The sequence below is a fragment of the Pholcus phalangioides genome, unplaced genomic scaffold, assembly GCF_987345545.1.
Source record: "Pholcus phalangioides strain wild (caught in Gottingen) unplaced genomic scaffold, Ppha-v1.0 ptg000008l_1, whole genome shotgun sequence".
NCBI lineage: Eukaryota > Metazoa > Arthropoda > Arachnida > Araneae > Pholcidae > Pholcus > Pholcus phalangioides.
Window position 1 is genome coordinate 19,996,546 of NW_028301601.1, and position 72,089 is coordinate 20,068,634.

Genomic DNA, 72,089 nt, shown 5'->3' on the forward strand with positions numbered 1-72,089 from the left:
ACTAACTTTGGAATTACTTCTTTCACTAACTTTGGAATTGTATCTGTCATTAATTTTGAAATTATCACTTAATGCTGAAATTATTTCTTTCATTGATTCTGAAATTATTTCTTTCATTGATTCTGAAATTATCACTTTCATCAATACTGAAACTATTTCTTTAATTAATTTCGGAATTACCTCTTACCTTAATTCTAGAATTACCGCTTTCATTAATTTTTTAATTATCACTTTTTCATCAATCTGAAATTATCTTTTATTAATGCTGAAATTTTATCGCTTTCATCGATTTTGGAATTATCTCTATCCTTAATTCCTCGGTCTCCGCCTTGGCAGTGCTGAGAATGGTGTCCCCCAACATCATTCGTAGGAAGATCACGTGACTCAGTGAAAACACACACAATCCTCCGTTATTTTCTTATGGCCACAGAAATTTAAAACAATAAAGGAAAGAAAAAATTATTTGAGCATCGATGAGAAAATACCAAAATCAATGAAGGAGATAATTTCAGTAAGGTAATTCCAGAATTAATGTAAGAGATAATTTAAGCATTGATAAAAGTGATAATTCTGGAATTATCTTTCATTAATAATAATAATAAAATTAATAAAAGATAATTCCAGAATTAAAGAAAGAGATAATTTCAGCATTAATGAAAGACTATAGTCCAGAACAGTGAGTCCCAACATGGGTGTTAACGCCCCCTTGGGGGGCAATGGAAAGTTCCAGGCATAGGTGGAGATACGGGGGGTCGTTGGGGGGCATTGCCACTCTAGCGACAAAGGTGGAGTCGACTGATCTAATGCATATATGTATACATGAATTGACATCATCATCATCGTGCCCTCCCAGCAATAATGGCCATGCCCCCCCCCCTCCCCAGACTTCCCAGTCTAACACCGCCTATGGTTCCAGTGGGGCGGTAGAAGCTACAGGTATCACATAGGATCCAAAATGTTGGATTGCGTTGGGGCGATGGGACGAAAAAGGTTGGGAAACTATGGTCTAGAACAGCGGTTCCGAACCGGTGCTCCACAGAGGATTGTGTATGAGGTGTATATACGGTTACGTAGAAGAAATAATTCTTTAACAGAAGATGATGCTTCTCCAGTACTAACCTTTCGGACCAGCAGCTGGATCTGAATCTCGATGGCTCATTGGCTCCAGACGGTTTATGAGAGAGAGAGAGAGAGATAGGGAATTCTCCTTACTCTTTCTTTCTCTTCCTCAGACGCGATACCACCTATAAACTCTTGGTGGTGCGTGCAAAAGAAATTCATAACTTCATCTACCGTCAACTTCTAGACATTTTTCACCACTAGTTCTGGAATGCCATCCTCAGTGCGTGGTTTTCTTCGAGCATCCAAGCACACAATCTCTTCTACAAGTAGTGGCTCCTGTTCATCAGCTAGACCCTGAAAGTCACATTCAATATTGCAATCAGCCCATAGTTTTGCCCAGAATTTAAAAAGGATTTAATGAAAACTTCAAGCTCACATTTGCATGTCTGCAATGCTGCTACACCTAGTTTCGTATCGTAAATATTCACACTCGCATGCGTGTTAATTTCGCGAGTGAGGCACGCTTACCGGAGACTGTAGGGGAGAATATTACCAAAATTCCATTACGCATGTGTGGGCGAAAGCAGAAAAAAAAATGCCATCAGTTGTGATAATGTCAAAATTAATAAACAAAGCTCAAATTTTCTGCTCATAATGCGAATCATCGCTCGTTAACCGAGTCAAAATTTCTTTCAAATTTTTTGCTCGTTATGCGAATTGCTCGTTAACCGAAGTTACACTGTACGTATTTGCAATTTTCCGTCGGTTGCAGCAATAGTTGGCAGCTTTGCTAGGATGACATACGTCCCGTATTTCCCGGGACAGTCCCGGTATTTTCTGTTTTTTTGGCCATCCCGACTTTTTGGCAGAAGTGTCCCGGTTTTTTCCGTATTTCACACGAAGCCTACTTGAATTTTTATTCTTTATTGAAGTCAAAGATTGAAATTATTTTTCAACTCATAAATTATTTTAAGATAATAACAACTATATATGGGAACATTAATCTCCCACATTTGCCTTGGTAAAGGTTTTTTTTTTTTTTCGTGGAATACATTTTAATCCACTGCAATTTGCAATAATGGATCATATCCCGCCATTGTATTTTTCCGTAATTACAACAATATTTGGCAACTTTGTTTGGTTTTGGCGATAATTAGCAACGTCGCGTATTTGGAATCCCAATGTCCCGTATTTCTCTCGATGGAATATGGTCAGTTTAAGCATTTTTGGCAACATTTTCAGCAACCAATGTGTCCCGCATCTTCTAAACGGACTTTATAGAAGTATGGCCAGCTCTCAGCTCTTTACTACAAACGATTTTGGCTAGAAATATTTTTTTTAAGGATCTGGCAATTCTAAAAAAAGCATGATAAACAGCTGATGTTTTTTAATTTTCAACACCAAACACACAACAAGATACGCATGGCGCTATTAAAATCTTGTTTACGAATATTTAAGTTCAGTCGGAGCAATCTAAAATCGAAGAATTATTGCTCGAAACGATTTTATTGCAGTAAAAGGGCTGACAAGGACAGTTTACTCAACAAATATTACGTCGCCAAGCAAGCTTGGGAAGGTTTGTTGTGTTGAGGGGAAAACTTGTATTACTATTTGTGTCATTGTTGTCACGACCATTGTTGTGTGTGTGGGTATTGTTTCCGGGAATATCTTATATGCAGAGACGTATTAACAGGGGAGGGGGAAGGCTAAACAGACTATGGCCTCAGGGCGGCAAATTTGAGGAATGAGCGTTCAAGAAAGAGTGGGAAAATGGTGGCAAAACCATAAATCAGCCTCTGCTTAGAGACAGGGCTGTCTTAAGAGCATCATGGGCCAAGGGATTTTTCTGAGGCTCTACCAGGCAAATTTACGTGTAGGCTTTTCAGAATTTCAATTCTACCTCATATTTGTGGGGTCCCATGCTTTAAGACGGCACTGTCTAGAGAATGAGGGACAAGTTATTAAGCAATGAAAAGAGTGACCCCAGAGAAAGAGTAGAAGCAGGCGAGTGACTGCTGGACTGATCTACAGTGTGCAAAGCATGTGAGCACCCACAAGTGACCCAGAGAGTGAAAGCATATGAGTGATCTCACGAGTTACCTAGAGAGAGAATGCAATCCATGTAAGCAACCGTAACAGTGATCTGTAGAGTAGAAGCATGCAAGTGACCCTGAAAGTGTGCAAGTGACCACAAGAGTGACACGGAGAGTGTGAAATATAGGCGGAGTTAGACTTGAAAGTCTGCGGGGAGGGGACACGATGGTTGCTGCGGGCATGATGATGCCATTTCATATATATGCAAATATATTGGATCAGTCTGCTTTACCTTTGACGCACCCCCCCCCCATGGTGTTCAAGCCATGTGAGCAAACACATGAGTGATTTATAGGCCCATCTTAACTTTTCCTGGGGGGAGGGGGGGGGGAAGCAAAGAACATGTACTCAACATATGTATAGCCTATATATGCATATATTTCACCTTGTTTATCCGTTTTTTAAATTTTTCCCCCACCCGATCCCCTCTAAATGAGATGGGCCTGTCTATAAAGTGTGTAAGCATGTGACAAACAACGTGAGTAACAAGAGGAATCAAGAGTCTGCAAGCATGTAATCAACTGCTATAATGACCCAGAGAATGTGCAAACATGAAAGCAGCCAGAAGAGTGATCTATAGACTGCAGTGGCATCAGAGCTGTGGGTGCTCGAGCACCCACAGAAACTTATGGAGTGTGTTGGAGCACCCACAGAAACTTATGGAGTGTGTTGGAGCACCCCAGAAATGATTCACAAATCAAAATTTTCTACATAAAATTCAGGACAAGCACTTACAGGTTTGAACCACTTTCGGTGTTCCCTGATAGAAGTGTGAAAGCATGTTGAGTTCCCTGCAAAGTGTGTAAGTATGGGGACTGGCCTAGAGAGTGAGTGATCATGGCTATGAGTGATCATAAGAGTGATCTTGATAATCTGTAAGCATAGGAGTGACAAAGATGGCGACTTTGTGAGCGAGGAACAAAAAGAGTGACTTAAAGAGCGTGAAAATGACTTAAAGACGAATATATTTACTGGGGTAGGAACTAATCAGGCTGTAGCCCAGAGCGACAAATTTGGGGAATGAATCGTCAAGAAAATTAGACTGGAATGGGTAAAGAGAGGCAAAATTTGTTTAGCACAGGAGTGGGTGGCCGACAGCTGGCCCATGGGCCAAATGCAGCCTCTAAGGTGATTTTGTGAGGGCTCCCGAAAAGGTAAAAATACTGTATTAAATGTGTGATCATTATTTGAACTGTTGGGTTCCATTGGCAGACTTCTTAGTTAACAAACTATGTTCGTTATTTCTGATGATAAACAATAATTTACTATGTTCTCGCCATAATACTTTTTCCGGACAAAAATTGCTCATTGAGTTTGTTAGGTATGGTCATTATTTTTTTGGCCACCTCGTTAAGGAAGTTGTCTATTGTGGTGTCTGTATTTATATCTGAATGCATATTTGTGTTTTGCTCGCTGTGACGAAACTTCTCCAAAGTAGAGATGCAAACTCAGTGACACCTCGAAACTTTCACAGACTGGGCTAGGGAAACCTAAGTAATTCCTAGGGGAAAAAAATGTGTCATATTTGATAAAAGAGTTGGGGGTCAGGGCCATCAAGTGGTATGGGGGGGGGGGGGTGTGCCCTGCACTCAAATCCCCCATCTTCAGCTTCAGCTCATTTCAAGCCCTGCCTATGAGCAGGAGAGAGTGGTCTTGGGTGTCCTGTTGTTGGCATTCCATGTTGCACCAGACTGGCATTTCTAATTGAACCCTCTGATATTCTGGTTAAAGAAGATAGGCCTAGTTTACATAATTGGAATAAGTATCACAAATCTGGTTCCAGGTAATTTTATAGGCCTAGTTGTACAGAAGCATCACACAGGCAATGTTGTCATGCCTGGTTTAGCCCATAGGTGGTAAAACTATAAATCCACCTTCACTTTCATTTGTTTATGAGTTATGTGCTGTGAACATTGTTCAATAGCATGCTTTATTTGAAGACGAACCAATCGTTTGTTGATAAGAAAAACTTAGTTTACGATTGTTGTAGTGATAATCAATTGTTAAGTTCTAAAGTTGGTTGAAAAAAATTGTCTGAAGTTTGATATTATTTAATTCGCTATTATTATGATTGATTGTTGAACTTATAGAGTCATTGCCTATGCAGAATCAAATAACCACTGATTTTATTTATTTTTTTTTGCAGTTGATTTGCCGCCACCTGATGTGAATCCACTCGGGGTATTTGCTAACAATGAACTCGACTTATCGCAGATCAATATCTATGGCTTTGATTACGACTACACACTTGCTGTATATAAAGAATCTCTTCATTACCTCATTTATGATCTGGGCAGAGATTGGTTGATTAATAAATTCAGGGTAATTTTCATTTCGTTATCTACTGTATATTAGTATATGTTGTTTCAATTTGTTTTATTTTTATTACTGCGATTATTCAAAGATTGAGTTCAAAGATACTTGGAAGGGAGGCCCAGAATGGGCCTAAATGTAAATTCTTCCACAAAAGCACAGGAATGGGTAGTTACGGCACTGCCAGGAGCAATTGATGTAAAGTACAGTTGATGCTTGATTTTAGTTACAGGGGGGAGGGGGTTCCTGGTAGAAAAATATCTATACACACACAACATGATGAGCACTTAGGCTGACTACATTGCCTTTATAAAAATATGGGAAATGTGGATCCGTACGAGAGAGCGATATTGCTAATTACCAAAGTGATTGTCAAATGCAAGTAAAGTTGCCAGTTATAGCCAGAAAATTATAAAACAAAAGTGAATCTCCATTCGCAGCTAAAAAAATTTTCGAAGTAAGCAAAAAGTTACCGATTACAGACAAAAACATTATTGAAGGCAAGCAAAGTTTGAAATTACAGCCAAAAAACAATTGTCAAAATCATGTGTCATTGTCAATAACAGTTAAAAAAAATGGTCAAAATGAAGTGAAATCAGGAATTACAGCCAAAAATATTTTCAAAGACAATTAAAGGCGTCAGTGACATTCAAAAGAAATTGTCAAATATCACTTACTGCTAAAAAACTGCCGCTGGCAAAAATCATAGCTACTTCAGGCCAAAATGGTAAAAGTTTAATTCACCCAAAAAAGGAAGAAAAAAGAAACGTGTATGTTTGACAAATATATATAAATATATTGTCACCCATATTTATGCACAAGTGTCTGGCCCGCAGAATAAAAAAGTTGTGAACCCTTGCCTTAAGGTTTAGGTCTTTCCCATTCACGAACTTTCGAGCCTGAAGTCCAAACAAATTCGTAAAAAAGAGCATAGACTGTGTACCAATCATTAAATATTTTTGGCATGTAGTCATTCCATTTTTTCGCCACCTGGTACACATTATTTTGTTTTAGATGTATTTTGCAGGTTGGGATGGGCAAATAAGTAAATTAAATTTCATTGTTGTATGTGAGCAGGCGTTAGCATGAAAAAACGCCCGTGATTAGTAATACGGAATGTTCGTTTTTTTAAAGCAAGATGCAGAATTTTGCTATGTTTCACTGTGTGACTGTTGATGGCAGCACCGTGTTTAAAAGTGTGCATAGAGATACGCTACTGTTTCTTGACCGTACATGCACCCGGGGGGGGGGGGGGTATTTATTTACGGAGTGGGATTAAGTGGCCTATTGCCCAGGGTAGCAAGATCGGAAGGGCAGCAAATGTGAGTTATTAATAGTCAAGACATTTTAGTGGGTGGGAGAAGTTGGGCAAAAACCATAAATCTGCCTTGAAATCGAGGGACTACAGTGAGCGACTGCAAGAGTGACTTAGGGAATGCACAAGTATGTGAGCAACCAAAAGAGTAAAAGAGTGGCCTAGAGGGTAAGGAACTGGGTCAGCGAGTGACCATAATGGTGACCTAAGGAGAGGTTGCAAGCATTTGAGCAACCATGTCAGTAGGAGACCAGGAGAGTGATCTAAAAGAGTGTTCAAGCAAGTGAGTGCAAAAAAGTCAACCGAAAACAGTGCGCACGTATGTGAATGACTGAAAGAGTGACCCAGAGAGAGGGAGTGTGAGCATGGGAGTTACTAAAAAAAATGATCTAGGTGATGTGTGAGCATGATGACCAAAAAAATGAATGACCCAGAGAGGGATGCATAAAAAGAGTGACCTACAGGAGTGAACTACCTAGCTTGTTTTGTTTAAGGTGTTATATGTTTCTCTTTTTTTTGTACTTAATATTCTTGGAAACTGTTGTGTTGATAATACAGTTGATGCCGCTTATTAGAATCACATAATGTTATCATCTGGGTATTGTTTTCACTTTTTGCAAAAAAATGGAACTGATCAATATTATAACATGGGAAAAAATTTGTTTATAATCAGGATTTCAGATAATGTTATCAATTTTTTTTTGTCGAAAGTTTTTTTTGCCTATTCTGAAGCTAAGGTTTAACTAAACTTGTTTTTCCCTGTAAGTTATTGTTATCAGACGGCGAGCCTATACAGTAGGCTAGAAGGTGATCTCTCCCTTTCCCCTCCCTCCCTCGCTGACAATCATTTTTGTACTTTCTACAGTGAACTGAAATGACAAAAAAATATATATAAATAAATAAAAAACCCTTTCCTTCAAGTTCTTGATCAGTTTCTTTCAGTTGATTAGATTCAAATTTCTTTTTCCGAGAGACTTTCTGATGAGAATGTATGGAGATATTGTACATTAAAAAAAAATTGTGCATTAAAAATATTGTAATTCCTGATATTACATTCAACACAGTTCCATTCTAATGCCTCACAATGGCAGAATAACAAATTCAGGATTTTAGCTTAAGGGGCCGTTCAAGTATTACGTAAGCAAATGTTTAGCCATTTTCGACCCCCCCTCCCGCCCCTTTTCAGCAAAAGTAAGCAAAACTCTGACCCCTGCCCCTCTCCCCCTGTCAACAAAATTTCGTCAGAAGCTTAGAATATTTCATATCTTCAAAAAGGGGTGGTTGATGACGTAAGCAATCTTCAACCCCGTCCCCCGTCCCGTCATCCATAAGTCAGCAAATCGGAAACCCCCTCGCCCCCCCCCCCATTGATACTTGAATGACCCCTAATGGTGAAAAAAGCCCTGAATTAAAAAAATGGAATGATTGAACATTTTGCAACCATTTATAAAGCAAAAAAAAACAGTTGTCCATTTTTAACAATTTCCATTTACCATACATCCCGTTCGACCAAACGGAATGTATGGTCACCATACACTTGCAAACAGGATTTTCTTTTGATATCATTCAGCTATTATTATCAGAAACTCCCAAGTCCTGATCTGACCACATTAAGCGGCATGGACTGTAGGCCTACAAGTTTATTTTTCATATTTTGTTTATAGTATTTAATATGTAAATGCTGCTTACGTTTAATTTTTAAATTTTCAAGTATCCATGTGAAATCAGGCAGTTGGATTACCATCCAGGATTTGCGATTCGTGGCTTGCATTATGATATGCAGAGGGTACGTGTAGAAGTATTTTATTTGTTTTTTTAGTGTAATGGCAGAACCTGCCATTGAACATTTAAACCATGAAATGCTTTTGAAAATCGATATCGTTTTTAGTTATCGTGAATTTAAGTTATAGTATGAGCTTTGAATTCTAGTCTCACATTATATTTGAAATTAAAATTACTTCCAGAGGTATGGCAATGCAAATTGTAGAAGCTTGGATAGTACTTTTCTCCTGGAAGATAAGTTTCATTGAATTTGACGCCTTCTCACATATTCTTAACATATCGGAAATCATAGACAATGGTTTTTCATCAATGAAATGTAAAAAAGTGATGCTACCTAATTTGATTATAATTTGTCTCTGAACTGATGTCAAATTGCAGGACAATTTCTTCCGTATAAGTCTATCCCAGAATTTCATATTATGTATGCAGTACAAAAGATTTTGTGTGTCAAATTGACAAGTACCACTGAACTATAAAAATAACGGATAGTATTTTTCGTACAAGTCTATCCACATTAATTTCATGCTTGTGCAGTCCCAAAGAAAATGAAGTAAAAGGTTGGGGGACAGCAACTCAATATTGTAAACTAAGGTTTTTTTGCACTTTACAATGCTATGGAAACTTGGGAATCAAATGTCGAAACCAACTGAAGTCTTTATGGATAGCCGGATAGCCTCTCTATTTTGTTGTGAGCGATATTGAACCAACACTCCTCACATCAATATGTACGTTGCATCTGTGTAGCCTTGTGTTTCCAGTAAAGTCTTAAATGCCTGCACCAGGCACAATACAGGAAGTTACAAAAGGAACAAGCTGACCAATTGCCAAAAGTTGCAGTGTCATTTCCAGAAAGGCTAGAACTGCTACATAGGTTCGGGAAGCAAATTATTTAGGCCAATTTGATATCGTGTGGCAAACACGCTGGGATCTGAATACCACAAAGGATGCATACACGATCCAAAGAAGAGTTCCATTGGATTGGCTTAGAACGAGATTGGCTTCCACTGGCGTAGTTCATTTGGTCATTTTTGTCGCACCACTGTTATTTTCTGCACACGAGGGCTAAATTGACCTGCAATTTATTGCTGGTTCCAAACGGCAGGCTTGTTTTTTATACTCTTCGAGGGGTGGGTACGCTAACCTCTCAATGGGGGACTCCCTGTGGTAGCAATGTTTTCTGTGGTCATGTCGCCATTTCTGTTGTACCCCTATGTCAGGGAAGTTTTCTGACAAGGACGAACTGGATATTGAACTTGCGACACCTCTGCACATCCTTTGGACTTTAGGCTAGTATCTTATCGACCTGGGCTACTGCGCCCTCCACTGGCTTAGAACAGAGAGAGTAGGATATAGTGTTAACATATTGCCTGTCCAAAGTGGTTCACAGTGTCACGTTCTGTGACTCACTTATGGTTCATGGGACAGAGCACGAGCCTTCTCCAGAATATCTCTTCAGATTTCATAAATCTAACAATGATTGGTGCCTCTGGAGCTAAAGGATCACTTTTCCATTACGCAACAGAGTGTGCAAGAACGCAACAGCCACATTTTGGCTTAGCAGAGGCCTTCAGTCTTCCTGTGGACACAATGTTCACTTAGAAGCCAAATAAATACAAAAAAGGTGAAAGAGAAATACCTCATCCAGGTATCTAAAGAAAAATCGCACCTTTCACAACAATAAAAGCCAATGTACAAATGGCCACGATCCCAGCTCCCAGACTACTCACAGCCATGTACATGATACTGAACATTTATGGTGCCACTGGAGATGATGTAATCAGCCCACTGATAATATGGTGGTGGTTGAATGATGTTGGGTTGGCTGATAATTAGTTTTCTAACTTCAAGGGTGGAATGTGAGCTGATGTCCCATTTGAAAGAAATCTCTACAACATGTAAAATTATTGCATAATATATACAGGCAAAATAATCAGCTAAGTTGTTAATTTTGAATTTGGCACTTGTCCAAGTGGAAATTGTTGCTCATACGCTCGGCAGCCTGGCAGCTAAGAAATTGTATCCTCAGTTATTAGCAAAAAATAATAATACATTTGAAAAATATTTGATCATTTCAATAGGTCGAAGCGTAAATGTTTCCGAGCAAGCTATCAACATTTTTAAATGCAACTAATTGAATTTTTTTCTTTAAACTTTAGGGCTTGCTGATGAAAATTGATTCTTTCCATCAAATACAGTTTGAGAGCGTTTTCAGGTGAATGTTGTTTGCTTCAGAATTGCTAATGAGTCATGTGCATGTATTGGAAATAGCTGCCCCATATATAGTCAAATCTCAGTAAGTCAGAATGTGCAGCAGCCATTGAAAATATTTGAGTTGTCATTAGTTTGGCTTATCAGAAATTCTGATTTTGGAAAACTAAAAAGGATTATTTTATAATGTCAGTGCCATATACGAAATATCGTAGTGATAAAAATTGTCCACATACTGGACAGACATGAAGAAATTGGCAAAGAAGGGTTATTGTAATGCTTGATAATTATACAAGTATATTAAAACAAAAAACAATAAAAACATGGACTCACATATTATGAGTATAGACGTACGTATACAATATTTGTATGAATTCAGTTTATGAATAAAGAGATAGCAAATTTATATTCTCTATAAAAAAAATTTAAGTAGCTTTTGATTGCCTCTCCTTTCATTCATATTAGAAGAAAGTCTTGCACAAATAATGTCTTTGTTTTATGAAATCATTAGTATGGTATTAGAACAAATGCTTTAAAATGACTACAAACTTTTCCTTGGGAGTTGGAGTTCTTCCTATTTGATTGAACATTTGTTCTTTTTTCCTTTCAAAATCTATAGCTTTTTCGAAAATTATAAATTTAAAAAAAATTATTTTTACAATCAAAATATTCTTGAACAGTGAATCAACTCAATCCATTGGGTGGAAACGCTATACCAATTCCAGCAGGACCAGATATGCATCAAATAATTTTCATGCACAGATGACGAAGTTCATAGTCATTGGTCAGTTGCCACTGTGTTGGTCGAGTGGTCATATCTTCAGACTCGCATCCTGAGAACCGGGTTCAAATCCCACCATCGCCACAATGGTGGCCGTCTGAGGTTGGTTTTGTGGTTTCCAACTCTCAGGTGCAAATACAAGCCGATCCCTGCATTAAAAAGTTGTCTTGCCACAGAAAACAACGGGTCTATAACAATACAATAAATCATACTTCACTCATAGTTAGAGAAACTGATGGCAGCACTACACGGAAACAAATTTCTTTTCAGGTCCATCACATGTACATGCACATTCCAACATGTATAAATTTCTTAGAAGTTTTTCATTGGAATGTGAACAAAGTGCATGTGGTTTAGTAATAGTAGTCATTGTTCAGTTTTTAATCAAAAAAACTAGTTGAAGTGGGTGGAGGATATATTTGAACTATGTATGCCACACCTTTAATTCCTTGCTGGTAAGATAAATACATTTTTTTAAAATTCATCTCGTACCTAAAACCTTTGACTTGTGAAAAATTTTGATCTAAAATAACATTGAAGGCTCTGGAACGGAGAGAAAACTTTTGACTTATTGAAGTTCAAGTTATCGAGAATACACCGTATAGCAATATTAAAAATTAAACTTGTTTAATAAGTCACCTTTGAAACAAAATTCAAGTGAACCGATCACAGCTTCTTAAACCAAAACTATATCTACTCGTTATGAGACCAGCTTTTATTTTTGTATGGAGTAATTTTTATTTTAATTTTTTAGGGGTACCACACCTATCAGCAAGCAAGAAATTGTATCCATTTATGGAGGCTCCTACATTCCTCAGGAGATGATCAGAGGTTCACCTAATGAAGTTAGTACATTAAAATTTTTTTGCTGTGCCATAAATGGATGTTTTCTTTTTAGAAACATGATTAAAGTTAGAAAATTAGCATGGTTTTGTTTTTGATGCAAAGATAGAATATTTTGAAAGCTTTATTGATCAGATAAATATCATGTCACATGCGGTTAATTTAGTCAACCCTCATTATGATAAATTTCAAGGGGCAAAGACTTTGGTTTGTTATATCTGGAGAATCTATACTCAGTCAATAAGTGCATCGAAAATCATGTGCAGGAAATCTGAAGGGACCAACATTTAGTTTCTTACAATCTGCTATAGCAGAGTCTGGCTGCATCGCTAATTTATTTGAAATTTTACTTCATTTTCTATATTCAGGGTGCACGAGAAATCCTGGACATATTTAAAAAATTAATAATAAATCAGTCAATTGACATAAAAAGGTGCAGTTTGTCCTAACATGGTTATCACATAGCTAATAGTTTGTTTTTTTTTTTGGTAAATTAAAGAAAAAAGTTCAGATGTCACTTACAGGTGGCACTGTAAAATAAAAACTCGACATAAAATGCAACACAAACACTGCATAATTGATGTTTATGACAATTTGCGCGTTACATAAAACTACTATATTTCAACATGAACACTTTTTCACCCCATTTACATGTAGCTTGAGCAGGGTGCTAATATTGAAATGTGATAGTTTTATGTAACACGAATTGTCACAAACATTAATAATGCACTGTTTGTGTTATATTTTATGTGCTCTTGCCCAGAGCCCATTGTTAGTGAAATCTGAACTTTTTTTTAAAATTTATATACTCTAAGGCCATGATATGTATTTTAGTGCAAACTGCACCTTTTTTTATTTATTTTATTTGTCTAAGTACACCAAACCGCAGAAAACAATCCAATTACTGCAAGGTAAGACATAGAAAATGTAAAAACAATAAAATACATAGATATAAAATGCAATAAATAAAAACAAAGACAAATCAATAAAAATATGAAAAGTAAAAGGTATTAAAAAAATAAAAGTGCAAGTCAATTAAAAAATAATCTAGCAAATAATAAGCAATCACTAATCAAATACAAAAGAAAACCTATCCCATCACTCGGAGAAGAGAAACTTTTTTAATTTATAAATAAGGTACTACAAATAGATATCAGGTCTCTCAGGTAAACTATTATACAAAATAAAAAATTTGTTTATTGTGCAAGAAATACTGATAGAGGTCCTGAAGTGAGCTGTACTAAATAATTTTTTCAATCTGGTGTTGTACAGTGTCACCAGAAATCCTATTTTAGACAATGGGAAAGAGCAATCAATATTACCTAAAAAATTTCAAAAGAATTAAATTTCTTCTAATTTGGAGACTTAATTGAAAAAAGTTCATCGAGCACAAATTGCTGAAATTGAAATACAAATTTCAATGAAAATCAAATTTCTTAAAATACAAATATCACATAAGTGCGTTTTGTATAATTTCAATATCATTAACCCTCTGACTGCTCAATTTGTGGACCGAAATTGCTTCAAAAATTGTGTAATTTTTTTTTCACTCAAAAAGTGAAGTTTGAGCGGTAATACCACGTGCCTTCAAATGTCGCAATTTAGTGGACAACTAACGACATCTGTTGGCCAAAACGTAAATGAAACGTCTAATACTGTATATAATTTATTTCAGTGGTTAAATGGGGAAAAAAACAGGATGCGCTCCTCAATAAAGGAAGAAAAACACATGCCCGCGGAAATCGCGGGATGAGCAGATTTTGCTACATTTGAGTTGCCCGTGGAAATCACGGGATGAGCAGCCAGAGGGTTAGTAACGTTATTGTAATGTGGATTCTAAACAACAGATGCATATTCAAGTTTTGACTATATTATAGAATTGAAAAGAAATAATAATTGTATCTATATTGGTGAAATCTTTAGTTATTGTTTTCAGCTAGCCAAGTTTGAGATATTAATAGGTACTAATATCAATAATATGATCATGAAGATGAAATCAGAGGTGCAAATTGCACTCAAGTTAGCAGCAGAACATCCTATCTCTGAAATCTCAGTGGCAATATGATAAGAGTATATTGGTGTTTATGTCAATTGGTTGATTTGTTATTAATTTTTAAAATGTGTCCAGGACTTTTCTTGCTCACCCTGTATTATCATTTCACTTTGAGTATCTGAATTATACCTTGTACTCTTGATTCCTATCCGATTTGTAATCATGGTTCTTTTGTATTTTCTGATATCAATCTTCTCGTCAGATGTATGCATAATTTCTTTTTCAGATCCCACAGATGAAGCAACTGAATGATCTTTTTTCTGTGCCAGAGATTTGTCTTCTGTCTAATGTGACTGAATACTTTGAAAAACATAACATTGCATACCACCCAGAAATTTTATCCTATGATATTCAAGTAAGTGTCATTGCATAAGGGTTGTTCAAGTGAAACATAGATAAAGGCTATAAGAATGGAAATATTTGTCATTCGCTCATGAGATGGCTGCATGGGCGAGTAGGCAATGTAACAAAACTGCGTAGAACGTTTTAATTTCCAGAGACAACTTTGCTACATACAGCAACCATTTGTAACAGCAGAGCTGTTTGATGGATATGTCCAATCAAGTACAGTGTGGTGGTATTCAATTTTTGTGCAAAGAGGGTATGACAGCAAGTGAAATTTTTCATCGAATGCAGGTTGTGTATGGGGAAGCGTGCTTCAAACAAAGCACTTTGTTCAAGTGGTGTGGTGGGGCACTCCCAGTTTTGGAGTGGCTGACAAAGTATGGTGGACTTCATTCACCCTGAACAAAAGTCCGTAATTGATATAGAAACAATTTTTTGTGTGGTTATGTTGGTGAGGTGAATCGCCGCATAACTGTATGTACACTGTCAATTGCTATGAACATCAGCATGGAATCAATACACATGATCATGCAACTGGGATATCAGGAAGTTTTTGCTCAATGGATACCATAACACCTTCGCAATGAGCAGAAAGAATGTCACATGGCAGTTTTCCTGGAACATTTGATTGGATACCATAAGAACGGGATAGAATTCTTAGAACGCATTGTGGCTATGGCTAAAACATGTTGCCACCATTTCCAACTCTCAACAAAAAAGATCTGTCATCACTGAGGCCAAAGAAGGCCCCAGTCACCTGCTGTGGCTGGAAAGATCATGTTGAGCCTGTTCTTTGATATCCAGGGACCATTGATGTTAGAGCAGATGCTCATCAGGGCCACAATTAATGCTTAGCACTATTGTGACTCGTTACAGAATCTTTTAAAGGGTCATTAAAAGGTCATTAAAAGCAAGCAGCCATGGCCAGGTAAATTTTCATGAGGTGTGATTTTGCTTCAGGATTATGCAAGGCTGCACACTACCAAAGCAACAAAGAACACTCTGCATGCTTCTGCTGGGAAATGTTGAGTCACCCCCATCCCCCCCATTATAGTCTGGATCTATCGCCTTGCAATTACCATGTGTTTGGTCCATTAAAGAAGTCCTTTGAAAGGTCAGCACTTCACCTGCAATCAAGCTTTGTGTGATGCTGGGGAAGAACAGTTCCATCATCAGCTTTCATCCTTCTTCACGAAAGGTATTAAAAAACTTGTACCATGTTGGGACATTAGCCTGAACAATGGGAGTGATCATCTCTAGACTCTTAAAGCCTCATTACTATGCTTCTCAATTGTTGTAGTGTTCATTTCCCAACCAATAAAGCGCATGTCATTTTTCAGACACCAGTCTATGTTTCACTTGAATAGCCCTCATATTTCTAAACGATATAGCCATGGTATTGTTATTTTTATTTTTGTATTAAGCAAAAATATATATATTTTTTACATTGAAAATTAAAATTTACCTTTGCTTTTTCTCTTCAGAATGCTGTTCAGAGCATACACCCAGTCATGCACAAGATGTTAGATGAAAACAATATAGGTAAAGGAAAAAAATAATTTGCGAATTGAGAATGTTAAAGTAATGCAAATTGCACTATGACAATATAGCGAGATGTCGCCATATATGACAGTTTTGTTGTATGGTGATTTTGCGCATGTGCTTTGTGTACATGCCTATAGCTTAGAGGGAACTTCAATCATGAATATGTCTTTGTCATATTAGAATAAAAATATTTATCTCATTGTTACTGTATATATTATGAATATACTTTTTTGTAAAAAAAAAATACAGTGCACACCACACAATGTGATCACATTAGGAGTCTGGTAAACAACACCCAATTGATAACTATATATTAAAAAAAATCTAGGTCCTAAGCCTAATGACCACATGTCCTGTTTGGTTGAACAGGATGTATGAAAATGGCAACTCAGTTTTTCTTCCCAAAAGAACAAATTTCTAAATGTTAAATCGTACATTTTTTTTCCAATTGTTATAAAACAGGATTTTCCTCCCTTTAAGCTGAAAGACTTTTATACTTAGAAAGTGTGAGGAGTTGTAATATACATTTTACAGTGATATTCTGAATTATGATGTTTTTTATACCACACGGTACATTTCCCCCATAGATTTTCTTGTGAAAGTCTTCAGGCCGAGGAACTATAAATGTGGGCAATTGGAAGAAACTGACCATAAACTTAAGAAAGGGGCATTTCTTTTAACTTACACAGTTGTCTTGGAAAGAAACGCTACACGTATATGGATCATAGTGGCTATTAGGGCCCTATTTTGAGCTGGATGCAGAAATTTTTGTTAATAAGGGAGCCTACATAGTCTACCAGATTGATAATGATAAATATAGGGAAAAAATGAGTCTGGCTCACCCTTAGCTTCAAAATATGCAAAAAGAAAAACAATACGTTCAATAAAAAAAATTGGTAACATAAACTGAAGTCCTAATAACTATAAAAGAAATTTTCCCCATGTTAGGATATTGGTCCTTTCCATAATTAGCGAAAGAGATAACAATACTTGAATGATAATCTGATTCTTATAAGTAGCATCTATATGGTGTTCTCCATAATCACAAGACTTCATATATGAATGATTTTATAGTCCTTTTACAATAATTTCAGTTCATTCCGCCGTTTTAAATGAATGTAATCAAAAGTTTGCTTTTTCCAAGCATTTTTCAATGTATTTCAATATTTTTATTTGTGGAAAAACATTTTATTTGCATAATGTTTCTTAGTGAGTTATTTTTTAATGTAATTTATTTTTTCCCCCTCAATGTATTTAGATCAATATTTGGAAAAACATCCTGCAATGCCTACATTCCTGCATAGGCTGAAGTCAGCTGGAAAGAAAATGTTTCTTATAACAAATAGTCCTTTCAAATTTGTGTGAGTATCGAAAATTAAATTTCACAATCAAAATTATTTTTTGTTGTTGAAAATTTAGCAATACATATCCCTCTCATGCCAGAAGCACTAATGTGCAACATTCTTGGAAAAAAAGGAAGAACATGGGAAATGGCTATTGAATGTTTACTCTATGGAAGTTATTTTCCTAAAATGTTTTGTAGCATGTGTGTTTCGATAAGGATACACATTCACATTTTAGTCAAAACTTATGTAGCAAAATAAGGTATCCAACCGGGTGATTAATAAAAAATGGGAAAATTTGTACACTCGTGATTCTGGCGGGGGGGGGGGGGGGGGGCGAAGGTGAAAGATATACAGTCAATTTGAATAAATCATATTTTCTGAGTACAATATTTGAGTAAGTTGAAGTTTCACTCCCTTATGCTCTGAACCATATTACATGTTAGTTTGGTATCTATAAAAATAAATTGTGTTACAGTTTAACTAAAAGTGTGCTATCAAAATGTGTCAAACTAATGATAACTCAAAGTTTTTCATCTGCCACTGAGCATTCAACTAATCAAGATTTGATCGAAGATATATAAAATTTATTTCATAGTGACGGGCTCACATTGCGAGGGTCTGCGTTCGAACCCCACTTGCGATATAGTGTTGGTCGGCCGTAAATGTGAGATGGTCTTCCTGTTAAGAAGTCTTGCCACAGAGTGCAACAGGCCTACAACGGTACAAATATTCAATCATTACACTTCAGAAATATATACAGCAGCACTGAAAAATAAGATACAATATACTATCTTTGTATTCCAACTGTTAGGCACACACACACACTCACACTTCCGGCACAACTTACTGGGTAGTAAATTGCCCAAAACTGAAGTTGTACTCGGTTTCAGACTGCTTTTTGTCATTTATTTATCTTTGGAACTCGTCCATTCAGCTTATAAATTCCTTAAATAATCTTTAAAAGGCTTGTTGATGCTTACATCCAGAGACTGTAAAATTGATGTGTTAGTCCACCAAGTGTCAAAGCCAATCCCGTTTTTGATTTTTTTCCTTTGGTTTGAACATAGTTCCAAAATTACTCTACTGATTTGTGAGGCCATTTAAAGTAATCCAGTGACATCACAGATCTTCAAGCTAGTCATGTAGCTAAGTGATTTGGTAAAGTGAGAGTCAATATTTCCACCTCAAAACTGACCAATGCATAAGTTAATTTCTTTTTTAAAACAAGTACATACAGTATATATTAACTGCTATGTATATAAAATATATATACTTAATACTTTTATTAGATGAAACATTAAAAAATATGGCAAATATACTATCAGTTCAGAATTTGAAAAAAAACTGGACTGGGGTGTGTGCTGTCCAAGCTGTCTATAATACATTTAATTATTTCATTTCTGTTCTCTGTTAAGCCCATAGAGGGTGTTAGCTGTTTCAATGAAAGTAAATATTAAAAAATTTGCGCAAACACCAAGGCTTCATGCAATGTCTTCAAATTAGATAAAATGTGATCATGAAAAGAGAGGATTTCTGTTTCTGCAGCAGATTGAGAGTTTTGGATGCAATAAAAACAAAAAATTGCGAAAGAGTATGGAACTAGCTCGGGAGTTGAGCATTACGAAAAATTTGGTTGAAATTGAAGACGATTGGCGAAAGAACAGAAGCTTGAACAGAAAAAAAAAAAAAAATTGGGTTTTGCCTGTGTCGACCAAACTATATTTCAATGGTTTCATGCTGGAAGAGCCAAACCTGCATTAATTAATGGTTTCATAATTAGGCAAAAAGTAACAAAAATTGCTAGTGATTTTGAATTTTTCTGCTTCAAAAGAATGGTTTCACAGATGGTAGCAAAGGAACAGTTTGATGTTCAAGACATTGCAAACTATACAAGACATTTTACAAACTATACTAATAGTGTGAAATGGAAGTTGAACTATTCCTAGCATAGTTGAATATTATGTGTGGGAACCGTTCGTATACATTTGGGGCGACGACATTTGGACAGCGGCATGGTTTGTTTGACTTTGGCAAATGTTTCTAATATAAAATAATAATAGCAGATATATGTATATTTCAAATATGTAATTCCAAATATGGAAGACAGATGTCAGCACCAGCATAACTCTGACAACATAAATTCTTTAGGGGCATGTGCACACACACACACAACACATTCTTGCATGTAACAATTCATTAGAAATTTCTCCAGAGGAAATATTTGAGTTGCACGTACAATCAAAGCAGTAGTAGCAGTTATCAAATCTGTCATTAAATAGAATATTCTGCTTTTCTTATCTTTTACCATAAAAGAGACATTTCTGCAGCTTGTATGCTGCAGAAACTCTCCAGCTCATTTCTTTTAGAAACATCTATATATATTTTCCACTATTGAAAGCCGTATCCATAATTTTGGCTATGGGAGTACTTATTATTTTGTATTCAAAATTAATGAATATTTACTTCTGTAACTTTACAGCGACAATGGAATGAAATACATGATAGGTCCTGATTGGACTGATCTATTTGAGGTTATCGTAGTTCAAGCAAGGAAGCCAAGGTTCTTCACTGATAAGCATCGGTAAAAGTTATTCATTTTTAAAAATATTTATCTGTAGTTATTTTCCGGATATTATGCTGAGGTGAGCTCAGAAAGAAAAGTCATCACGTCTCTGCCGGGACACGAACCCAGGCCCTCTTGCATACCGGGCAAGCATGCTACCAACTACACCACTGGAGACACATGACTCTTGCCTTCTTCACGTCCCGGTGGAGACGTGATGACTTTTCTTTCCGAGCTCACCTCAGCATAATATCCGGAAAATAACTGTTTCCTTGATATCCCTGGCTGAGAAAGAAGTCATCTATATCTCTCTATTTATCTGTAGTGTTATGTTTAAAGTTTTCTTTGGTCTGTTATGTTGTAAATATCCGTAATTTTTTCTTTGTATCTGCAAAAAAGAATTCAAGGAATATGTTGTTTTTTTGCATAACATGTTTATTTACTGTAATTTCCTGTGTATGTTCCACATGCTATCCAAAAAAGCTGTTTGTTGACGCTCTGTGTCATACTAACAATGCTGGAAGTTCAACAATATTGTAACATTAGACCAGGCACAGATCCAGGGCTATTTATTAGGGGGGGGGGCAGCGGATTTATTCTGTAGGGTTGTTGGATCATACCATATTCTATGGAATAGACCAGTTATTCCCATATTATTCAGCTCTTGGAAGGGGCAATTCCCCCCCCCCCTCCCTGTACCTATTATTTAGCTCTTGGAAGGGGCGATTCCCTCCCTCTGCGTATTCACTTCTGAACAGGATGAAAATTTCACTGAAGAAATACATTTAATTTTTACTCATTCTTTGTAATTTCATCTCCCATGAACAGGTTTAAAAGAAATGGTACATGGCTTACCATAATTTTAGGTTTTCATGGTTTTTTACTTTTACCTTTCTCTGAAAGAATTGGGAGAGAAAGAATTGTGTAAACCCACAAACCAGGGGCTATATGATGATGTGGGCTCTACACCATATATGAATGCCACAACTCTGGCACTGGACCTATTTGAGCCTTATTATCTGTATGTCATTTTTAAAAAAAAAAATATCCCAGTTGATGTTTTCTTTCCTGCAGGCAATAAAACAGTGCAGCGTATACTCTGGAAATTACAGTAGATACCTGAATCCTCCACTCATAACTTGGAGAATGCACAAAGATTAATTCAATTCTGTAATTTCAAATTTGAAAGCTGGTAATAATTACAAAGCATTTTCGGGCACAGTAGCCCAGGCCAATAAGATACTCGCTTAAAGTACCAATGGATGTTTAGAGGTGTTGTGAAGTCAGAGGTGACTTTGATATCCGATTCGTCCTTGTCAGAACTTTCCTGACACGGGTACAACAGAAACGGCGACATGACCACAGAAAAAGATTTTGCTACCGCAGGGAGTTCCACACCAAGTGGTTAGCAAACCAACTTCTCTGTGAGTATAATATAGGCTGCCATTCAGAATCTGCAATACATTGTAGGTCCCTATCTAATAAGCCCTCGTGTGCAGAAATTGACTGTGGTGCAACAAAAATGATCAAATAAATAAAGCATTTTCACACCTACAGTGTGAATGTGGTATGCCCAATATTCACCAATATAATTTTTCTGAAGGTATACAAGGTCATAAAATCTACATGTTTTTTTTGTTTTCATTCATTCAGAAGGCAAGTAAGAATCTTGTATGCCCCACAATAATGCCCCATAGTCAAAACTACAAGATACATTCAACATGTTATGTCTTTACATATTCATCATCATTTTTATATAGTAAGGTAAACTGAGGTAAGTGGAAGCTTTTCTTTTATTAGTTCAAGTTCTACCTAGCACCTATATTGGGAAAGTCAGAAAAAATCCTTGAAAGTATGGCAGGAGGTTGTTTGAATCATTTTTTAGGGCTAGTGCTTTAACCACATTTTCTTCAGTGTCCCCTTGTCAAGATTAATTTTCTTTTTTAGTGGAGCAGTGGTTCCACTTGCCTAAGGAGGTAAGTGGAAATAGTGATATGGTTTTGCTTTAAAATCATTCATAAAACTATGATTCATAAATGGAAGAAGTTTAAACAAAGGAAAATAATTGGGGTGCGGTAGCCCGGTCGATAAGATGCTCGCCTAAAGTACCAAAGGATGTTTAGAGGTATCGCAAGTTTGATACCCGTTTCATCCTTGTCAGAAAACTTTCCTGACACAGGGGTACAACGAAAAACGGTGACTTGACCGCAGCAAAAATTTGCTACTGCAGGGAGTCCCCCATCAAGGGGTTAGCGCGTCAATCTCTCGATGAGTATAAAAAACAATCATGCCGTTCAGAATCGGCAATAAATTGTAGGTCCCGGTCTAATTAGCCCTCGTGTGCAGAGAATAACCGTGGTGCGACGAAAATGATCAAATGATCTAGGAAAAAAATTTATTTAAACCATAAAAAGTCCAAATATTTTATTATTTGATATAAAAAACTAACAACTTCAGTATGCAGAAAACTCAACTCACAATGTTTATTATGTTCATTAATAACTTTGGAATGTAGAAAACTTAATGTAAAATATTCCCCCCCCCCCCCAACCCATCATAAATATTAGTAAAAGTTATATGAGTCAAATGAGAAAGGAAATGTGAAATTTGAAAAAATGCAGGGGTATGAGGTTATTTCCTAAACTTCATCTTTGCATCAGCCAGCTGTTGAAAACCTTCATATGGATAGCAGAAAGTACACATCATCCTTGGATAAGTTTCCATCTGGCAGTGTTAGCTACTGTGAGTTTTGGTCTGATCGTCCACGTATGGTCTTGTCCAGCTCACACGAGCTCTAAGGAAAGATCAAGATTTGCTGTCTTTGTAGTCTAGGGTGTTCACCTGGCAAGTGAGAGGGAGTGGGTTTGATTCCCCCATATGAGCAGTTGAATTTTAAATCTTTCCTAAAATTCATCTTTGTATCAGCCAGCTGTGGAAAACCTTTACATAGAGTTATTATGAAGGCATTTTATTCTCTATTTTCCCCAGCACAGTAAAAAAAACGTGGGGAAATTGTAAACCTATAAATTCTTACTTTACCTAGAGAGAGATCATAATTATATTAAACTGACACAAAATAAGAAAGGAAGAAATTGATACCAAAAGATAAATCCAACTCTCACTTTCAAAAATAGTCAAAATGTAAAGGGCACAACAGGTAGCGACATGACTACAAACTTAACTTCTCTATGTGAAAGCTCCTTAACTTGCAAGAGAAGCTATTGCTCCAATTACATTTTTACCGAAAAATATCTTAAGTATGAAAAGGGGGGGGGGGAATTCTGCAAGAGAGTTCCCAGAAGCTAACTGATTTTTACAAATCATGTGTTGTTCCACTTGCCCCTAATTTCTGTTTGCCTCAGTTTACCTTATATCGTCAATAGTAATCTATATGGATGTGTATAAGTAAATTTTTCTTTTCATCTAATATTTAATTTTATTGTCGAAATAGGCCTTTCAGGATTTATGATGTTCCTACTAAAAGTCATGTTTGGAAAAAAGTGACGGCTCTTGAAAAAGGCAAAGTATACATTGAAGTGAGAAAAATATGGACTTGGAATTAAAAATTTTATTTAAAGTTTCATTCATGTTGAAAAAAAAAGAAAAAGTTTATTAAAAATGTATGTTATGAATATAAAAAAATAGAGTCAATGCTCGTTCTTACAGACATGTAAGATGGAATTCCACACACGAGTTTGTGAAATCGAAAATTCAAAAATGGGATAAACATTTAATGAATAGTATATTGTTTGGGACTCAGAAGATTAGTTTGTAAAAACATGCAACTTGTAAATTGAAGGTTCATAAAATCAAGCATCCACTTTATAATGAATTATTAGGAAGTCTCTACTTAGAAAAAGGACATGAACAAGATAGAATTAGATGAATGAACCAAAAAAATTAGTCATCCTCTGGGCTGATTATGGAAATTTTTGGTGTCAGCAAATAATGTTTTGGCGATAAAAGATCGACCCTCCCCTTTGGAAAATTGCCCTTCATTGGTTCCTGCTGCCTCATAGTTTGTATGGTTCAAGATCTGGCCCTGGTCATCCTGAATTTATTACCAGTCATATGATGCTGGATATGTTAATTTACTGCTGATTAATTTCATGCTGCTGCATAATTTAACGACGTCCAATCAGTGAAGTTCAACAACTTTGGGCCTATTAAGTACCCTGAGATTTGTATAATATCCCAATGTAATTAACCAATCTGGATTTAATGAAATGATTGTAGTACAACAAAATGAAATGATAATAAATAGGACATAGTGCAAAGTTTGTGCCTGCTGGGTACTGTTTGTTAAATAAAGGCAGTCAAGTTCACAGAGAAAAACAATCAAAAAAGACATTCTCTAGAGATCTCAAAACAGATGATATTTGATTAGCATAGTGACAGACAGACATGACTGCTGAGCTCTAAGAGAGACCATCTTGGGCTGGTTTGTGCTCTTTCCCAAAGGAATGGACAGTCTCAGAGAGCATAATGGCAGGTGATGGAAGCTAGTTTCATTATTATGGACCTGAAATAAAACAAAGAATATAATGGCACCATGTGATACAATGAAGCTATTTTCTTAATGAAGGTGGAATGGATTCTACTGAAAAAAAGTTTCCTAGTTTGAAAAATGGCACACAAATGTTCTCGGAGACTGTTGAAAAGTGAAGAAAATGCAAGACAACTTTTTCTTTCTCAAAAAAAAAAAATTTTTTTGAAAGCTCTTTTCCATTTATTTCAGTATCATTCTCGTATTGGTCTATTTGTTGTATTGCTTTTTAATGACGTGCTACCTAGGGTAATTTCACAATTAGTTGTTCTAATAAAATGTGTTATTAATGATAGCTGATGGGAGTTCACAGATGATTCATGTTTTGTTTGTCCAATTGCAGGGTAATCTGAAAGACTTCCAACAGATGACTGGTTGGTATGGAAATTCTGTGCTGTATTTTGGTGATCAGATATACAGTGATTTAGCAGATTTGACATTACATCATGGATGGAGGACGGGTGCCATCATTTATGAGTTGACTGTAAGAGAAGTTTGTAAGCATTGCTTTCATGTGAATGCCATATTTTGCACCTGGCTAAATTGCTGAAATTTTTTCCTGAAAAAAACATTTGTTTTTGTTTTCTTCTGGAATAAAACCAATTAATTTATTGGGGGGGGGGGAACCATTCAATTATCCCCCATCAGGAAAAGACAGCAAAACTCTGACCTCCTCCACCTAGTGAGAAAAATTGACCCCTCCCCATAGGAGGCTTGTGTCCCCCTCCCCCAGATGATCAAAATTTTATTTTTGGTGAAAAAAAAAATTTTCAAAGCATTTTTTCGAATATCGAAAGAAAATACTTTTTTCATTGTTATAGTCAATTCCTCTGTTAATTTGAATGCTGTTTGAAGGCTAATAACACAAAATTTCTTTTTTGGGGCAATTCATTGTGTCTCACCCCCTAAGCTTTTTGTGCCCCTCCAAAGGTTGATCCAGCATGCTACCCTGTTTGGGATTGCTCTTTGGGAATATATATAGTGAGTTGGACCACCACTCTCTGACATTGTAGTGAATTTTTTCTTATTTAAATATGTTTGGATGCTGAGATTTCTTTTAATTGCTGGACAATACCATTACGCAGGATATCTACTTTACTTCACACCAACTCCAGTCATATATTACCATATGGCAATTTCCAACCAGTAGAGTTGGGTGGGAAATGAAGGTGCCATCTATCAGTGGTTGCCTAAGGCTTGGTAGGTAAAGAACTTGTTTCAAATGTTCTTTGCCCGGATTCGAACCTGTGGACATCGACGGTAACCTTCATAGTGAAAGATGAGTATCTTACCACTGAAGGTTACCATCAAGGCCCACGGGTTTGAATCCGGGCAAAGAATGTCCTGTTCATTTTGTGCACCTGTACTCACTTTGGCAGTACATATATTAAAATTGGAATGACACACAGGACATCTGGCTACTCTAAACAGGAGCGACAATGGGAAAAATGAATGACATGCACAAACATTTAGGTGTGTGTTGGAAAATAGCATGATTAAGTGTTTTGGTTTTTATGTGATTATATTCGTGTAATTTTACTCTGAATAAATCATCAAATGCTAAATAGAACTTAATATTTTTTCTATCTGCAGAATGAAATAAACATAATGAACTCTGAGGAATTCAGACATGATGTCGGTTGGTTGCAGACTTTACAACATCTTATTGAAGAAATGCAGGTATAAGTTTTAAATACATTTTAAATCTTTTTATTATAACTAGAGCCCTTTGAAAACCAAACACACCACACTTCCCATCTCAGTGAGATATTATATATATAACTAGAGCCCCCGCAAGTTCATGCAAAATGTTATAAATGATTTTTTTTGGCATAATTTAAACTGCTTTGTAAAAATACCTTTTTTGACATTTTTCTGCTGTAAATGCCTATTTCAACATTATTTTATGTTGTCCCTTGAATCTTTGAGGCCATATTCCATAGAACTTGGATATTTCAAGCTTTGAGAACCAAAGGAATTGCTTTGATATAAATTTCAATTCCTAGCATCAATTCGTATCTGAAAGCCCCCACCACTAACCCCCAAAAAGCCTCCACCACTTTTAAACACACATATGCACTAATGCCTGAAAGACAGCATCTGATAAAACTTAGCATTGCCAGGCATAGAAGTGACAAAGACTTTTCATCTCTGCTATACATAGTTTTCGGACTATAAGTATAAGATGATAATTATATATATCATTCTTTAATTTTAGCTAACATTATTTTCCATGTTGGCTAATATTGTATCTAGTTGAATGAAATTGCCTTCAACCTAAGCTTGAAGGATCACTATTTTTTTCATGGTATAATAGTATATCAACTTAGCTTGGCTAATAATGCAGTTATTATTGACTAATATAAAAACACAGACGAAGGGTAAAGTTTTTAGACATTTTTTGGGCCTTTAATATCTTAGTTTTTATTTTTCCTATTTTACATTAATTATAAATGCTCTTTTTTTCTTTCTTATTTTAGTGTCTTTTGCCTGCTTATTTAACTCATTTTTAATGCCTTTTTGCATGCCTATTTTTTAATTTTTACTATGCCTATTTTTAAAATTTTTGCCTGAACTTTTTGTCTCTAATGATAATATTCATATACATTTGCACACTCCACTGCAGTCACGTGCGGACTGTGGCCAAGTCTCTATGTGTATGAATCCTCAAAGGAGCCATAGCTCCTGTCATCTATTGTCAACATTATATAAAAATTTCTTTTTTGATATATTCGTTTTTGGTCGTAGGTAAAATATAGCAAGTATATAAATTAAAATATTGCAAATATCTTATCTGCTCAATAAGTTTTTATAGATACCAGAAAGTATAACTATTATTTTTCTTTATTAATATATTTTATGTATTTTTTTTATTTGTATTCATGAAAGGACTATGAAGAAGCTGGAGAAATAATAGACCAGCTATTAGAAGAAAGAGATCAATTGAGGTGATTAATTTTTTTTCTCTTCAGTATAAGTCAGATTCGCTTATAATGAGCATGGATATCACAAATTTTCATATATAATGAAAGTTTTCAATTCCAGTGATTTCTGTATTGCTGATCTATTCTTATCAAGCTGATTCAAATATAACAAAAATAATTTATGTATAAGAAGTATTTTCTGACTTCGTTATGAAGTGACCGATTGCATTAACTTTAGTAATACCCAAACTTATGTCACCCGACAGTAACATTGTCTCTATTTTTCTTAAGCCAGTATTCCACAATAAAAGTTAAAAAAAAATTCTTGCATAAAACTTTACAAATGAAACCAATAAGTTTGTCGGTTGCATTTGCTGGAATGTAACTGATAAGCTTATTGGTTGCATTGCATTTTTCAAGTGTTGTAAAAGAACTTTTATAAGACTTTTATAGTGTAATCCCGGCCTTAAGCAAATCATGAAGGCTTTTCACGTCACATTGTTAGAATAGGAATGTCTACCTCTGAGAGTCTTGTCAAAAAAGTGAATAGATAAGAAATAATGAAGAAAAGCTGCATTCCTTTCTCATGATGAGGGAAGGTCATTATTAGTGGAAAAATTTGCTTTTGCTTTTTTAAAGTCAGTGAACACTTTTGATTTCAGACATCTCTTCAAACTTGCATAAAAATACTTCATGAATTATTTTGTAACTTTGGGCATGCGTAAACATAATCCTCAAACTCATTCTTTCTAGTGAGGATTTAGTCATGAGTAAATTTAGAGGATCAATAAAAAATTTTATAATATTTCTTTGATCATAACCCTGTATCATAAAAGGCTGCAAATAGTTTTAACTTTCAAAAAATATTTTACTCGCTATGTGCAGCATGGGCAGAGATATGGGGGGGGGGGGCCCCCCCAACGTCAAAAAGGGAGTGGGCAGATCTAATGTATATGTTGTATAGGAATTGACATCATGGCCATCGTGTCCCGTCCCCCCCCAGACTTCCGAGTCTACCTCCGTCTATGATGTGCAGTTTTTTTGTGTTGTCATAAAAAGTAGCACATATATCTACACAGATACCATTTTTTTTTTAGCAATTCTAATTTTCTTTGAATGTGATTTGCTTATAGTAACAGACGTTTCAACCAAATTTTATGAAACGTACCAAAAATTTGGCAATGTATAAAGAAATATTCTGAAATTTGAAATAAAAATAGTGGATATTCGATAAAAGATGAATTTTTTAAAGGGCAATTATTTTTAAGTATGCATTCTCAGAATAGAGACCCATACTGGATGATAATGTATTTGCATACATTGCAAATACATGATTTGATATTGATTAATACAATAAGTTAAATATTCAAGTAGTAATAGCCCCTCTTAACGGACACCCCTCAGATTCGATCACTCCTCTTTTACGGCCGAATAATAATTTTCCTGTGCATGATAAAAGTATGCATTTCAAACCTCTGGTTAACGATCACCCCCTCTTAAAATTTTTTGTCCCATGGGTGTCCAAAAAAGAGAGGTTTTACTGCATTAATAGTCTTTTTTTGCCCAAATTTTGTTGATCATCATCAATAATTATAGTGAACATTGCTTTAAACATGAACATTTAAAAACCATAAATTCCCCTTATTTTTAGGATCCAGACAAAATCCATGTTCAATCCTCAGTTCGGGAGTATATTTCGAACCCATCACAACCCGACCTATTTTTCTCGAAGACTGTTCAGGTACTCAGATATCTATATGTCTCACATCACGAATTTGCTGAATTACTCGCATAAACACATCTTTTATCCGAGAAGAGGAGCATTACCGCACGAGTGTAAAATTCCTTACATGTGATTCTTAGCAAGGGGAAAAAAATCTACACAGTGTGCATCTTAGTTTGAGAATGTTTGATCTCAGATTGATGCTTTGCCATTTGAATTAATCTTGTTTTTTTGTGGTAGTAGTTTTATATGTGATAATTGCGTGATAATTATTTTTTTAGCTTGAATTTTGTCTAGATAACTCAAATATGTGTGTATAACAAAATACCTTAACATGACATTCTATATTGTTTGTTTATTCTTAAGTGAGAAAGACATTTGCAACACTTTACTGCTTCAGGGCAGTATGTGAGATTTTAATTTTTTGTAAGTGTACAGCAAATGGTAATTCATGTTTGGATGGGAAAAATTGAATTTAAATTTAAAATTCAATAATAAATGTTGAAAAAAATTTTTTTTACTGATTTTTAAAATTCAGATTTACTACCAAATCCATGTTTTGCTGGGGAAAACTTATTTATTGAATTTAAAATTAGTCAGTATATTGAACATTTTTGCTAATTTTTTAGATTTATTATGTTGAATTCTCAGACTTTAATTTCCCAAAATTTAGGTATTTCTGGCTGTAAATAGTCATATAAGGGGTATTACATTAAATTTGGAAATTTTAGTTGATTGTTAATTTTTTTTATATTGAAAATGCTCTCGATGCATTTGATCTTTCAAGCATAATGAATCAGAAACTACCATATTTTTCTTGAATATAGTCATTAATATATTAATCAATAAATTATGAGTTAACCTTTTAAGCGGTACAGCGGAAATCACCAAACCCAACCCCCCTTCAGCCATACCGTTTATTTCAATGAAGTGGGCTTTCTTCGAATTTTCAGCTGGAGCACACTAAGGGGGTATAGGGGAAAGTGTACCATTGAGAAATAAACTTTACAAAATTACTGGGCTTGTCAATGCTAAAATAAGAGGCTCTTAAGGAGGCTAGACATTTTGTCAATGCCCCTTTAAGAGTTGAACAAACATTGAAATTTCTTGGTGCGGAATTATATACAGTGCATATTATCTGTAGCTTTTTTTTAGAAAAGTTGAAATAAAAATAAATATTTTAGAAAAATTACTTTGTAAAAAATAACTTTTTTAATTTGTTGAAAAAAAAAATATTTTTAATTATATAGATGCCGTGTAGATAAAAAGTAGAAAAATTGACAAAAATATTAATTAAGCCTCCCATTCTTTAACATTCCATTATTAGTACATGAAATTTGTATACATGCAGGTTATACAATGACATTTTTTCTCAAATAGAAAAATTCAAATCTGTGGATTATGCTGCTGGTCAGTACTATACATTTAGCATGATTATGGTCAGCTGAAAAAGCTTTCGTTATTATTTAGTGATGGGGTGATTTTTCATATTTCTTCAAATTAATCTCCGAATACTTTTCGGATTATGCCTTCCAATGGTGAAATGTCTTTCTAGTTTTAGTATCAGTTCTTCATGGCAATTCCCTGTATAACTTTCTGAATTTCCTTCGTGGCTCAAAGCGAAGGAAATGGCTATATTTCGTAGAAAAAGAAATCCTGAAGAAAATCTAAAAAATGGCATTTTGAAGATGGTTGTATAAAATTATCCTGGTATGCTCCCCCCCCCCCCCACAGAAAAGAAGGGGGACTGACATGGCTCAGCCCTCAGCCCTGTGTTCTGGGATGAATTGCCTAGTTTTTTTCATTCTGTATTTTACTCATCCAATTTACTTTAAAGGGGCCGGGATCCAGAATTTTGGGACATGCTTCCTGGTACTAAATGATTTATAACCATGTTCTATGTATGTGTGTGATATTTCATATAAGATCTGAACTTCTAATGCAGCTTCTAGAAACAAAAGCATGAAGATATTGGCAGTCTTTATAAGTGAGAGAGAGAGAGATTTTTTCTCAGCCCAAGATATCAAGGAAACATATTTTCTGGAATTTTTTATGCTGACATGAACTCTGAAAGAAAAGTCATCAGACCAGATGAATTTTCTTTCAGAGTTCACCTGTTGCATAATATCCAGAAAATATTTATAATTTTCCGAGTTTTTTATCCCTTTCCATAGCATTGTAGAAATCACTAAACACCCTTTAAAATGCCATATCTTTTTTAATTAAGTAGGCATTCTTCCGATTTTCAGCAGGTGCAAACTAAGGGGTATAAAGGAAAAGGTTCCATTGAAGAAATTAACTTTACAAAATATCTGGACTTGGCAAAGGAGGTGAGATATCTCATCAATGCCACTTAATCCTGTGTGGTCTAGAGATTTTTTCGGTACTTCGTTGGTACAGTTCATACTTTATATCATCTCCCCCAGAATAAGGAAGATCCCTGGAGGCTAGCCATTGTGTTTTTTTTTGTATAGCTTAAGAGTTCTGCTAAAATGTGCTTAACCCGTGGGCCCAATGTGGCCTATGACCTAAAACCTAATTTTTTAAAATTTAACCAACCAGCACATTTCCAGATCACTTAAGAGACCTGCAGCATGTTTAAAGATGACTTGAGTAATCTGTAACACTGTTTCAGATCCATCAAGCAGCTGGCGGTACTTTAGCTGTCCACAGCCCATTTACAGATAACCTAATTAACCTACGGTGCAGTTTGACATCACTTAATTGGCCTGATGCAAATTGCCAGATTACCTGAAAGGCTCAAGGCAAATCTACAGATGACACTCGAGTGCCTGTGGCATATTTATAGATCACTTTAGTTACCCGTGGCACAGTTTAGAATCACCTAAGTTGCCCAGATAACTTAAGTATAACTTAACTTTTTCCAGGTAACCCTTGTGCTAAAAAGTGAAATTCGCGGGACCTTCCTGTGATCATAAGCGGTTGTTATAACAATGAAGTACCAGATTTTCTTGCTTTCGATTCCACACCATGACATAGGACTGCAAGAGGTTAAAGGGCCAAATATGATTGTGTCTTCATATAGCATGTTTTCTAATGTATTAATTATCTAAAATTTAATTTAAATTTTGTGATTTTCATACAAAAATTTTGGGAAAAGAAACATATTTCTATGTCAGAAGATCAATGCAATTTCAGAATTTCATTTTTTTCTATGCTATACAGTATTTTTGTAACTGGGAAGTTTAATTTTTTTTACAAATGCTGATAAAATTGTGAATTTATTATGATATTTTTGTGTTTGGTGCGAATTTTAATGAAGTCAGTTTTGCAAATATTTTTTATATTGATATAAATCATTTATTGACTTTGTTAAAATCTATATGTGACTTTTGTTCATGGTCACTAATTGTCATTCATAAATCTATATGTGACTTTTGTTCATGGTCACTAATTGTCATTCATAAATCTATATGTGACTTTTGTTCATGGTCACTAATTGTCATTCATAAATCTATATGTGACTTTTGTTCATGGTCACTAATTGTCGTTCATAACAACCATAGATATTATCAGAAACTCTGGCAACATAAATATGTTAGAGGCCACACAACGCATTCCTGCATGTACTGATTCATTAGAAATGCCTCAGAGGAATGTTTACAGGGTGCATGTATGGTTAAGTAATAGTATCTATGCATTTTCCTGAATTACCCGCTGGTATGTGAGGCAGCGTTTTTATGTTTTTGCTGTAGAAAAATTATTGTGAGCTAGTGAATAAATTTATTCTAACAACAGCAGTTCTTGACCTGCTGTATGTGTACTATTCAGGGGTATATAAAAAAAAAGTTAAATGAAGTCATTTCTGGCAAACCACAAAACAGCAGACCTACAATGGTACAAATATTCAATCATCACAGTCCTGTTACGATTTCAAGTTTAGTTAGGCAGCACTAAAAAATCACACAGGACACTAGATAATGACTCAAACTGTTAGCTACACAAGCACAGTTTTCCTTCACAGCTGGGTTGTAAATTGCCTATGTTCATAGGCAGTAGTTGTGCTCTGCTTAAAAGAATGAAAAGAAAGCTTCTCTTATTATAACATGCGTTCAGATACTTTTCATTGCTTTTATTAGAATTGTCGTGAAAAATTCAACGAAAATAGGGTTACAATATTCGGAAACCGAGAAAGGAGGACACCTGTGCTTGCACTCTTGGTAAAATCGTTTTTCGTAATTTTACAATTGATAGCACCGCTGTAGTGGCAGTGAAAATAATCTTTAAGAGCATTAAACCACCATTTTCTATATTTCTGAATGGAAGAGGTGACACTCCCCTCTCTCAAAGTCATCTTAATGCCAGACAAAGTGGATTTCTGGGGCCCTCTACCTGGCCAGAAATATTTGGTATCCAATTTATATACTCACTGTCAAAAATTTCACCAGATCTCATTTTCATTGGCTCCTTTCTGCACTTGAGACACCCAGGCATTAAGATGGAACTGACCTCCCTCCCCACCTCAGTATACGGTTTCAGATCTCGACCCTGCTTGGAGACAACTTACATTCTTGTATTCTGCGAATTTTGAAGGCGAGTGGGGGAAAGTGTGAGAACATTTGGGAAAAACACACATGTCAATGAAAAGATAAAGTTTTTAGCATAAAAAAAATTCCCTTAGAAAAATTCCAGAAACCTGACAAAAGGACAAAATTTTTAAAACACGGGAGGTGGGCTTGAAATATCAAAAAGGAGGAAATATGATAACCCTAAACTGAAGGAACTCGCAGCCGTTGGTTATATTATATTTTCAGTATATGACACTATTTTCTTCTAGTCTCCTGACATTCACAATAAAAAGGCATGCACAAAACATTAATTATGACACAATATACAAGTTAGTGCACACTACACAAACTTCCTATGTATTTCTAAGAGTACGATCCCTTCTCATGCATGTTTAGCGGAAGTAGCAAGTTTCCTATGCATTTCTAAGTTTGAAAGACTCCTAATCATTTCTAGGAGCACAAAAGACTTCTATGCATTTCTAGGAGCGCAGTAGATTCCTATGCATTTCTTGGAGTTCAAAAAGACTCCTGTGAATTTTCAAATAAGTATCTAATTGCTCAAAATTTCTCTAGTCAAAACTTCATGTGAAATTTGTTGACTCACTCGCGTTTTGTCTCGATTACAATTTTTTCACCAATGTATTATTCTCACTTGTATGTTGTGGTATGATTTCATACCAGAAAAATAATTTGCTTTCATTCTTTGTGCTATATGATTGGAATTATGTGAGTAATTTTTGACTACAAATATTTTTATAAATGCATTTATGAAACACCATATAGTTCATATTTTATTTTTTAGGCATGTGTGTGCCCATTAACTATCAATTTTTTAAAGTTATCATAATACAGGGTGTTTCAAAAAGAATCATCCAATTTATAAAAATCGTAACCATTCACTTTTGAATCCGCTTTGATCGAATTATATATAAATAGAAAGAGGAAAATCTCGAGTTTCACGCAGTTGCCGACAGGTAGCGCTAACGCTCTTCCTTCGGCCGCCAATTCAGCGTTTGCCAAGATGGCGCCTGCACAACAGAAATCTTTCTGCGTTCTAAGGGGACAGAATAAGAAGCCTTTAGCAAATGTAATTTCACATTAAACTATCTATTAGCAGACCAATTCGTTCTTAAAGCAGGGGGTTCTTAACCGTTGATTCTTGGAAATATTTTATGGGTCCATGAGCATGGATAAGAAAACAATTAACTTATTGTTAATCACTTTACTATATGCTGAATATTATTCTGCGAAGGAGTCTGTGGCCTTCATCACTTTGGCACAAAATGTCTGTGGGAACACAAAAGGTCAAGATGCCCTTACTCAAAGGGAGCTATGTTATAGCATATAGTCAGACATAGAAGATATTGTAGAAAAATTTGGATCCTATCATTCCTCTATTGACAAAAAAACTGAACTAATTTTTTTTTTCCAGTATCAAAAAATACCTCTTGAGTAACTTTTTCGCAAACTGCATTCAAATATATGAATTCCTTCAATTTTTACGAATTTATGGGGCACTCTGTACTAGAGTATGAATTTTTTGTTTTCGCCAGGCAATGCATTATTATTTGAAACATGACAGCCATTAGTTACATTCAAAAAGTCTAAGTTTTCCAAAACACCATGTTTTCATAAAACATCATAATTGAGTTTTCAAATACTTACTTTTCAATGAATTTATTACTTTGACAATTGCATCTCAATTGAGTTAGAGGCCAGGCCTGGGAAGCATAACCATACAGAAATATTTTCTTTTTAGTTGTAACGTGGTCTAATTAATAAGTTCTTACATATATGAAGTAAATTTTGGTGCAACATAATGATCAAATGTTCAAAAGTGATGGGAATAATCTTTTTGTCTGTTTTTTTTCAGTCTGTGATAGATATTTCAAAAAATTTATTCTGTATTATACCAAAAAAAAAAAAAAATCCATTGAAATTTCATCAGGGCAGTGTGTTTAGGGCCTTCTTAAAAGTACGATGAGGCCCTGGACAAAGTTTAAGCTCTGGGAGCTCTTACTATGCTTAAAGAACTTAAGTCTATGCAGTTCTTATTCATTGAAAGTTCTTATTCTCGAAAAGCATAGCACTCAATCTCCTTATCTCAAGACCCCCATCTCCTGGTGGGCCTACCGTCCTGCATCGATTTCAAGGTGTCATTCTCGTCTAATTTTTGCAATGTTAGGATCTGAAGAGAGTCAATTCATATCATTTCTCGCAACTTTTTTTTGTATTTTTTATTAATGTATTTTTAGAAGTTCAAAATAGCTGTTTTACGATATTTTATTATTTTTTAGGAATTTTAAATTGAAAAATTGTTTATTCGGACTATGTAACTATTTCGATGCAGCAGGTATTTGAAAAAGTTGTTTGAATATACGTATATTTTTTGTTATATGCATTTAAAAGTGACGTTTCTCTTAAAAATTATGTTTCACTAGTTGTGTTAGTTGTGTGTTTTTTCTCCTCCTGATTGGCATTTTTGCGACAAGTTATGTGTCAATACATGTTGATGTTGTGGAGTTATATTGTAATAAATGTTGTGCAATGAAAAAAGTTACGATGTCGTGTATGATTATTCTAAATCTTACTAAAATGTATATTTTTAACTGCAAAGCTTAACATAGGGTGGGAATTTTTTTTTTGATTCCATTTTTAATAATTTTTTTCCTGTCATCAATTTCCATTTCCGACCCATTTTTTCGAACTAAATCGCATTTCTTACATTTAATTAATTTTTAAATAGTGTGTTAAAAGAATATTTGATGGCCTGCATCCGTGAAATTTGCATGATGATCATGGAAGGGCTTCCAAATTTTTCTGACTTCGACAGAGGAACGACTGTAGCGTATTGTGAAAGTGCGTGCTTTTTCCGAAAACATTGGACGGAATGAGGCCACCCCACAGTGCTTTGAATACAGAATGCGTGAACTGATTGATGTGAATGATATGTAGTATCTTCGTCAAGAGAAGATATATTTAGTCAATGATTATTGTAGACTAGATTTTTAATTGCTATGCAGTGAATATTATTTTGTGAAAGGGTCCGTGACCTTTTCTTATTAGTATAGAAGTCCGTGAAACATAAAATGCTTAGAACCCCTGGTGCCTGGTCTATAGCATCACAATGAGCTCACCAGATTGGAATTTACCAGTGCTATCGCCTTGTTCGCACTGCCAGTCCGATGGTAAACGTGCCTTTCACATTTCAATTCGTATTCGCCCCGTTCTCCTTCCAACTTTCAAAAGAACCCCTCGAACGATGGTGGACACTTCAATGACACTGGAATGGGATTTCCGAAAGTTCCCTCATGGTTAACGGCTTCAGAAGTCGTACCACTTGTTGGTGACATTTGGGTGAGGACACCAAAATGTATTGGTTTTTGTTGATACATATTTTTCTTTTTTTTCATGATGCAACACTTACGATGGTTTGCAGCGAATTATTTGTTTGAAATTTTGCAATAAATTAATTTTTAAATTTGGATAACTTGGATGATATTTTGAGTAGGACTTGAACCACCTCAGGATTGTCATTGACAAACTTTTAGGGGTTACACTTTAAGACACAACTTTTGCTGGTCGAAACGCGATTACTTAATCGAAAACAACGTTGGAAACGGGAGAACCGCCAAGCAAGCAGTAATCTATCCAGGGCGTTTGATTGGCCATAGTTGACCAGCGGCATAGCTGACCCCCCTGAATCCAGTGGATTAGTTCTGTTGCCACCATATAACTTTTGAACCTCCTCATGACCATTTTAGGGGCCGAATTTCGGAAAAGCCATTCTTAGTGAGCCTTTACGTCATGGAACAAAACTACTGACCAAATTTCATAAACATAGCTCCAGCCGTTTTGGCTCGGCAATGTTGAATCAGCCAATTAGTCAGGACATGTTATATATATAGATTTGTAGTGTGAACAAAAAAAAGACAAGAATCGTCACAGGCTCCAGGGCCCAAGCCCTGTCAATGGGGGGGGGGGGGGGCATAGTCTGCTACATTATGTTTTATTTCATCTGAATTAATTGTCTGTTAGCAGACAAAACTTCCGGTCCCATAGTGTCCGTTATAAAGAGGCTCCGTTGTATCCGTGACTTGTGAATGTTTCTGTACTTATTTTTCCGATTGAATAAACGTGTTCCGATGAAAAAGTTGAAAAGACACGTCAAGAGAGTTAATTCAAGTAAATTGACTTGACGTGTGCGATCACCGCCAGAAGTTCGCCGGTGGTGTAGTCGGACCACCCTGTATACGGCCGAATTTCGATCACAACTTCATGTAACTAAAAAAGAAATGATATTATTGGAAACCATGTTTTGAAAAAAATGCGTGACTGCGTTTATTTTTGGTAGTTTTATCGTATTTACTCTAAGGATTCCAAGTACTAAACAGGTACCACTTGTCCTTTACATTCTCCAAAAAAAAAAAAAAAAGTGTAAAGGAACCAAACCCTTATCCTTCAATTTCATTCTTTTGAGAGATATCGAAGGGTGTGTATTTGTATGGAAATAGATAACACATTAACGTATGTTTAGGGTAGAGAGAGGAAAAGGAACCGAGAGATTTTTACTTTTACTCGTTTTATCTTGCTCTGTTTGGGTGATACGCCCGAAAAGGTCGCTGGAGTAAAAATAAAATCACACAAAAATACCTACTTAATAAACGGCCGCGAAAAAAATGATTAGAGACACGTGTTGAGACGTTTTTCGGAGAATCTTTTATCATGTATTTATCCATTGATAATTTGTGTGCATGAGTAGTTCCGAGACGGAAAATTTCGATCCATTTGAGATACAACAGAGTGTAAATATTCAATTTTTATAATCACCAATAGTGACTATGCAGCTGTGCCCAGAAAGATAACCATATGACTTGTACTGGGTGTCCCATAAATTCGTAAATAGTTTAAAAAATCATAAAAATTGAAAGAACTAGCATATTTGAATGGCTCTCTCCGTATTCCGAATAAGTTATTCTCTCACGAAGGCGGATCCCTATGGGGAAGGGGGGGGGGGTTTGACCACCATGGGCCCACGGTTCAATTGCAGAATTGTTAAAGAAATGTTAAATTGAGAAAAAAATATGTTTTAATTAAATTAACGCGCTAAAGCACTTCTGCAACGTTCGTAGACTTCTGAAAATTGTACTTGTGGCGACAGCTCTTGATAGGGTTTTGAAACACGTTGCTTTAGTTCTTTTGCAGTGCAGTAAACATGGGCGGACATATCGGGGGTGGGGGGGGGGGGGCATGGAAGGAGCATTGCCCTTTCCCCAGCGTCACAAGTGGACCTTACTGATCTAATGTATATGCGTATATACAGGGGGTAGCCAGAAATTTCGTTCGGGGGGGGGGGGGGACTAAAGTGACAGAACAATGGATTTGGCCATCTTTTTCCCTTTTTTCGGTCATTTTCTCACATTTCGGGGGGGGGGGACGAGACCCCCAAGTCCCCCCCCCCTCGCTACGCCCTTGCGTATATATGAACTCACATCATCATCATCCCCCCCCCCCAGACTTCCAAATCTAACTCCGCCTATGCCAGTAGATTACGTTGCTATTGCATCACATTTATTAGTTTGGATAAAATGTCCTCTGTTGTGTTTGAGAATATTCTTGTTGATAATGTGGCTGCAGTTTCTGCTGCTATAAATGTGGGTCCATAGCAAACACCAATATTTCCGGGGGTTCACGACTCAGTGCCGTCTTAACGCATGGGCTCCCTCGGGCACTGCCCAAGGGCCTCAGAAAAACGAGAAGTAGTTGAATTTTCCAGGTAGGGCCTCGGAAAAATCGCTCGGCCTGGGGGGGGCTCATGATGCTCTTAAGACGGCCCTGTCACGATTAAAAGTATTTGGAAACCACTGGTATAGTCAATGTATTTTGAACTATTTTTACGGCCTCTTATACAGGGTGTCCCATAAATTCGTAAAATAGTTTAAAAATTTATAATTGAAGGAGTTTGAATGCGGTTTGCGAAAAAGTTATCTTGAGGAGGAGGATTTTTTTTTATGGTGCAGAAAAGTAGTTCAATATTTTTGGAATAGAGGGTGCTGCACTGAATCGAATCACAAGAAATATGAAAATCGGAGTCCTATATGGTGTATGAGCTCATTTCCGAAAAAAAATATCCTGTTACTGGCACTTAAATACGGTTTTCATTGTGATGTTGACATTAGTGGATAAAGCACTATTGGTGAAGTTGCTTTACATCAGCTATGAATCGCTGACCGAAGCCTTACAAACATTTCAGACTCTGAATAGATTGAAGAAAGGTTCGGGTCCAGTCTATGATTTGCTTTCGTTCTGTGATTTTCAACGCCTTCTATAGACAAAATTTTGAACTGAGCTTTTTTCTATACTAAAAAAATCCCCCTTCGTGAAAAGATTTCTTTCGCAAACTGCATGATGCAGTTCCTTCAATTTTTATGAATTTTTAAACTATTTTTCGAATTTATGGGACACCCCCGCCCCCGTATTTCCCGGACATTCCCATATTTTCTCGCGATTTCGAAGGTCCCGATTTTTTCATAAAAATATCCCATTTTTTCCACTATAGCATCAACAATAATTGTTGAAGCTTTTCATCGCCATTCTATCGGCAAAAATAAAGCGAAAATAAGTTAAGTTGCCAATTATCGCTGAAATACCCCGAAAAATCGCCAACGGCTCTAAATAAAGGATTACTAAAATATATGTGAGATGAATATTTGCATTTATATTCATAACTATCATGAAATAATTTATAAAGTTGGGATAATAATTTTATTCCCGACTTTTCGGTAAAAAGTAATAATTCAAATAAGCCTTATTGGTGCAGCAAAAGTGGACCATTTTCGTAAAAATGTCAGGGTGGCCAAAAATTACGGGTCTTACGATCACTATATACATAAGCCAAAAATAATGGTTGTTTGAATTAGTCGCTGTGGGGGGGGGGGGGGGTCAAATGGTCATAGTGACGAACTCGCATCGTGAGGTCCCGCGTTCGAACCCCACCGTCGTCTCAGTGGTGGTCGGCTGAAGTTGGTTTTCTGCGGTTCCTAACTGTGAGGCGCGAATGCGAGCCGATTTCCCCGTTAAAAAGTCTCGCCACGGAGAGCAACAGACCTACAAACGGTACAAATATTTAATCATTACACTTCGCTTCTGAAATATAGATGGCAGCACTGAAAAGACGCAACACTAGATACGCACTCAGACTGTTAGGTACATACACTTCCGGCACAACGTACTAGGTAGTAAATTGAAAATGGCAATAGACCTGAGTTGTGCTCGGTTTGAAAGCAAGGTTGTTTGAATTACGCCATGATTAAACCCATCGTTTTCATTTCAACACTTGTATCTCTCGAATGTGGCAACAATTCCTGATGTGGCGAATTAGATGTGTGAAATAAGCTTCTATGAATTGCCCGTAAATGGCAGGAAATTCTCTAATCAGTTTCTTTTCTTTCTGCTTTGAAGCATTTTAGTTTCCTAAACAACTGGCGGAAGCCATTTTCTTAAGAGAGAGCCTAATACGCGCGGAAACGGAAACTAACAAATCAGCTTATACAACGCTTGTTTCAAGCACTAAATAAAATAAAAAAAAAATATTTTTAAGCTAAATTTGTATTACTTATGTTGGCCATCCATCCCGTATTTTTGGATTTTCCGATTCGTCGTTCAGATAAAAAAATTTCCCGTATTTTTGTAAATACGGGAAATTATTTTTATCAAAGAAGCTAAATTGATTCCGTTTTATTTCTTTGAAATCAATGATATACTGAGATGCGTTTCTTACAACCTGTAGTTTATGGTAACGGCACAGGTGGTCCGCAGGCAGTCTCGATAATTTAATTCCCATTGAACGGAAAAAATTATTACAATTTTTGTAATTGATATTGGTAACATATTTACGGGTTCAAATAACAACTTTCATACCAGAGCTGGACAAATCTATTGCCCGACATGTCCGGAGCATGCAAAAATCTCGACCCGGCATGTATTTTTTAAACCACATCCCCCCCCCCCCGACGCTAGCATATAAAATATAATTTTAAGTCAGGCAGGTAAATTTTCGGGAATTTATCTTAGGTTATTTGTCCCCCTCGGGTTTTCAATATCTCATTCTTAAAAATACGGGTAATCTCGATCATAAATACATGATATACCGCTATTTGCAAGGGAAAAAAATGCAAGTTTTCACAAACTTGCTAATTATAGCTAAAATTGCTGGAGAGTGGGTAAATGAAGGACTACCGCAAATCACAACAAACAAAAATGGATTTCACAAAAAAAAATTTCATCATGACCACGAGTGACTATATTTCACTAAGAGCATAACGGAAATTAGGGATCTTAAATACGGTAAAATACGGAACATAACCAATATTGACCAAAACGTCGCCAGTATAGGAAAAATCACCAATTGTTGCTAAAATTTTTGAAAAATTGCCAATGAGTAGGCTACTACAAATCAGTGATATAGAATGCATTTCACCTAAAAACAAATATTGAATTCTAATTATATAGTCATAGTTTTTTGATCACAAATTCAATTATGCTTCGTTTAAAATACCGGAATGTCCCGTAAAACACGGTTCATGTTTGTCATATCGGGTTGCCTATCAAGCTCACTTGATAATATGAACGCAAACTGATCGCCTCGGCTTTAAAAATCTGAAACAACTCGAACAATCAGGCATAGCAACAACATTTTCCCACGATTTCGAAAAAAAAACCTTCCGAATCATCGGAACAATTAGATGAGGAACTTACTCATGTTCAAGTACTGAATTTCATCATGAAAAAAGCACTTGGGATATAAAATAAGAATGTTTCAAGTTTTTTGTTTATGACATGTAGCCTGAGTTGAACTCGGCTGACCTTCGATGGCAAGTTCGGCCGTCATTTTTCTCATTTTTTTCGCTTCATATTCAGAAAATATCTCAAGGGTATAAAATAACCCTTTATACAGATCCGATTAGTATATCCACCCACCCCAGAGTTTTATCTTTATTAGGCCGAGATAATAAATGCCTACTTATCTCAAACACCTACTAGAGATAAAACAAAAATGTGTTTTTTATTAGAAAAAGGATATAAAATATGTCTAGAAAAATTCTACTCGTTTATTCTATCAGGAAAATCAGATAATAGTAACCAGGGCCTGATAAATTTTGATCGGACGATACTCTCCGTCGGCCTTATCAGTAAGCTTTAAGACGATATTTCGATAGGCCCTCGAGACCTATCTTCGATTTTTTGACGTGACGTTTGAGAAATTTGCTGGTTCGATGTCTTTATTACGATAAGGGATATGCCGATGTATTTCTTGTTGCTGGGAGGAAAATTCGGTTGTAACGACATTTATGATTCCAAAAAAATATAATCGTTATAACCGAGGTGTATTTACAACAGGGGTTGACGTTTCCAAGAGTTTTTTTTTTATGAAAATAGTCCTATGCAATTAAATGCGTGAAGTTGTTTTTTAATTATCAATATGATTAGGGTGACCGTAAATAACCCTTGGCGCGAAAATATAGGGCTACCGCAGGTCTATAGAGGTTTAGAATGCATTTCAAGGAAAAATTGAATATCGCCAATGTATCAGATGAACAGTTATATGTTTATAGTCTATAATTTCTGAAGCTATTTTTTCATTAAATACTAATTTTTTAAAAATTTCGAAACTATTCTTCATTAAATATGAAATTTCATAATTTCTGCAATCTTTTTCCATCAGATATTGATGCTCAATAATTCTGAAAATTTTTCATAAATGAGAAAAGAAATTCCATCAATTCTGAAATTCTTTTTTCATCGATTCTTGATTCTTCATCTCTCTCAATTCTTAATTTTTTTTTCTACATTCATTTACTTTTTTCATGAATTCTTTGATTTTTCATAAATTCTTAATTTTTTCATAAATGCTGAGATAATTTTTTCATTACAAATACGATGTTCATTTTAATTTTAATTTGTGAAACTATTTTTTTCATTAAATAATAAATTTCCATTAATTCTGAAATTTTTATATTAAATATGAAATTTTCTCATCAAATACGAAATTGTCATTAATTCTGAAATTTTTACATATATCCTTTATTTTCTAAAATAAATTATGAAATTATTTTCTCATGAAATATGAACCTTCATTAATTCTGAAAATATTTGTTTAAATAATTTTGGAAATATCTTTTTATTAATTTTGGAAATGTTTTTTTTAATTAATACCGAAAATATTTTTTAAATAATTCTCGTAATTCTCTCATCAATTCTGTGATTATTCCTTTCAATTGTAATGAAATTATTCCTTTCAATTGTAATGAAATTATTCCTTTCAATTGTAATGAAATTATTCCTTTCAATTGTAATGAAATTATTCCTTTCAATTGTAATGAAATTATTCCTTTCAATTGTAATGAAATTATTCCTTTCAATTGTAATGAAATTATTCCTTTCAATTGTAATGAAATTATTCCTTTCAATTGTAATGAAATTATTCCTTTCAATTGTAATGAAATTATTCCTTTCAATTGTAATATGAAACTGTTTCTCTCATTAGTTATTTTATTTTGAATAATTAGTTTTCTGAAAGTAATTTTGATATTACTTCAAAAATTTATACTAGTTTACGTTCTTTTATTTCGTTTACATTAATTATTTATTTATTATATTTCTTTTCAGCATTTTTATGAATTTCGCAACTATGTAACGTTTTCGTCGGCGGGCCACTACAAAAGAATTTCGAGGGCCACACGTGACCAGTGGGCCATGCGTTGAATACCTCTGCTCTCTGGGAATCAGCTTGGATCGACATTTATTAACGTTATAGCCGAGGTGTCGTTAAAACCGAGGTCGTTATAACCGAGTTTGACTAAGATGAGAGCCGATACACTTATCGGCAGCAATTATTGTAAACGAGAATATAATCATTTCCCCTTGTTCACGGATTTCATCAATATAATTATGGATTTGGCTGAATACGCAATATTATCAGATTACCTATATAGAGTTTTCCTTTCTTATTAGTTCAATACTGATGACTTGAGGAAAATAAATATGTATTGGCTTTTCGGTAATTATTTAATGAGATGATTATCTGAGGAAGTTCCTTAGGGATGTTTGCGTTGTATTACAGATGATTCGACGCGAAATACGATGAGGTTAAAAACATAGGTTAATTGGGTATTTATTAAGATCTATGACCTTGTGGAGTAGATGCAATAGTTGAAAACATGATTTCACTCATTAGTGCGTGTTTTGACCGATTATATGAACAACATCATCATGATTGCTTCTCAATCACTTATTATTATTATTTTTTTCAAATTTCCTTATTTTTTTTCATGCCCATGCATGTTTTCTCGTTCTTAATATTTATATTGGTCATCTTTGATATGAAATAAATTGCGCTGTAATCTTCCAATCCATCATTTTTATACTAGTTTTATGAATATCGGCCTTTTTCATTCATCTTCCGTTTTTTTTTTGTGAATGGCTCTTTTCCTGTCTGATCCATCATCTTCTTTTTGCTGTCTTCAGACATACTGATTAATGTCTCATCTCTCACAGTGGCGGCCCTGGGATGGGATTTGCTATTGCATTTTTCATGAGTCCCGCAAAATAATTGACGAAAAGTTTGATTTTACTGATGTTGCGGATTCGTTTGAATTCTTCTCTTAAACTGCTCCCCCTCTTGCTATAGAAGATGTAAACTCAAATGAAATGACTTAAAATACAAATTAGAAACTAATTTTTATTTTAGTTCTTTACTCATTTTCGGTGGAGTTGGCATGTTCTACACTGTGATCAAAAAGTATTTTTTCTTTTTGTCCTATGATTTTGCGAGTTTTGTGGATCAATGAGTTTTCTTCGATTAGCTGAGCTCAGCTTTGCAATTTTTCAAATAATATTTAACTTCACGTTTTTTTTTTTTTGAAAGAAAAATGTTCCAATAATGACGCTTAACTATAATCAGTGATGAAACCGGTTTGCGTGACTTAACCTATGTACTAAATGGATAGAACTCTCTCCAAACCAACGATGGCAAAGTAGCTCTTGTGACTATAACATGAAGGCAAAGTTTCCCGTTTGCCAATAAAACGAGCGAAAAGGACCCATTGTGCCAATAAGATGAAGTCAAACGACAATAAGACAACGAATCCCTTATTCCAATAAGATGAAGACAAATGACCCTCTGTGCAAATAAGACGAAAGAAAGGACCTCTTATGCGAATAAGACGAACGCAAAGTACCCATTGCGCCAATAAGACGAAGACAGAAAGACAAATGACTCGTAGTGCAAATAAAACGGAGACGAAATAACTCCATGTGGCAATAAATGAATCAAAAGACCCTTTATGCTAATAAGACGAGGGTGCACCTTGTGACAGTGAGACGAAGACAAAAAGAAATCTCTTGTGTCAATTGGATGCAGAAAAAGGGCCCCTTGCGCACTTTTTATTAAGTCAAAGGAACCTTTGTGCTAATTTGGTGAGGGCAAAGTACCCTTTGTGTCATTAAGACAAAGGCGAAGAATCCCGTGTGCCAATAAGATAAAGCCAAAGGTCCACTTGTGCCAATTAGATGAAGCCAAAAGTTTCTTTGTGACACTAAAGAAACTTTAAACTTTTAAAACTCCGTTTTATTTGCAATAAGATGAAGGAAGGACGTACGTCTTGAGCCAAGACGAGGACAAATTGTTTCTTGCGCCTATAAAATGAAGCCAAATGGCTCCTTGTGCTGATAAGACGAAAGTGAATGACTCCTTGTTGCGGAAGAATAAGAAGAAACCGAAAGTGCCCCTTGTGCCAAGATGAAGGCAAAAGTCCCCTCGAACCAATAAGATGAAGGCAAAAACTGCAAGAATGTAGTCAAAATTTTAGTATAAATAAATGAAGAACCTGAATATGAATACACAGGCGTTCCTCGCTTTAAGCGATCAATTTGTTCCTCAAAATAGTCGCGCAAGACGTAATCACGTAAAGTGAGTTGAATTTAACATGGGAAAAATAGAGATGGGGGCGGGGGGGTTCTTCAGAAGAATTGAAGAAATTGAACCTAGCAGGAAAGGAACCTTTTTTAATGAACATAACATAAAACTTATATGAATAAATCCTGTAAATTTAGCCAATTGAATGAGTTAAATTAATACTCTTTCTTTGTTCACTACTTCTGATTGATTCTAGTGAGTGTGGATGTTTTCTTTCCCGAAGAGCCTGGTATGATAGGCTAATAACTCTTTTTAATGAAACGGTCGAGATTCGGTTGACAAGCACACACACAGCATCTTTCGTCTTCTTATAGAAACTTTAGAAACAAAGCCAGAGAATTCCGCATACTTCTCGCAAATTCTAGTTTCACTGGACCCGATTTTTCGGTTAAATTTCTCATGGCATATCGTGAATGTGTTACCAAACATTGCTCATCAATGAGATCTGGTGAGTTGTAACTGAGAATTTCTCTCATATTTGTCTCAGCTACATCATCAAATCCAACGTATTTAGTCGTCGAAGGATTTAACTATGTTATATATCTTCAACTTTCAAGCCCATTTCTAGGATTGAAGTTTAAACTCCCCAAGCCGAATTTTGTAGGTTGCAATTCCTAAAATCAACTTTTGAAAATCGCGTAAATCGAAACCGCACGTAAAGTGAGAGATACCTGTAAGTACATTCAGTGCCGTAACTAGCCATTCCCGTGCCCCGTGCAAGAATTTGCATTTAAGCCCCTTCTGGTCCATTCAATCCCTCCCCCCTCCTCCAAGTGGGCCCTGTGCGGGTGAGTCTGTTGCACCTGCCAAGTTACGGCATTGCGTACATTCATCGCATATATTAAAAAATTATCAATTTTCTGATGCAAAAAAAGAGAACGAAATTTTCCTAAAAATTTCTACCTAAAAAATAAATAAAAATACAGTACTGATTTTTTTAATCTTCTAACACTGTCCCATACAAAACATTATTGTTTTCAAATTAACATGAAAATATACATCAAATTGGAAAAAAAAATCCTTTAATCATTAAAATGGCCGAACTCATTCGACACTTATAATAAAGATTAAAAAAAAATTATTCTCTCTATAAATAGCTTTCAATAACCTAAAGAGAATCATTTCCACTCATCGGAAACTTTCGCTATCAGCAAACTCATGAGAACACTTCGCAGAAAAATGTATTCGGTATCCACTCGAAATACTTTCCCAGATGGGAATCATGCAAAATATGCACGACACTAGAGGTCACAAGAGGGCCGCGAGCATCCGTTGAACACATGATCATCCTGAGGAGAGAGATACATGCGATGTCTACGTGACAGCACATCTACCAGAAATAATCCTGAAGAAAAACTCTACTTGAGTATGATCTATCTTTATCTAGATGACGCCATATTTAGCTGAATTTTTTTTTTTTTTAAATACGTGTATTACTATCGTAAATATTTTCCCGTGAACGGACAGTACTAGAATATTCTTTATTTTTATCGACCTCACCTGACATTCGATCAATCTGATTGGTGATGATGATCCGATCTCCTCCTTTCCAGCCATTGTTCAGTGGCGTTTCACGTGGTCTGATCATGGACGGCTTGTGATCTGATGTTTGCAAACTGAATGATTCAGCTGAACACTTGGTGTGTGTGTGTGTGTGTTTTATTTATGTTTTTTTTTATTATTATATTTGGATCGAGTACAAGAGCACTCGTCGAAGTGTTTCTTTTTATCGCTGAGATACGCATTTTCACACGGTTATACGTATCATTTATCACGATCTATTAAGAAGTAATTTGAAATACGTTAGGAAAAAGCTTCATTATTCTTATTGCTATGTCGATATTAGCACTTCGAATATATTCGAAAATTTAGGCTATATACTGTACTTTTTAGAGGACCCACTTTTAGAGGTGACTTTTATATGCTTAGAGGCATTTTTAGGCGACGTTTTAGAGGACCGTGGTGCAAAAAAGAAGAGGAAAAAAGACTGATATTTCTTCCATTTTCCTAATATTTTTTTAGGCTTTGTGTTCAGGCTTTATATGACTTCATATCTTGGCTTTGTAGGGCTTTATATTTAGGCTTTATAGGGCTTTATATTTTATAAAGGATTCATGACATGACAATGGTACAAAAAAAAGAAAAAAAAAAGCAAGACTAAATGATATTTCTTGCAATTTCTTTAATTATTTATTTTCAGGGCTTTATATTCAGGCTTCATAGGGGTTCATATTTAGGCTTCATAGAGGTTTATATTTAGGCTTCAGATTTTACAGAGGGTGCATGAAATGATCGTGGTGCAAAAAAGGAAAAAAAAGATATTTTTTGCAATTATTTTAATTATTTCTTTTTATTCTTTAAAGGGCTTTATATATTTGAGATTTATTATTTTTAGGTTACGCATGTGCGAACATGAGACCGTGGTGCAAACAAAAGAGTAAATGAAATTTTTATTGCAATTTTTTTTATCTTTTTTTCCATAACTTATTGCAAAATCATGAAATTATTGTAATATTCGAAATAATACATGAATCTTTTTTTATAATTTTTTATACAATCTTTTGTAACGTTTTTTTTTTCTCATTTTTTTATTTTTACAATTTATTTATTTTTAACATTTTTAAAACAATATATGCTACGTACTTTCTCTTTCTATAAATTCTATTGTTTTTTTTCGGTAATTTCTTCTTTATATCATTTTATTTTCAATTTCTTTTTCAAAAATAGTGTATATTACTTTTTTTACGAAATTTTCAAGAAAAAGTTTTGCAACTTTTTTTCTTTAATTTATTTTGTTCAATTTTTTTTCTATTTCTTTTCACATTTTTTAAAAATATTTTCTGGCATTTTTTTTTAAATTTAGTTCCACACTTTATTTTATTTTATTTTTTTCAATTTCCTTTTCTTCTTTTTATTTTTCAATTGTTTTAAACCCATTATTTACTATTGTGTCCCTTTTTTGGGATGCTTGTTTTCATTTCTATTTGAGCAATGGAGCTTTTAGGTTTGATTGTTGCGTCTAAATCTTGAACTGATTGCTACAATCGTTACAAACTCAGTAAAAATATTTGAAATTTTTTAAACAAATAATAATAAATTATTGATATTTTTAATTGAATAAAGATTTTTTTCCCCCGAACAGTTTTTCTTTCATATTTCAGTCATGTTGTCACAAAAATTTTTTTTGTTGAAAAAGTTGAATAACAGAGTTTTGTCATATAACGGGTTAATGATTTTTCCAAATTTTTCATGTAGTTTTTCTTCTATAATTTCTCTTTTCGAAATTTTTTATTAATTCTTCACTGTTATTTCATAATTCGTTTCCAAGACAATGCATTTCAAAATTTGTTTTAAGTATGTTTACTCTCAACTCTATTATTTTTATTTAATATAGTTTTCTTCTTGATATTAATGATATTTATCAATTGTCACACGCTGAAATTATTTTATTCAAATGATAATTTCTAATTATAAAATTACGTACAATATAATCACATAAATTAAAGACTATTAATTAAATTTGAAGCAAATTTTTTGCTACAGAAATCAGCATTCAATTTAAACAAAAATAAAAGTTTCAATGAAAGATTAGAATATTTCATTACTATAAAAAATATATTTTGCTGCTTAAAAAGTAATGAAAAGTTAGCCAATTAATTCATGTACTTCCTTAAGCATTAAGTTGTGGAATGATTCTTCCTTGCTGTTTTTAGGGTTCAAATTGACAGCTCGTGATTCAAAACCTCTCTTGAGATGATATCTTATCATTGGGCGATAATAAAAAACACTTTACGGAGGCTTTTCTTATCAATCTCATTGACGATTCAGAACATTGATCGATCTATTAAGAGAACGATTTGGAAATCCTCATCGAGAAAGTTAATTTGTTGAACTAGACACTGTTTTCTAACACTTTGACACTAAGTTTGATGTTCACAATTTGAGCCCGGAAGTTCAGGCAAAATGACACACACATGAATGCCTTTTTTGCCTATTTTCAAACATTTTTGCAAAAATGCCTTTTTTGAATTTTTCCTGCCATAAATGCCTAGTTTAATATTGTTTTAAGTTTATTCATTGTTGGAAATGTGAATGGGATGCACAGATGTGTACTATTTCATTTTGTATGTATGTATAATTATTATCTCTGAAATGTTTAGAAATTGTGGAATGTGCATGGGATACACATATGTACTATTTTATTTTGCTTGTTGTTTTACTGCGCTTGTATGTATAACTATTTTTGAAATGCTTGGAAATTGTGGAATGCGTACGGGATGAGCATGTGTATTATTTCATTTTGCATTTTAAACATTAAAAATATATTTCCCAGTGATGGCTTTTCGGTTAGAAGTCCCGTAGGATATGGACAGAACTATCACACGGTTAGTTAGTTAGTTTGGCGTGGCCACATCATCCTAATCGACCTAATCCTGAGGGACCACAAAAATTATTTTTTGCATGAAATCAATTTATTATAACTGATATATTAACAGAGTTAAACTACAATTAAAACAGTAGAATGCAACCAATTTTTTAGCCGGATTTCTGACTCTTATCTTAGCTTTAAATTATTTTTCCTTGCTTCCATTAATTATAAATGTCTTTTCCTAATACCTATTTTAAGCATTTTTAGTGTCTATTTGCCTCCTTATTTTGGCCATTCTTTGTGCCTAAACTTCCGTGTTCTATTCATAACAAATTTACATGCACAGTAAATTCCAGATAAGCCATCGTTCTTGGTTTATTCTGCTAAGACCCATATTTTACCGGACATTTCTGTATTTTTGATTGTTCCGACTATTTTATACAATTGTCCCTTTTTTATCATCATTAAAACTTGTAATCTTGACCGAAATCACGAATGAAGATAATTTTCATAACTTATAAATTGTGTTAATGTTTTGTTTTTTCATGAACTGTATTTCAACTCACTGTGATTTCCAGTAGCCCTTCATTTCCAGCACATTGGTTATTTTGAACAGATTTAGCTGCAGTTGGCGATTTTATCGACTTATGGCAACCGTTTTTGGTGATTTTTTTTAGTATTTTGCGGTAGTTAGGGGATTCGAATTTCTCGCATTTTTCTCCATTAAATATGATTACAGTCATGTGACGAAGGTTTTTTTTCCATGAAATAAATTTTTCGTTCATCGTGATTTATATTCATCACTGTGATTAATGTTCATTTCCTGCTCCACAACAGTTTTAGCAATAATCCGCGAATTAATCAAAAATTACTTTTTTTTTTTGACATGAATACGTCTTTCATATCATCTGACGGGACTAGGAGCGTTTGCAAAAACGTGCGTTATGAAATTCTTTAAACGCTGCTCCTATCTCAAAAGGTACGTAAAGTAATTCAAAGGCATTGGTATCGTCAGATGAACATTGCATCGAGGCACGAATGTGAGCCGGTCTCCCATTTGGAAAAGTCTCTCCGCAGAGAGCAGACAGGCCTACAACACGATACTGACAAAACATGAAAATTCAAGCATTTCCTTCTTTACTTCAGAAAATGGAAGCCAGATGGCATCATGAACACGAAACAAGCACAACTCGACAACATAAATACGTTAGGGCAAAGCATACACTCAGAACACACATTACGGCATGTGCCGATTCGTTAGAAATTCCGTAGAGGAATGTGTACGAGGTGCATGTTCGGTTAAGTAGTAGTAGATGCACATTCCAAAGGTATCTCTCCTATTCAATGGTATCACTCCGATTTTAATATCTCCTTCCGTCTGGGCACCAGGGCCGCTGCCCTGATTCGTAACAAATTTTTTTACGCTATATCTCGAGCGGTTCACGACGAAAATAGGCGACATTGATATCGTTCGTTAGCTAGTTTGTTTTTCTAAAGACAAAGCCGATGATAATAACATAATTTGATTATGTCGTACCTACCACGCGATTCGAAGCACAAAAAACATATTCACACAAAAATTGCGGTTGCGTCTATGACACAGACTACTCCAATTTCGTTTGTACATAAAATCAGGGATATATCCCGTATATAGAACTGTAATTTACCGTATTTTTCTCGATAAAATACGATTACCATGAGTATGAACATTCAATTTTTTTATTTTAACCTATAAGGATACGAAGCCGTTCAAGTATTATGTCAGCAAATTTTTAGACATTTTTGACCCCCCCCCCCCCCGTCAGCAAAAGTCTAACGCATATTGGTCGGATCAGAAACGTACTCGGGGGGGGGGGAGAAGGGGGGCATAGGGGGCCCGTGCGCTTCCCCCAGACGAAAAAAAATTTTTTTAATGCAAAAAATAATTTTTAAAAAATTGAAATTTTTAAAGAAAACACATTTATATGTTATAATCAATTTCTGTTAATTTCAATGCTATTTGAAGGCTATGAACTCCCAATTTTTCTTCAAGAAATTCATTGTGACCCACTATTTCAGGCACTATTATATATGGTAAACCCTTGACCCGCAGACCAAATGTGGCCCTAAAAGTTACCTGATGTGGCTTGCCCTCTCAAACCTAATTTTGTAGAAATGAATTGAGCGGCACATTTACAAATCGCTTAAGTAACCCATGTTACAATTCCAGAGCATTTAAGCGGCCCGTGCCACATTTTCAGACCCTTTAAGTGACCCGCGACACAGTTCCAGAGCACTTAAACGATCCATGGCACATTTAGAGATCCCTTGAGTGACATATGGCACAGTTTTAGAGCACTTAAGCGGCCTCCTGTGCGGTTCTACATCACTCAAGTTACCCGCGGAACATTCCCAGATTACTTAAGTGATCCATGTCATAATTACGGATGACTTGAATGATGCGTGGTACAGTTCCAGAGCACTTGAAGGATCCGTGAAACATTTAGAGATCATTAAAGCGGCTCTGTAGGGAGTTACCAATGGGGGAATGTAAGTTCAGGCACCCAATATATCGATAGGTTTTTTTTTCTGTTTTTGGCGCACCGAATAAGATGCCATTAAGAATATTTCATAAAGGGTGGTTGATGACGTAAGCATCATCCAAAACCCCCTTCCCCCTTGTCATCAAAAGTCAGCAAATCGGAACCCCCCTCCCCCCATCGATGCTGACGTAATGCCACTAATGAGAGACATTACCCTAATTCATTTACATCCATTCATAGAAGGTGAGGAACCATAGCACTCAGAGCTACAAAGATTAGACTAGTCACTAGTGCATCAGTTTTCCGGCACTTCAATTTACATACAGCTCCAATCAGAAAATGTTTTCACAGATAAAATTTGACAATGGAAAATTTTAATTTTGTCCCCATGTAAAAAAAGTACCAAAAGAATTTTTGACTGTCCAGGTTAATATGCGTATTATGATACATAATTCATAATAAGTTTTGATACATTAAGACTCTACTGTTATTATTCATTCTTAATTACATGAATTGAAGATTCAAACAGGATTTCGGGATACCTTTTGACGCCTGATAACGTCATCTCTTGAAAAGCAGTCAGGAAGCATTACACTGACATCTTTAGTTCTTGTTTTTGGGTATTTTGCAGATCCATTCATCTCGTCACGGGGATAAGGAAAAATTTATAGCGTCAATTATTTGTATAAAATGATAAAATTGTTTGTTACCTGTCAAAAGTTTTGGAAAATTTCCTCTAAAGGGGCTAATTATTAAAGTCGGTTTCAGACAAAACATATAATATTGTGATCATTCTGAAATATGCCATTCAAGATTACCACAAGTGCGATAATGTTTTTTGTATTTTTTCCGTTAGCCTATCTACAAAAATTTGAAGACCATAGACGGAAAGGACAAATGTCATTACAGTGTTTGTAATGTCTTTCAACCCCCCCCCCCCCCAACCAAAGTTTAAGATCCGGCTTAAACTGACGTATAATGAAACTGCCCTATGGTGTGAAGTGATTTGAGGCCATCCTAACGACGGATGTTTTTTCCTATTCCAAATATTTCCTAATAAACTCCTTTACACTTTTAAAAATTCAATCCATAATATAGTCCACGCCATTTAATTTGATCATATAGTGACTCTGGGTCCATGATGACAATAACCGGATGATAACTATAAACGAAAAAAGTCTTATTGGCAAGTACGGTGACCATACATCCCGTTAAATTTTCATAGTTCGAAGTGGAGCCAAACTGTTTTATCATTTGAATGTTTATTGTAGTCGATAATCGGTTTTTTTAATGACACGTGATACAGTAGAACCTCTCGATAACGGACCCCCCATAGTACCAAAACGTTTTTCCGCCAAGTGCCCGCTAATGCGGACGTACGATATGCAGTGAAACCTCGTTTATACGACGTTTGGCTTCGGCCGCAATTGGTTCCTATACATTTTAATATACAAATGTATATTTTACTTTGTGCGTGGAAAAAAAGTGATACACCTGTGGTTATGCATAATCACCAATCGTCTCGATAAAGCAAGTTTGATTAAATTTCACTACATTTATCACTTTTACTGTCGATTATGCATAATTCCCAAAGTTGAAAGTCTGATAAATGGAAAAATTTATAATCTTCTCTTCATTGAACCAATTAATTATTTTTACTGTACATGATACTACATTCACTACTCATATGTGGCAATAAAAATTAAATTAACTCAAGTGTGAAGAAGATAAAAACATCCATAACAACATTATCAGTCTAGCAATGTTGACTTTCTTCACGCGTATCAACAAAGACCAACATTACCATTTGAATTCACCACACTAGACCATAGTTACGTTCATTTAATTAAGAAATTAAATGGCGATTTATCATATTTACCAAAAAAATGCTTGGGATTAAACATAATCTTAGTATTGATATTATCAATATTCAATTAAATATTATTAATATTCGGTTTATGACCAAAAATTATATAATTAAAGTGTTTGTGGAAAAAATTCGAGTTTCGAGAAGAAATTTTGGAGTTTGCCGGATTTTACTGTCCGCTATTGAGAGCGTCCGCTAACGGGGAGTGAAATGCAGAAAAACCTCCTCTTAACGAACACTCCTAAGATGCGGTCATGCCCCTTTTACGGCAAAAATAATAATTTTCCCTTTCACAACAGTAGCATGCATTTCAAACCCCCTTGATTAACGGTCACCCCCCCCTTTTTTTTACAAACGATTTTTTTTTTGTCCCTCCGATGACCGTAAAAGAGAGGTATTACTGTACATTAAAACCCTATTACACGGGACCGGGGATCAGAAAAATGTCCGTCAACGGGGAACGTTCATTTGAGGAGGTTCCCACTGTATTTTTTATTTCGGGAATTTTCTGACTATTTGGTTATATTTTAGGAATTTTCAAGCAATTGGTCATTTATGATAATCGAAAATTACAATCTGTAGGAATTTTTTTTTCCTGTGACTCTACAATCTGTACTCTACATCTACAATTCTTCTGCACTACAATATTGTGTGTATATGAATGTGTCACGCCAAGCACGTGCGAGTGAAAAAATCTAATTCATTTAGACCAGTGGCGTACAACCTCTGGCCCGTAACATAATTAATAATTAAATAATAATATTATCAGACAGTGCCTCATTACTTTCAAATATTAGCTAACTAATACAATTAAATCACAAACATTTAATAATTTTCTATTACGGTAAACGTGATAAATGTAGTTATTATACATAATAACCGGTTGTTATGCATACTTACCAAGCATTTTGGTGTAAGTTTGATATATTTCCCTAATTAATCACTTTTACCAGCGATTATGCATAAGCGTCGCGTAGTTGGTAAACTACGTATTCATCAAATTCACTAATTACACTAGGGATATCATGCATAATCACTGATAAAGGCGATAAATTTCAAGTATTTGTCAAATTTATCAACGACACTTGGTTGTGATGCATAATCTCCATTAAAATAAGTGATAATTTTTTTTTTAATCATTTATCAAACTTACCAATGCCGCTTGGGTGTTATGCATATTCGCCGGTAAAAGCGATAAATTTATCAAATTTACCAAGACTATTGGTAAGTATGCATAATAACCGATTTACATCACATTTACCGTAAAATATAAATATTACGGAGGGGCAAATGGAATTTTATTTGGAAAAGGGATGCGGCGCATCGACGTTAAAGCACTACAAGTTAAACCAGGGGCGTAGCCAGAAATTTCGTTCGGGGGGGGGGGGAACCAAAGTGACAGAACAATGGATTTGGCCATCTTTTTCCCTTTTTTCGGTCATTTTCTCACATTTCGGGGGGGGGGGGGGACCAGATCCCCAAGTCCCCTCCCTCCGCTACGTTCTTAAGTTAAACTATCAAATGCTTGTAATGCTTTTTATTTCCGCACTGCGGCGCTTTGCTTCCAACAAATGCCCAATATAATGTATTTTTATTTCTTAAAAAAAAAGAAAAAAGATTAGAATAATATATCTATCTCTCCGAGAATTCCTAGCGATATAAAACTGCTGGCATTGCTACAAAGTAAGGCAATATCTTTCATCCGGGGTTGTTTTTGAAAGTAATGGTGAGCATTGTTATATATACGAGCCGAAAGAATATACGCGGGTAGAGTGAACAAACAAAAGCGTGGCTCGGCTATTGTTGTATTGCCGGGAAGGCGAGAAGTCACGTGATCGGATCATTATTTGCCTGTCGGGATTACTCGGAAGACATCGTACGAGAGTGACGTCACATCACAAGTGTGTCAATGGACTTATGGATTCATTGAACGCTTTCTTCCCCTAGAACTAAAAAATTTGCTATATCATCCTAAACGAGATTATTTATTATTGGGCATAATAAAGAAAATTACAAAAATAGTAATAATAATAATAACCACAAATAATAAGAAAAATAAAGTAATAATTTGTTTTTTTCTAAATAAAGGAAATTTCATATAAAATAACTTTGAACGATATTCATTTCCAAAAACAGTTTTGGTTTACACGAATAGATAGATGGATAAAGGGCAGATTGGTTCCCAAATTATTGAAAGTAAATAAATATATATGCTACGGTAAATGTTTGTGTGTGGGATAAATCGGTTTTTATACATATTAACCGGTAATTATGCATACCTATATTTCGTCTTGGTAAGTTTGATAAATTCATCACTTTTACTGGTGAATAGGCATGATATCCAAGCGTCGTGGTAAGTTTTAAAAAAAAATTATCACTTTTATCGACGATTATGCATAATAACCAAATATCGTTGGGTTGGTAAATTTGATAAATACTTGAAATTTTCCCACTTTTATCTGTGATTATGACCTAGTGCAGTGGTTCTCAACCGGGGTCCATGTGGACCCCCCCCCCCCGCCTCTAGTGGTACTGGGATATTTCTAGGGAGCCATGGAAGAAAATTGAGAAAGGGGGCCATGACAGGTGGTTTGGATGGTGGTTTGGAGAGCTGAGAAGAAAAATCAAGGTGTGAAGAAAAAAAAATCTCTTATATTTTAGTCACTATACAATTACAGAATCCAAAAAACCCCATCCATGTAAAATTATCTCCATCTTTGATTTCAATGGATTTGATTCATTTTTGATTCAAGTTTGCTTATTTAAAATACGAGAAAAACAGAAAAAATTTATGAAAAAAAATCAAGACGTCCAAAATTATGGTAAAATACGGGAAGTCCCGTAAAATACGGATCATACGGTCACCCCCAGTATAATCATTGTTTTCAGATCCAGACACCATTTCTTTGCGGTGATTTTCTCACCAGTAGCGGTCATGCCCCTCTCGTAATCATTTCGCGGTCAAGGCTGGACATAAGATATTGATCAAAATATGTTTATTTTACTTATAAAGTGTGGGATATAATACTCACGAAATTTACTATGAGTGTGTTTTTCTTTTGATAAAATCACTATTAAATATTATCGGTCATAGCCCTTCTTTCGATCATATTATGACAGGAAGCCGGCAAATGTAACGAAATATTATTTCGGTTCGAAGTATTAATTTACCGCAAACATAAAAAAAAAAAAGCCGTCCGAAATACTGCGAGACCTGAAGCCGGTAATTGAAAGATACAAACGGGATGTGTCGCTCAACACTCCCTTAATTAGTCCGAAGCAATATTGACCCATAAGTCTATTTAATAATGTGATGAACTTGTTTATTTCGCGAGAAGTTCATTCAAAGTCGAAGTTCATCGATTGTCGAGAAAAAAAAAACCCAATCTGATCCTGTATTTTGGACGTCCCGTATTTTGCTGATGGAAGGTCGACGACACGTGCAACCACCTCTGGGAAAATCGATCGATGGAATTGGCGACTGTAATAAAGCAACATTATGCTGAACATGCAAGAACAAGACTTGTGGCTATGGCACACACATCTAATCAGAAGTTAATTCTGGCCATCTAGGATTCCGATTCAGAATAATTCTATCAAAAATGGACTTCAAGTGGGTTTTCGATGACCCTGAATCATCCAACCTTCCAGTCATCTTGCATTTCGTTTAAAAATTATTGTATCAAAAATGATCGCGTGGTGATCAATCCTTTTTGTTTAGGGCCATGATCTCTCCCTCCTGCTTCCCCCCCCCCCTCCCGAGTGGGCGATACCGCCTTCCAAGAACTTCTGAAATCGCTCAAAGGGTTTTTTTCAATTGAACAACAAACAACAAAAACACGAAAACTGGTAAAAACTGACCCAACAGAAACAGAAAAAAAAAATGAATGAATTAGGAACATTCACTCTGTGGCCCCAAAGGACTAGGATGTCCTTGCAGTAAGTCTACAAAGCCCGAGTAGCGTGGTGGTAAGATGCTGTCAGATCCCAGGTTCAAACCGGGGGAAAGAATATAGATGACAAGATGTTTCTCTCTACTAACAAGCTTGAGGTGACCACAGATAGATGACGCCTTCGTTTCCAACCCAACTCGCCAATGGCAGTAAGTTGCAGTACGATATGGCCGGAGTTGGTGTGTGGTCAAGTAGTAGGTCTGCGGGGAAAAAAAAAATCGAATATGTGTCAGTCAAATGGCAACCTGTTATAAATTTTTCCAAAATAGTTAATTTATGGTTAAGGTAACGGAATTGATATCACATCTTTTTTTTTACATTTTCTAAATATAAAGTAACAGAATGAGCCGTTTAATGCACCACTCGGCCACCCCTTCTCGGGCTAGGTAAAACCTTCTGGAATTAACAAGTGACGTAAAACTTCCCAATTTTTTTCAGACTTGACTAGCTTTAATTTTAATCAGAAGGTAACATTTCCACTAATTTTCTTTCAAAACGGAATATTTTCAAAATTCGAATGTAGATAACTCCCTTGAATGTTGATCAGGAAACACAGAGTATTTAAATATTCTTCTACTATTTCCATGTGCTACCATTACCTTTCCATTATGCTACCTGTTTTGGGTTATTTTCTACTTTTATTCATATATTCACACGACAGGCATATGCCCAATTACAGTGGGGTGAAGAAAAAAGCGAAAAACAAACACAAACAGCACGTTGCGATACAGAAAGGCAAAGAATAATACAAATAATAACAGCGCAATAATAATATCATAAATAAATATAATACAAATAATAAAATATGTGCATACAAAAAAAAAGAGAAAAAAAGTCAAAAAAGCAACATGAGAACTTACTTCCACACATGAAGAAGCGGAAAAGAGGAGAATTCTCCAACACGTTTGTTCGGTATGATGGGACATAGAAGAGATTACGGTTATACGAAGATTGATGCTATTACAGTGAAAATTGATTTGCGCTAAAATGTCTGTGACATCCAAGTCGAAGTGCAGAATTTTCACAACAAAAGATGATCAATGCATTCTGACGGTGGACTGCGAGTGATTCATAGTGAAAAGCAGATCTGAGCATTTAGGTAGGAATTCGAATATCAAAAATTTGAAAATTTCTTGAAGTAAACAAAGCGCAAAAGCCTATTTTATGCGTGTTCAATCCTAATGGTATTGTAGAAATAATATGCATTCCAGAATGTGGAATAGTATTCTAGAACTGATCTTACGTAAGAATTGCGAAGACGCAGAAAGGTTTCTGTATTTTGAAAAAAATTTGCTATTGCGGATTATGAAACCGACATTTCTTGATGCTTTTGAAACAATGTCATTAATATGCTGAATATGCTGGTTGAAATTGAGAGTCTTATCAAAAGTGACACCTAAGTCCTTCATGTACTCTACTCTTTCGAGAGTTTGGCCATCAATATTGTAATTGTACAGGATCGGACTACGCTTCTTACTGAAAGACAAACATTTGCACTTGGCAATATGCAGATTTAACTTATTTGTGTTACACCATGAATTGAGTTGTTGGACAGAATTTTGTAGCGTCTCAGCGTCATCAGTATTATTTACGACTTGGAAGATTTTAACATCACCAGCATATATCAAGCAATTAGAATCTACTACTTTTCTACCTCTACTTTCCTTTGGTTGATTTGTGTTTCTACTTTTTCACTTTTGCTGTAAATTTAGCAAAAGTGGAAATAGTTCTTTTTGAAAATAAGCTCTTTATGTAGATTTTTTAAATCCATATTATATAACGCTGTGCATGGATTGTAAAGATTATGTATGCATACGTAAAATGGTCCAATGCCAAAAAGTCAATTTCTTGCAATGTATAATATTTACAAAATAAATATGACCATACTCAAAACTGTATACACTAATACTGTGATAAAATTACATTAGTTTTTTGCTACTGTTAATCAAAATCCCTCTCCCCCCCCCCCCGAAGTACCTGCATTTATTACATGATTGCTTCATAAATTTATTTTCTTTTGCAAATTAAGAAAAAGGTTCAAATCGGAGTTCTTTTCGTATGGTTAACTGTGTGAAATAGATTTAGAATCTGTGCGAATAGATTTATTACGGATTTAGGTTATTGGTACATGTTCCAGCATTTCTTTGGAATTTGTTTTTAAATAATGCCAATAAAGAACTTTACCTGTAAGAAATGTATTTATAGCCTTACATAGAAGACACATAAACCCTCGTTGTGACACCCTGCTAGAAATAAGCAGGTTTGTTTAACGAAAACAGGTAATCTACTTACATCCCAAATAATTATAAATATTTTATTAATTTCATATTTATTGGTCTTCAAAAACGTTAGTAATACTTACATAAGATGCATGAAAAGTCTATGACATATTTTGGAAACTAATAAAAAATGAACTAGTTGATGCAAAAAACGAATAATTTTTGCCTTAAAACACTTGTGATGGCGTTTGCCGCTGTGGTGGTCGAGTGGTTATAGTGACGGACTCGCGATGCGAGGATCCGGGTTCGAACCCCACAGTGGTGGTCGGCTGAAGTTGGTGTTCTGTGGTTCCCAACTTCAATGCGCAAATGCGAGCCGATCTCCCCGTTAAAAAGTCTCGCCACAGAGAGCAACAGTCCTACAACGATAAATCATTCAAGCATAACACTTCACTCATAGTTAGAAAAACTGGTGGCAGATGGCAGCACTACACATAACAAGCATTACAGAGAAACAAAAAACTTCACGTCAGGTTTCACTACACGTACACGTACATTCCCGCATGTACCGATTCGTTGTGGGTTCCGGGGGGTGTGTGTGGGCGGGGTGCATGTATGGTGTAGCAGTAGTAGGTAGGGCCTCCAAAAAAATAGCTCTGGGATACATGATGTTCTTAAGTCAGCCACCTCGTTGGGCAATTTGCCTGTTGTGGCGTTGTGTATTTGTAGAATTCCTTTTAGCAAATAAAAAAGTAGTTAAAAATTACGCTCACAGATGGCACTGCACAATTAAAAAAAGGGACAGAAATAATGCCAGGAATTCTCTTGCCGATGGATTAGACAAGATGGACCAGTCTCTTTCTCTTCTAGGAGGTAATGGATGGACCCCCCTATTATCAGGGATCAACAAGGGGAGCCAAATTAGGGTGAAAAGAAAAATTATTGTAGGAAATAATGTTTAAAAAAACTGTTTTTTTCCTTCCGTAAAATTCCAATTCTGATGAAATAACATTCGATGAAATAATAATTTTTTTGGAAAATAACTTCTTCGTAATGAAAGAAAGAACAGATTTTAAAAATGCTTCAAACTCAAATAAAAGGGCAAAAACAGCATTCTTCGTGAAACCTGTTTAGGGGAGGTCCCATACCTCTTAACATGGTGGAAGAACTATGCTGTAATAGAAATATATACCATCAGAAATACTATTTATCTATTGATTTATTTCAAATTTTTTTGCACATGTTACTGATTGTATGTGCCATCCTATGCCAGAATGAAGTTTCACATGCCTCTGATACTTAAGTTTTTGCGAATTTTCAAAAAAAAATGCATGAAAACAGCTTGCGCGTGTGATAAAATATCAATGTGTTATCAATATCTACGTATGATAAAATATCGATGCAATTGAATAAAAATTGATTCAAAATACATAAAAGAAACTGTTTAGTTCGGGAAATGAAGTAAAAGTTTGAGATTGAGTCAATGCAGCCTCAACCTTTTGCTTCACCTCTTGAACTGAACAGTTGCCTTTTATTCAATTACCTTGATTCTATGATGCTTTATCATACTCGCAAGCTGTTTTTTATGCATTTCTTTGAAAATTCCAAAAATTAAGTATCACAGATATGTGAAACTTTATGCTAGAATAGGATAGCATATACCATCAAAAACATGCGTAAAAAATTTGAAATAAACCAATGGTTATAAATACTATTTTTAACGGTATAATCTCTATTAAAGCATAATTTTCACCATGTTAAAAAGGTATGAGACTCCTTAAAGTTTTACCCACGGATTACTTGTATGTAAAAACGCAACGCTAAAGTGAGAGTAACTTCGATTACAAGCGTCAAATAAAGAAAGCAAAACCTGTTTTGTAATCATAACAAACACTGAGATTTCATAAAGAAAAAAAACAAAAACAAAAAAAAAAAAATTTCCTAAAAAGTGATGTTTTTAACGCGTAAGTCGGATACCTTAAATAAATTCCCTTCATTTTCAAACACTGTACTCCTTTCAAGAAAAAAAAAAATAATAATTCTTCTAATATTTATCCGGTTGTCTCTGGTTGAATCGATGTCACACCACATCATGGAAATTACTGACCCAAAGAATTAATAAGGAAGTTAGTCCGAAAGATTTATGCCCGAACATCCGAAATCTGAGACAGATTTATCCTAGATATCACTAATTTTGCTATTTATAAACTTCTCGTAAATTTCCTAAAACGTACGCGAGAATACGGTCTCGTAATGAACAATTATTAATGCCTACTGTAATACACGCGAGTAGCAATATCTCGAAAATACAAGCATACAAATAGCAAGCTGCAATACCTATACGCGAGAAATTTCCGACTATTGACGCAAGTCATTTCAGTCACATTTCTGCAGACATCTCGGGTAATTAACTGCCTTTTCCCCCATCCCATACTGATTGACATTCTCGTTTCTTGACTTTTTTGACATTTTATTGGAGTTCATGACTCTCATGCGAATAAGGAAAAAATATCATCCATCTTCTATGCATGACCAGAGATGCAAATGCAACCGAAAGTCGATTTTCGTAACCGAATACGCGGAAAAATCGAATAAGTCGATATTTTGCCAATGAAAAAATGAAGAAGAAAACTCTTAGGACTTATTCTTTTGTCAAATTCACATTTTCGCACGCCTAAAGACTAATCATACTGTGCATTTTCATTTTTATCCCAATTGTTTTCGGCAGACGGACATAGAAAATGAGGAGGGGAGGGGGGGGGGGAAAAACGAAAAGCACTTGACCCCATAGAGTAAAACAAAAACTCATCGGTCATTTTGTGGCCAAAGGAATACAATAAGAGATGACCATCTCTTGTTTTTAAAACAAAAACAAAGAGAAAAAGTATTTTGTTTGCGTACTTTCATTTCTAAAGAATGGAGAATCGTCTCAAGGTTGAAAGAGAAATGGCACAACAGTTGCTTTGACATTGGTGGTAATGAGACGTAAGAAGGTTATAATGTGTGTGCTTCTGTCTTTCTTCTTGTTCATTTTTTCAAAATAATGGAAGATTTGCAAGGATGAGAAACGCAACCCCGGATGCATCAAGTAATTAGACATGATTCTAGTCTATAGTCTAGACCGGCGTTTCTCAAGCTATGTTCCGCAGACCAGAGGAGGTCCGCTACGGAGGCATGAGTGATCGATCTATAGGCAGATTCGAGAATTTAATTCCCATTTTCAAACCGGCACAAATCAGGTCTATCGCCATCTATGGGCAGGGTAGCGATAGACACATGATGGGTTACTCAATTGATCAGTTAATATGTCGTGGGTCACTTAAAGGATCTGGGAATGTGCCTCGAGTCACTTGAGTGATGTGAAACTGCATTTCGGGTCGCTCGAGTAATCTGTAAATGAGTCTTGGGCCGCTTAAGTGCTCTGGAATTATGACGCTGTTCACTCAGCAGATCTGTAAATATTCCGGGGGTTATTTGAATAACCTGTACCGCGGGTCCCTTAAGTGTTCTGGAAATGCGCCGTCGACGACCTAATTCACCTGGAAATGTACAGCTTAGTTATCTTCTCCATAACTTGATTAAGATTGAGATCGAGGGCCACATCAGATGAATCGAAGATCCACATTTGGCCCGTAGGCCATGGATTGAGCGCGTGTATGAAGAATACAAATCTGCGTTTTCTTTGTCATTTATTGATGTCGACTTTCATGCTATTTACCTAGTGAGTTGTGCTGGAAGTGTCAAGTGTGTGTCTCAACAGCATCATCAGCCATCCGCAAAGTGATGTTCTGGGGTCTCCTACCTGCCTGGAAATCACTTCAACCCGTCACACAAGTTATATACTTACCTCTTAAGGTACCAGATTTCATTATCATCGAGTTCCCCCCCCCCGAGTTCCCCCCCCCGTACCATGCCAACATCATCTATGGTAGATACTATAGTCTACTACTTATATATCTGAAGTTGACCGCACTCGAGTAGGCTCTGCCTACAACCGGGCAAGAGGGGGTTAACTCACTAAGCTCACACCCAGGCGGCCGGATACCAACTTCATTTATATAATTTTTGTTCACTTTAAATTTACGGAAAAATTCAATTAAAGTACAAACTAAAATAGTCTCGCTCTTGAACGGAGGGGGGTTGGGGGTAAAGGCGCTCCCTCTTAAATAACACAGGGGCCCGCGAGAAGAGAAGGTGACCGTGAGTGAAAAAAAAGACGGGAAGCTGAAACAGGCAGAAATAGATAACTTGAAATTCAAAAGGGGGAGGGGAGGAATCGAAACACGTAGCGCCCCTTAAAAAAGGGGAAAAATATATATTCATTTCTACGTTTCTTTAAATCTAGATTTGTTTCTTTCATGAGTCACGCAGGAATTCACCATAATGGTTCAGTTGGACACGGTTTGTATGTCTCTCAAAGAAAGCGCGAGACATCACGTAATCAAAAAAAGGCTCGTTGAAGAAAACCCGGGCAACGCCGGGTATTACATCTATAAGTCCGTTCCAGGTTAACTTTGCAGTGCAGAGAAAGGTAGAGAGTGTATTCCTTCGCCGCAAAATATAGTTCCCATATATCGGAGGCTTACGATGATAATTTATGCAGAATATTTCAATTTTTAAATGATTGAAAAAAAAATACTGAAGAAATATTGTTGTGAATCGATCTTTATTCGTTTAAGAATTTTAAATTAGAAAAATATTAGTTACCATTATACGCAGGGCCGGACTTAGGCAGGTGCGAAGGGTGCTATCGCACCGGGCCGCTAAATTTTTGGGACCGCAAAAGGGGATAAAAATGTTTTGATTACATTTTGACTTCAACTTCTTAGCAAAGCAGTAGCTTAAAATTCAGTCCAAGATAGAGAGCCTCTAAGGTTTTAGGAGACAATCGGTTTTCTAGCCCTGAGAGCCCCAAATCTTCGAGCGCCTGGGGAAGCACTTGAAATTTTTTCACTGGGAAGCGGACACTTTTGTCCATATTTATTGCACAAATGTAATTTTTTTATGTGACTACGAAGGAGTTTTACAGACGTTCTCGGGCACCAGAGTACCCATGGACACCCTGGAGTATTGAGAAACCTCTATTCAGAGGGGCCGCAAAATACTTAAGCCCGTCCCTGATTATACGTAAAAAAAAAATTTTTCTCAGTGAGATTCGTAATACCAGGTGTGTTACTTATTTTTCATTTGTTTTTGAAAATGTTGAAAATATTCAGGGCGGATGAAAAAGTGACATAATTTAAAAAATTAATAAAAATTTAAAAAAAAACATTAGAAAAGTACGAAATAATGTTCATTTTGGCGTAGAATTTTTTTTTTTTTTTGTAAATTGAAACAAGTAGTTTAAAATTTCACTCACAGATGGCGGTGTATCAAAAAAACAAAAGAAATCGACACAACATAAATAATGCTAGGAATTCTCTTGCCGATAGATTTAATGAGATGGACCAAAAAATCTCCTAGGGGTACTACCAGTGCCTAGGAAGCTTTGGATAGACCCGTTCTATCAGGGGTGACTCTAGAGCTGTGACACCCATGCGGTAATACCTCCTCGACAAATTAGTGGCGAAGAATATTTAATCGTAGACAAATTTGTAAAAAAAAAATATTTTTTCTGGACGATTCAAACTATGAATGTGTTGGGGAGAAAAATTTTCAGATAAAAACTGTAATTTTTGACGGAATTGGATGGACATGAAAGTTAGACGGAAGGAGGGGGGAAGGAAACGCCCCTTTTTTTTCTCCGTACGAGCGAATTCTCCAATGGCGAATACCAAGGGTGCTCAAACTTTTGAGGAATGTGCGGGGAGGGGAGTCACTTCGGAGTGGTTTAAAACAAGTATCGACCCACTTAAAGTGATCTGGAACAGCATCGAATGTCACTTACATAATCTGTAAATGTGTCGCGGAGCAATTAAATGATTTGGAAATGAGCTGCGGAGCAATTAAATGATTTGGAAATGAACCGTGGAGCAATTAAATGATTTAGAAATGAGCCGCGGGCCACTTGAGTGATCTGGAACAGCACCGAAAAGGCCACTTACATTATCTGTAAACGTGTCACGGAGCAATTAAATGATCTGGAAATGAGACGCGGGCCACTCGAGTGATTTGGAACAGCACCGAAAAGGCCACTTACATAATCTGTAAATAATACTTAATAAGCCTAAGTAAGCCCTTAATTCAAAATTAAATATCTCTACAACAAAGATCAATAGAATTATGCGGTAAACGGTACGTTTATTAGCAAAACTGTAAGAATGTTGTACAGAAATTTCGAAAATTTAGTTTTTTTTAAAATTTTTTAAAATTTAAAATATCTAGTCTTGGGTAATCTGGCACTATGGCTCGGATCACTTTAGCGGTTTGAAAATGTGCCACGCGGGAAACTTGGTTCCGAATCTGCAGGTCACTTGGGTTATCTGTTAATATGCCGTGCGTGGGTCACTTAAGTGATCTAGAGCTGTGCTGTGGTGATCTGCGAACATGTCGCGGGACGCTCAAGGGAATCCGAAAATGTGAAGCAGGCCATTTGATTGCTCCGGAACTGTGTGATGAAGGTCAATAAAATACTCCGTAAATATGACACAGTACTCAAGTGATCTGACAATGTGTCACATTCCTTTTAAGTCATAGTTCCCCAAACTTTTTGTTCCATCGCCCCCCTTCTTCAGAGAAATTTTTCTCTCATCGCCCCCCCCCCCGACTCAAGTGAACCCATAGGATCCTATGTTATACCCGTGGATTCTATCTCCCCCTTGGACCTTTCCATCGCCCACCAAGGGGCGGGCGATATTGCCCACTTTAGGAAACACTGCTTTAAGTGATTTGGAACTTCACCGCGGGCCGCCTGAGTGATGTGGAAGTGCGTGTGGGCCACTTGAGTGATTTGCAAATGCGTGTGGGCCACTTGAGTGATTTGCAAATGTGCCGTGGGTCACTCAATTCTTATGTAAATATAAATAATTCCCAAAAAATCCTAATTCCATTCCATTAAATCCAAAAATTAAGTTCAAAATTAACAACGATTTTGTACTAAAATTTCCTTTAAAATTTCGACAATGAGAAAACCGTTGATGATGACGTGGTCCTGTTTGTTTTCGAACAGTTTATAATCGAAAATATAAACAAAAAAACCGTGTCATCATCAACGATTTTCTCATTGCCAAAATATTCATTACACAACCAGAGAAACAATGTCTTTCCCCCATTATAACCATTAATCTACCGTTAGGAGTTGAGATAAAAACCCCAAAGAAAATCATAACGATTACACTCGAAAATAATTATTAAATATAGTTATCATACTTTCCCTAAAAACAAAATGTATAATTACAAGCTCGTTAACAACAGCGATGATTTTTTTTTGGTTTTCTTATTGTTTTCTATTGACGAATCGTTTATCTAAACGGGAAAAAAAATAGATTTTTCCCGATGTGTGTGAGTGTGTATTTCAAATATATAAATAATAATACTACATATATGTCAATGTCGGAATCCTCTTTCGAAACGGAAAAAGTTTCTTCAAGGTCTCTAGACCTCAAGGAAAGTACAAAAACAAATGTTAAATACTGGAAAATAAATAAGAGATGGAAATAATACGATATAGAATCGACATTTTTAGGCTTCAGCGAACGCATTTCAATGATGGAACAAAACCACAAGATCATGGTCGGTGAATTTTCTCCTTTTTAGATCAATTTCGGTAGATATTTTGTGCTTTATTTTTTTCTGAAGGAAACAAACGCGTTTTTCTTCGGTGAAAGGATATGTATTTTCCCATATGAGGAAGACCATAAGGCGATGAATGAATTGAATGTAATGCCACTTTTTGTCCGGGCATTAGGAAAGTAAAGAGGAGAAAGAGCGCAAAACGAGGAAAAGATTCTAATCGTAACCTCCTTTCTTTTTTCTCTCTTCACTTTCGCAATTTATCGATCTTTAAAACTGATTGAAACGGATTTTTATGATATTTTTGTACGTATTATTTCAGACGCAAGGACGGTGATATTCGTGCGTAATTAGTGGATATGAATATCGTGTGTAATTATCACTACTAATTTTTTTTTTTAGCGTTCTCTCTATTGTAAATGACGATGAGGAAAATGATCGATCTCTTCTATTTTAAGTTCGAGGATAAATTTATTTGAAATTTTAGTGATTTTTTTTAAATAACTATCGATGATTCTTTGAAAATAATTTTTTTTTTCGATTGTAATACCATAGAATTATATATTAATTATTAATTATATATTAATTTATAGAATAAATGTAATAAATTTTATATTACATTTATTCTATAAATTAATTTAATTTTATGAAATCATTAAACTTATTTTACAATTGAAAATTTTAGTGATTTAATACTCATTGATAATACAGATCTACAAAAAAATATTTTCTGGAAGCTTTTTTGGTTTTTGTAATTGATTTTTATATTATTTTCAGTGCTGATTCCAAATATGAAATCCATTTTTTTCTCTCACGTAAAGGTTTTGCACGAAAGGATTCCATATTTTGGGAGAAGTAAATACACAAATATTTTGCAATTTTTATTTTATCACCTCATAAATACGTACTTCACATTTATATCCTAGTTCTGTCATTACAACGATGGGACCTGAAATCACCCTAAATCAATAAAATACCTTTCGCAATCATTTACTATATTTATTCATAATGCGCAGTTCCCATGTGATTTGTATGCTGCTCACGTATTACCATTGAAATTTGATTTTCACAACATCTCAGAAAGCAGAACCAATATGACAAAACCAATGCTAGATCCGGAATCAGCGGCTCGAAATCATTCTAGAATCACTGAAATATCTTCGGAAATGATTCATTATATTTGTTTATATAGCGCACGGTATCAATGCGATTTGCATGCTGCCTATGCATTACTATTGGGATTTAATTTTTACTTTATCTCAAAAACTAGACGTGATGGAATTTTTGAAATTATTTTTTCCAGTAGTTAGCATCCAAAAAACTGTAAAAAATAGCCACTCTATAAATACAAATACAAAATTTGGCGCTCCAACGGGCGAATTGCCCATCAAGGTGGCTGGAAAAAAAAAAGTAAAAAAATTGGCCATTTTTAAGTCGTACGCAGAAAGGGTCATCGTCTGGTACATGATCCGCTCTGAAATACACCCCCCTGTGCCTCCGAGCGTAGATCCGGGAAAGGAGGCTGTCGAACCAGAAAGAACTAATATGGGAGAAAATATCGGTTTCCGTCTCGTAAAATACGGGACATAAATAAACTATCACCCTAGAGTGCTCCCATCCCAAAAAAAAGATGTGTCCTGGTTACGTCCCTGACCATTGACGCATGGCCGGTCGCGCAAATGGTCCTGGCTAGTGGTCATCGATCGGACTCTTTCAGTCGAGTGAGGACGATTCGAACCCACCAGCTATGAAACACAATGTATCGGTGAGGGTAAGGCTCCTTGAAACAGTAGACTGCGTCATCCATCATCTATCAGTGCAAATATGACTTCAGTATTATCGGGGTAAATTCAGATTTTTTGTATTCGACGATGAGTCCGCCTTCTCTTCTACGCACTTCAGTCAGTCAGTCCGCCCAACAGGTTCCATCACAAAAACCTCCTAATAGTGGTCCCCAATTCATCAGAGTAAGTGCCACCTATCTTTTCCATAAGAAAGTTGAGTTTTGCCGCTCTTCAGAACCGGTTTTTGAGCTCAAGACAATATGTAAAAAAATCTTTTTTGGTTGTTGGCAGCGCTTTGAATGATTAAATAACTGATACCGTTCATTGCAACACAATAGTTAACTACTAAGAAAGGTTGTTTTTTTTTTATGATTATAAGTTTATTATTCATGATGAAATATATAGTAGTATTTCAATTATTTTCTGCCATTTGGGTTTATTTCGTTCAGTTTCTTCATTCTGATATCATGCATCTGTGTTATGATCAAACACTTCTTTTATGCAGCATCCGAAGATCGGCATTATGCGAATGAGGGGATTATTTTTGGAATAATCACATTAGGGATCATTCAAGTATTACGTCAGCATCGGGGGGGGGGGGGCAAGGAGGTTTCGGATTTGCTGACTTTTGATGACAAGGTAGGAGGAGGGTTTGAAGGTTGCTTACGTCATCAACCATCCTTTTTGAAGATATGAGATATTCTAAGCTGCTGACGAAATTTTGCTGAAAAGGGAGGGAGGGGGTCAAAAATGGCT

The 72,089-nt window shown here is 35.5% G+C and overlaps 1 protein-coding gene across 1 annotated transcript; it reads left to right on the plus strand.

The window, feature by feature from the left end:
• Positions 1 to 2,442: 2,442 nt before the first annotated feature.
• Positions 2,443 to 30,666, plus strand: Nt5c (5' nucleotidase C). The gene is made up of 14 exons (XM_089234333.1): positions 2,443 to 2,638; positions 5,303 to 5,478; positions 8,496 to 8,570; positions 10,723 to 10,778; positions 12,310 to 12,400; positions 14,678 to 14,806; positions 16,281 to 16,338; positions 17,600 to 17,702; positions 20,167 to 20,268; positions 23,702 to 23,786; positions 25,140 to 25,280; positions 26,390 to 26,476; positions 27,686 to 27,744; positions 29,372 to 30,666. Exons 1-14 carry the CDS (start codon positions 2,443 to 2,445, stop codon positions 29,574 to 29,576), a joined length of 1,563 nt encoding a protein of 520 aa, XP_089090459.1. The 3' UTR covers positions 29,577 to 30,666.
• Positions 30,667 to 72,089: the final 41,423 nt, after the last annotated feature.

Bases quoted from the DNA above. Each gene is read 5' to 3' on its own strand.
- Nt5c (XM_089234333.1), top strand. From the start codon at position 2,443: ATGTTTTTTAATTTTCAACACCAAACACACAACAAGATACGCATGGCG. The intron at 20,269-23,701 runs GTAAAAGTTATT...TTGTCGAAATAG, and splicing joins TTCTTCACTGATAAGCATCG to GCCTTTCAGGATTTATGATG. The intron at 27,745-29,371 runs GTGATTAATTTT...CCTTATTTTTAG, and splicing joins GAAGAAAGAGATCAATTGAG to GATCCAGACAAAATCCATGT.